The sequence below is a fragment of the Amblyomma mixtum genome, chromosome 1 (assembly GCF_055824585.1).
Source record: "Amblyomma mixtum isolate Tamu chromosome 1, ASM5582458v1, whole genome shotgun sequence".
NCBI classification, from domain to species: domain Eukaryota; kingdom Metazoa; phylum Arthropoda; class Arachnida; order Ixodida; family Ixodidae; genus Amblyomma; species Amblyomma mixtum.
In genome coordinates this window covers 309,826,874-309,887,821 of record NC_143012.1, presented here as the reverse complement: position 1 = coordinate 309,887,821, position 60,948 = coordinate 309,826,874, and the positions used below count along the sequence as shown (strand labels likewise).

Genomic DNA, 60,948 nt, shown 5'->3' with positions numbered 1-60,948 from the left:
TCAGAATGACGCAGCGCAAATCAGAAGATAAACAAAAGGCCGACCAGTTGTTCTACCTAGCATGATCGAGTCAAGGGTGGGTGGATGGGGGGGGGGGGGGGGGGGGGTTGTATTTCTTTTGAAGGTGATCGAGGCACTGCAGAAAGGATTGCGTATCGGTGAAAGTCAGAAAAGCGTGGGAACACATGAAAGGTTGTAAAGGAAAACAAAAAGTGCTGGCAGTACACTTTAGTGTAGAGTTCCACCTTTCAATGAGTACAGCTGACCCAACGTTGTAGCGTCTGGTGGGGCGGTCCGAATTGTTACTAGTGAAAAAAAGTGGAAGGAAAAAATGACAAATAAAACTGGGGAAGTGTTACCTCACTCGGAATTCGATAACGCGAAGCACCGCTAGAAGGGGGAAGCGTTGCAGAAAAAAGCACCACGCAGGAGGAAGCGTGCGAACAAATACAGAGCTTCTTTTTCTTCCCTCGACGGAACAAACGCCACGCTTAGTGAAAAGGGGGAGAACGAAAGAGTGGCGCTCATAACTTTGCCACCGCACGTGGGGAAGAGAAGAGAGGAAAAAGGAGAGGAGGACGGGCGGAACGGGAGAGCGCGGCGGGATATTAGGGAGAGCGGCCGGGAGGGCGAAGGGAGCGGAGGAGCATCAGCGCCGACCATAGCGACGTCCGTGTTCGCGGCTGATATGAGCACGGCTAGCGGCAACGGTTGCGGCGAGTTGTCCGCAAGACGCCGATACGGTAGCGTCGGCTGTCTGCTGCTCCCTGGGCACGAATCGCTCTTCACCGCCGGACCCGTGGTGTTGCTGCTGCGGCCGCTGCCGGCGCTCTTTGAAAAAAACGGTCGCTGCTCCTCCCGCTCCTCGTTCACGCATGGCTTTGCTCCGCTCATGCTGCTGCTTGATGTCCGTGCGCAAAGGGAGCTTTGTCTGCGGAGTCTACACTCTGGTGAGTTGAATCGAACTTAAGCAACATCTGCATGCAGAATGAACATGTGGGGGAGGGGGTGGTGGTGGCTATTATATCTCGTTTTCTGGATGTGCCTAACGGTATTGTGCGTCAGCCCGTATCGAAATGCAACGCTTGAAAATGCGCAGACTTCTTTGAACTAGCACTGTTTGTTAGAAAAGAGAGGTGCGCACTGACAGTGGCTGTGGGCACCCTTAGGGATGCTACATAGGGAAGTCACTTAAACTGTGCTACATGCGTCCATTATTTCTACAACGTTGTTAGTTGATAATTGCTTCCAGTCCTTTGGTGAAATTATTAATTGAATTTCTTAGGTGCAATTAATATATTTGCTGAAGAGTTATTCGAATATGCTGCGGCATTGAAAGACGAATTTTCAGACCCAGTACGCGGGAAAACAGACAAATGATATGTTATTTCAGGAGATATTGGGTGCAAGTTGCAGCTCACCGTCAGTTGTTGATGGCCCATCGTCTACCAGGAAGAAATTTGTTCTCATAAGTGACTTGCTTATTTTTTTTCCGAAGTTCTGCAAATGTATATATCAGCATACAATAATCGCGCCTTTTTCCTGCTGGAGAAATTTGCAGGAAGAAATTTAAGTGCACAATCAAAGAATTGTTCCGGCATAGATTCCACTTACTTTACCTATCTCGTCAACGCTGCTTTCCCAACGTGCCTAGACTCATACGCTGCGATATCAGGTAACCAAAGAAATCGGGAAAGGCCTTTCTCGAGCCATGCATTAAATTTTACGTCCTAAAACGATTTATGCTTTGATATTTGTGAAATGAGTAGAATTTTAGAGAGAAAAAGGAAATAGAAATTTTCCATTTGTCTTCTGAGAAAAGTTAGCAACAAAGGAAAAAGTTATAAAATTTTTCGTCTCGAGCACTCTCCTTACGCGTGAAGTGTGTAAATTCTTTTGACTAAATACAAGTGTTAAAAAACTAAAACCTACAAAACAAATTAGGAAACGTAAATTGCTTTAGTGCAAAATTACTTTAGAACTCCCCAGTATATATGAGAAAGTAAAGATATGGCCTGGTAGAAAGCACATGTTTTGCTGCCCATTTCTCCTTGTGAGACCATACTTCGGTTAGTAAGAACAGACAAAGCGTTCTTACCTTTTGCAAAGCAGTGGAATCTGTATATGGAGCCGAAGAAAACACGACATTTTAAAAAGCGCTTTAGTTAAAAGCAAGACCTTTAAATACATGCGTGTTGTTCCTGCATGTAAATTTCTCGCGCATAGCTTAGCAGCGGTCCCAACTGAGGAAGTTTCAGTTTTCGGAATAACTTCAAAGAAGCTTGCCTGAGTGAGTTAAGGGCCGCTTCCTCACTGACAGTGGTTCGTCTGCGAAACTGTCAACTTTTCGCAAGAATGGCGGATTTGGCAGCGAAAATTCTCCAATGCTTCTTCTGGAATGCTTTAATGCAATGCTTTGTGGTTGGGCTAGATGTGGTGAGTGTGAGAGAAAGTTTGCTCTTTCAGTGCGTGTTTCAATTTTAAGATGAACCAAAAGAATATACTATTTTAAGAGAAGGCAGAGATGATCAATTTTTTTGCTAAGTTTTACAGCTTGTAATCAGCGAAGGACGCCGTGCGCTTCTGTTTTGTCATGACAAAGACTCCGCCAAGAGAAGGTAACATTCTACGTGATTCCGAACAAACGCATTACCTCTGATCTAAGGTTCGGCAAAATGTCATCAATATCTACGTAGCGGAGCAAGGTGTTTAATGCTGAAGTCGTTCGCACTGCGACTGAAGAAGAGAAGTAGACAGGGAACGTCACCCTAAATGCTTTTTCCTATGATGCAAACATTTTTTTTTCGCAATTGCAGCGCGTATTGAGGAGAAGAAATTAAACTGCGAAAATTAACGGCGATGCGATGAAATGCAGTGCCTAAAAAGTGAGGCCTGCGCTTGAACATAATCACCTGCGCTTTGTGGTGTGACGCAGTTCGCGCTTCAAGAAGTCTTCCTAAATTAGCTCTAATAAACTTGATGCCAGCTGAACCTTGCATCAGCGTGAACATCGTCGTGACGCACGACTACTTCGTTGCGAACCCCACGAAGACAACGATAACGGCGCCAGCCAGCGTCAGAGGCAGCTTCCGAGACGCTAATCACGTATTAGTTGCTCAGCATTGCGGATATATTTTAGAACTGTGATTTGTATTTGTGAAAGACTTGGCGGGCGCGAGTCGAAGAGAAGCGCTAGATTTCTGCACACCATGCTGTCGTTTATTTCAAGCTACGCTAGTTTGTAGTGCGGCAATTAACGCAAACAAAGTCTTTAGAGCTTATATTTATGTTTTGAGGAGATCACGCAAATAACTTCGGAGAAGCATCTTTCCGGGTTCCATTTCATTCAGGTTATTAAAATGCAGTCACTGAGAGCGGGAGAACGGAAGCGCACGTGCGATATGAAAACACCTTTGCGGATGCATTAGTGATGACGTGGTAAGTAGTGGAAACGCTTTCGAACTGCTGACGTTAAATATAGCGCTCATTTCGTGGGCCTAAAAATTAGTGCTGCGTGTGACGTCACTTCAACAGCTTTGTCTGAGGTCATCATCATCGCCAAATCGTTGTCGCTCGGACAAAAATACAGGCCAATAAACTCTATGCACCTTCATAGCACACTTCGTCTTACAAACATAACGTGCTCTGATGGCACTGAAGAGCTCAATATATTATAAGAACTTGTACTATAAGATTGACATCGCTGTAATTCAAAAGCAAACTGGCTAAAAAAGAAAGCTTTTTCCTTGAGTTATAGTCAATTTGCTCTGTTCGACCAAGTGGCTTCGAGATTTACGTTTCAAAATCTAAACAAAATTCTTCAGTTCATTTATATGTAACTCTGCGGCGTGATAACGTGAAAAAAGCAAACGAGTATTCATAGACTGAATTGAAGTAGGCCAGACGCAGGCGGGTTTTGAAACGAGGCCACTGAGGGCCGATGTAAATCGTTTGGGCAAAATTCGATATTTTTTTCTTATGCTACAGGGCATCGACGTATAACATGGAAAGTTCTTTTTAGCCCGAACTGGCTTTTATAAACGAGAGCCAAACGCGGCTTTATTCTTTTTTATTAGGATGAGCGAAAAGACATCATCACATCGCACTCGTGAGCGAAACCGCGGAAAATGGAGCAATATCCGATGCGCATTGAATTAGGAAGGTCGTATTGCGATGAAGCTCGAAGATGGAGGTAGTGAAATGCTGCTTTTCCGCGCTCTAAAAGAAGTAGTTTACTTTCGTGGGGCGTACAGGGTGCACTGCGTACCATTTGCCAAGAGTAAAAAAAAAAGAAATTAATACCCTTTGAGAGGCATACCAGTCAAGTAGCATTGCTAGCAGCTGCCTAAAGGAAGCAAGCACGTATCGAGAGGCATAAAAGCCTAATTATGTACATTAATAACAAATGCGTGATTAGCCAATGTAAATAGACGGAAAGTCTCGGTGAGAAAATTTCCCGGTAATAGAAAGACCCAGAAATGTCTCAACGAGTGCAGAGTAGCTTTATTGTGGGAATGTTATCTACCCTCTGAACAAAAAGAGCGAAAATGGAAAACGTTCTCGGTAGAAGTGACTAATTCTGGACTCCCTGTACGTTGCGGCTGATTCCTTACTGGTCGCTAACAAGGCATACCAAAATTTTAATTTCAGTAACATGTACCACAATTTCTTTTTACTTTCGAGTCCTCGCTGTCGTCAACTAGGACACCCTGCATAGGCGAGCTATGTTTAAATGAGATAAGCATGGTGACAAAGTTGGACGACGCGTTGGTTATGAAAGCCTCCACCCGAGCGCTAACCTCTGCGAACATCGATCAACGCCCTGCGTGTCTTTGTTCCGGGAAGTGTACAAAAGCTCGGCATCCATTGTTAAAGATGCGGACGCCGAGAAAGCAAAGCAATAGCTATAAATGTGGAGAAAGCGAGGGGCTATGAGAAGTAATGATTTGTCGCGCAACAAATACGGTCCACTGGCAGAAGGGCCATTACTCAATAAGCCGGATACGCGTCGGCAGCCTTGAATGGGCCGACCACTTTGGGAACCGTAAATTAACTTTCCTCCTTCCGCAGTCGGCGCACCCTGACGGATAGTTGCAAACTGCGGCTGTTCTGAATCGTGCTCTGACTTAGTGGGGAAAAATAAAAAGCAAAAGGCGTCAGTTTCTTGAGCGATCTTTCTTTGTCTTCATTTGCGATGACCGTGATTAGGGTCGCTGGATTTAATGGCCTGCTTGGAAACTTTGTTGCCGGGTTGGCTAAGGGCAAACAAAAAAGTACATATATCGACACCGGCTGGAGCCTTTGCTCATGAATTGAGCTCTTTGTTTTCCCCAAAGAGAGTGCCCGACAGGAAAGCCTGACTGTGGGATAATGACCTCTGCACATGGCGACAATATCTGGGTGCGTTTTGCACTGTGTACAGTTTGTGCGTTTTTCCTCTTTCTGGGTTTTGAGCAATCCGTTTGTGCTGCGCTTTTAACGTGCGCAATGAAAAACTTCTGCGAGGAAGGACGCCGTAGAAAGAAGAAAACAAGCAAATACTGGGGAGCTAGGTCTGAAATCGATAACGCAAACTGCTTTCCTTAATTTGCAAAGCGAGCCCGTGAGCATTGTGCGCCCGAGAAAAATGAGATGAAGGGCGGCGTCATTTCACTAGACCTTCATTGTGGCACATTTTAATTAGGCACCTTTTTATATTTTATAAACGCTGAATTAATTAATCTCGTTGTAAGAAAGAAATTTGGATGGATCAGAACAAAATAAAAATGGCTGAGGCTTAACTTGGTTAAGCCTGGAGAATGCGAAGCATCATCGTGTCGCGTAATTTGGAGGCGCACAACCACAGCGACGGCGCGAGGTGGGCCCCCGTTTCTCCACTGTCGTGACGTCATCGTGTCACGTGGTGTGACGTCATGTATCACGTGATTTGGAGGCGCACAACCACAGCGACGGCGCGAGGTGGGCCCCCGTTTCTCCACTGTCGTGACGTCATCGTGTCACGTGGTGTGACGTCATGTATCACGTGATTTGGAGGCGCACAACCACAGCGACGGCGCGAGGTGGGCCCCCGTTTCTCTACTGTCGTGACGTCATCGTGTCACGTGGTGTGACGTCATGTATCACGTGATTTGGAGGCGCATAACCATGGCGAAGGGCTGAAGTGGTAGCTAAAGTAGTATGCTTCGCATAAAAAAGTTGAGGATGTTCGCTCGCTTGTAAAGGGTGCACCACTGCAGCAGAGAATGAAGCGCGGGAAAGCCGACTTGTGCGAAAGATTATTTCGGGGCTTCGGAGAAATACAGCCACGGTGTCAGAAATTTACTTCTGTGTACTGAATGAAAGTAAACGGCTGCTGAAGGTGTCGTAAAGTAGACTAGAGTGCTGCTGTTAGTGCCTTCAAAGACTGAAGAGAAGGAAGCAGCTAAGCTTGGGTCTCTGTGCCAATGCGCTAGTGTAGACGAGTCACGTGTGATTGATGTAAACATGTTCCTGATTTAGGCACGCAGAAAATGAAGACGATCAAAGAAGTTGGTTTGACTTTAGTCAAGGAAACATTCGTTCTTCCGGGGTTCAGATCTTGTTTTGGGACATTTGAGTGGTGCCTCAGGGAAAGAGGAGATAAAAAGAAAGAGAAGAGAGTGCGATTTTATGCAGATGCCATTTTGGATACTCAGCGGCCCGAGAACAAACTCAAGAACACATAAATACATTATGTGTTGACGGTGCTATAGCGCAAGAAGCTGTTGCTGCGTTTACACGGAGTGACATCACTTCTGATCAAGTAACGTTATTGTTACAAAACACTTCCTGGGCCAATCATCGATTATCATGTCACACGACGCCGCCCCTTTTCTCGGATGGGCCTTCTTATTTTATCGCGTTAATTAATAAATATAAAATGACGTGTTAAATGACATGTTGTAGAAGTACCGGTTCAGAGTAGTGAGGTAGGGTCAAGGAGAAGTAGGGATATTTTTTTTTATCGCTGACGGATATTAACCAACAAGCACTGTGAGGCAGATATTAGTGGTATCAAATTTCTTTGAGGGGGAAGGTGGCTGGCTTCGAAGCGTCAGGTGCAATGCAGGCGAATTTTTTTCGGCGGCTGCGATCATTTCTTAACATAACCACTTTGATATCTCTGTTGAAATGCTTGCTGTTAAGGAATGACGGCTGACCACTTCCTTTACTAGGCGTAATAGCAATAATCGCATTACCAAGTAATCTGTGTCTCGGGGAAGTAAGGTGTTTTTTATCGCTAGCAGATACTTGCTAACAACACTGTGAGACAGATATTAATGTTGCAAAATAGCTTTGAGAGAGAAGCTTCTTGTCTGCGAAGCGTCAGGTGTAATGAAAATGAACTTTTTTCGGTGGCTGCGATAATTTACTAACGTAACCACTTTTATACCTCTGTCGAAACGTTTCCATTTAAAGCAAGAGCGTAATAGCAGTGATCGCATTACCAAGTAATCTGTGTCTCGAGGAAGTAAGGATGTTTTTTATCGCTGACAGATATTTGCCAAAAACACTGTGAGGCAGATATTAGTGTTGTGAAGTGCCTTTGAGGGAGGAGCTGCTTGTCTTCGAAGCGTTAGGTGTAATATGGGCAAACTTTTTCAGCGTCTGCGAAAATTTCCTAACGTAACCACGTTGATACCTCTGTCGAAACGGTTCCCTTTAAAGAAAGTTGGCTGACGACTTCCTTTTCTGGGCATAATAGCAATGATCGCATTACCAAGTAATCTTACTGCCGTGCATTTCGGTTTTTACCCTTGCTTATTTTTGAGAGCCAAAGACGTGCTCCCATCTCTCATTTAGATAACGGAAAAAGAAATCAACGGCATGAAGATAGAGGGCAGCATTATGAATCAGCCGTCGACGCAGCATGAGTGTTCGGTCACTGGTTCGGTCGCTGGTTTGGCTTTTCACAACGGCCTAACGCTAGATTGTAGGTGCCTCCGATTGCGGGGCCCAAATGCTAAAGGTCACAATTTTCTGCCTCTGTTATTGCGTGCTAGTTCTACCACCTTACTTCGCGTTTTATGGAGACGCCGGACAGCAAACTTACCTTCATGGTCCTTCATTTGTGCGGCGTCGAATCGACCGTCTCCTCCGGCAGGGCCTTTTAGATATGCTACAGCGACTGCTGCGCGCATGAATCGAAAATCAGTGGCTATCACTGCATCATGTATCGCATGCCATTTGTGTGTGAAAGTGTCCGTCCGATTTTTCGGAATGCATAGCGGGGCAGTTAACTCAGCACTGGGAAGGCCATGTGGATTTTTTTCTTCGATAAGTGACTTTTCGTTTTTTCCGCCAGGTGGAAAACGTAACCTGTGGAAACGTAAAGAAGCGTGCGGAAACTGAGGTTTAGCGGTGTTTTCTGAACTTTGTGTTTGAGTACACGGTGTACTTTGTTGTGTTTGTTACACTGCTCTTTCGTCTGGCTTTCAATTTTTGAAGTTTTTTTAGACAAAAAGACAAAAAAATCTTTTCGACATTGGTGCGCTACTGACCAGGACATCTATGTCTTTCTTAGGGTGTTTGAAGTTCACTCGATGAAAATAACCATGCCCAGAGGCGAGAAGCGTTAACGAATGCATGCGTAGGGGACGGCGAGCTATGTAAATCAAGCTTGCTAGTAATGACGCTCTTGATTGATATAAGCCTACTCGTGCATGGTAACTTCTCGCTAAATAGTACCATCTTTTCTTCCTCTGACAACGCGCCCCCAGCAGAATTCGTTAGTACTTGGGCGAACAACAAGCACTTCGCTTTGTGTTTTGATATCTCCAGTAGCACGAAGAAGATAGCGATTCGAAGTTATGCTTGCTCTGTCCAGGTTTTTTACACGATGCTGCTCGTCACCGGAGCCTTTCATGCCAGCTCGGTGGCACACTCACCTGGTAAGCACTGCATTCCTTGCATATCGTTTCTACGACAAAGCTTAAAGTTGCCCTCAAATATCGAATTTGGCTTGTATCGATATTGTATCGCGGTCTGATAACAGATAGAATACTGAGAACGAAAATAGAGTTTTTATAAACTAGGAAAGAACAAAAAAAAAATACAGGCTTCGCCATCACTGGCCTTTTTCGCAAGTAAACTGTGTGCGCCGACACAGATTTTCGACTCGGATCTCAGAGGCTACGCTACTCCGCCGCTAGCTTCAAAACGTGTGGCAACAAGTCCATTTCGGCGTAGACGTCACAAGTTTTGTTTTCTCAGCCATAAATGTGTCTTGCTGCTGGATAAACGCTAACGTAGAGAGAAAGGGCCATGATGTTAATTTTTACTGAGAACAATGATTAGATAGAGTTGTCCTCAGTCTTTCTTGAAGAAACAAATACTGAAAGATAATTATGAACATTTTTAAGCTCGTGTGTCGCAGCATGTTTAGGACGTAGGAGTGAAAATCATGAGCGCATAGTCTGAGGCAGTCCTTCTGAAAAAAAAAAAAACTGAAAAATTTGAAGTTTAGCAGTGGAAAAGGTTCGAACAAAAAAATTTTGATTTTGTATAGCTAGAATAACAAATAATTTGCTATTTATCGTACTTGTACAACACATAACCGCACGGATATGCCTATTCTGCCTCGAACATTTGGCTTACAGCCCCTCGTATCTTTTTACAGTGGGATTCACGCTGATACTCGTACTTCTCGTTTTTTCTGGATTGTGCATCATATTCTCAATGGTTCTTCTCATAGGTCTGCTCCAGGTAAGCAGAAGAATCGTCCTTTTTTGTACTTTATACGTTGCATTTAAGCCTACATCCTGCCTGCAGCGTACCTATTCAAAGCTACGGCATGAGTAAAAACACTGCATATGAAAAGATGGGTCTGTATTTTGAGAACTCTGCGTCGCGCTACTTTCGGAAGGACGCTTATGTAACTCTGATAAATTGCGAACACCTGCCACAATTGATACAAGCTCTAGCTTTACTAATGGTGTGCCTCTGCCATTAAGCGTTAAGAACAGTGGTCTTAATATCTACGCTGCAGGCTGTGCTACTTGGAAGCAGTTCATGATGGGAAAAGATGACAAAGGAAACACATACAGGCGTAGAACCCTTACATTTTTTATAATACCACCAGCTGATGTGGCACAACTGTCGCTACTTGTCTGCTCGCGCGCAGACGACGCTGCAACTGTCAAACTCTTTGTGGGCATGCTCGGAATCTCGTCTGTTTCGCCACTGCAGTCCCTAATGTCAAGGCCTACTGAAGCACAGACCTACACAGATGACACTCCGCTAAGATGGAACTACCATCGACTTGGTCTAATATATACCTGTTAGGACAAATGGCCTCCTCCATCATTTTATTTCAAAAAGAACATTTGAATTATTTATCCACATGATCATCATCCACTTCTCGCGGTCGTGCTGATAAAAAGGGGGAAAAATGAAAGACAGTTTTTTTTTTGTGTGCAAGAGCGGAGAAAGTTGTCATTATGGCTGTTTTCGTTGCTGATTTTGTGAGCCGTGAAAGCCAACGTGCATGTACTGAAATTGCACGCACAAAACAGCAGACGATGATGATGATCATTGCAGGCGAACAGGGCAACCCAGCGCCCTCAACGGCCGAAAAGTTAACGAACGTTGGCGCATGTAGCTGTATGGGACACCGCTATCTGTGCATGTAGGCCTCAGTAGGTTTTGGATTGATGGGACGCTGAACGACCATCTGGTCAACGCTAACGTGATATTACTAAGTTGGAGTTGTGGCAGTTCTGTGTTTTGTACTGCACGAACTGCATTAATATTTGACAAGAAATGAACCTTCGCCCTTCACGATTTTGTGAAGTCTTCTATACTTATATGCACTCGATGCGTTCGCTTCGTTGTAGGACAACCGACTTCTGCTCATTCCGTGGATAGCCATTGTAACAGCGACGACGTTATTGGATGTTGCGCTGTCATTGTACTTCGTCAAAGACATGGTAAGCCGCTGCTGTGATTTACTGATAGCGCAAGGATTCTGCAAAGTTTTTTTTTTCTTGAAAAGCAGAAAGAATGCCTTGGAGTGCTCGGTTATTGAATTTGTATGAGAGTACTAGCGATAATTTTGTCTGCAGGGCCGTTGTACAGTTACTAGCGGTGAAAAAAGTTTTGTATTTTTTATTCCTTGAAGCGTCTTCAAAGGAAGCGTACTATTTCGATTTTTCGCTTGTTAAGACGGGAGCCGGACGCAATATTTTCGCACGTATAACAAAGGACTTGAACAAACCTTGCGGACGGGCTTGTGAAGAAGGCAATATCTTCCCGCTAAAGAGCTATATTTTACGTTGCTGAAACTGAATGGCCGCATTTGCTTGTGTGTGCGCATGCATGTGCGCCTGTGTGCGTGTGTCTGCGCGCGTGCGTGTGTCGGTGCATGAAAATGCTTACACAAAGGCTCCTCGCTACATTTTGAAGCTTAAGCGTACAGTTTTTCAGGGCAGCTAGTTCCACTTTCAAAACTGCTGTGTGAGGTACAAATTTGCACCCATGCGCATTACAAAAGCTGGGAGACGCAAGCCAGCAGGAGAAGGAAGTATTCATAGAAGATAATCGGCGTAGAAGGTATGGAAGGCAGAAAACAAGGTATATTGAGGAAAATGATGAAATTACCTGGTTCATTAGTCTGGGAACAACTAATAGTGTGCATATATTTTGACTTTTAGCGTCAGCTCATTTTATCACCCCGCCGCGGTGGCTCAGTGGTTACGGCACTCGGCTGCTGACCCGAAAGACGCGGTTTCGATCCCGGCTGCGGCGGCTGAATTTCTTGAAGGCGAAATTCTAGAGGCCCGTGTGCTGTGCGATGTCAGTGCACGTTAAAGAACCCCAGGTGGTCGAAATTTCCGGAGCCCTTCTCTACGGCGTCTCTCATAGCCTCAGTCGCTTTGGGACGTTAAACCCCAATAAACCAAACCATTTTATCACCACACCTGCTGGTTAGCACACTCACCAGGTTAGCAGGTCACCACACTCTTACAGGACATCGTTGTGTTCGCTAAATTTCTGCGAGCATTTTCCTCTCTGAATCTCCTTAATAAGTTGCTAAGTTTATAACTAAAGCATTCCTCTGAAATTTGTCCCACACTGATTACGAGATCAGTTATTTCAGTTAATTCTAGGGATGCCTAATATTTAACTGTGACATTTTGCGCCGTTTTAGTTGTTTACTTTGGACATGTTATAAAATAGGATATTTAGTGTTTCTCTCAGGACGCGACACAAGGAAGCAGCCTTATCATGGCATGCAATACCATATCATATATATACAATCATATCATATCCTATATCGTACGAAATACCGTACCATACCGTACCAACACAGACCGTACCATGCTATACCGTACCATACATCATATGATTCATATCCAATCATAATACATCATATCATACCGTACCGTACCACCTGTGATGCGCAAGAAAGCAAAGATTGGCTTTCCAGCTTGGGTAGGAATATTTTTTTGTCTGCTTCGAACTTACATTGTTGCGTTAGCATATTTGGCGTTTATCACGTCTAATTCACTTGCACTTTATTTCTTTTTCAGCGAATAACATCATTCGTTGTTGTCATGTACGTAATTGACTACACACTCTGCTCCGTCAACGTAAGTCCTCGTTTCGTCCCGTACGGTAGCGTTGGTAGAGGTTATACATAAGGTCGCTTCAGCAAAATTGTCTTGAGACCACCACTTTACCCTTGGGCCGAGTTAGCATATATTAAAATGCCGTAATATCGTCTCTGTTTTCACCTAACAGGTGTGTTTGCCTAAGTAAAGCTGAATTAGAGAGATTTCAAAGCTTTTGCATTGGTCTAGAGTATGACACACAAAAAAAAGACTAAGGACACGTACGTAAAAAGAAAGAATAGACACAGGCCTTGAGTTCTACACGTCCTTTGATGCTGTTTTTAAATTGCCCCATAACTGCTTGTAAAGGATTTTCTTCTGTATTACGGAGTCATTAATTCATGCTGAAACGTTTCAGATACAACACATTTTTTTGTAAAGCTTATTAGTGCTTTTGCATTCTGGTGAAAATGTGATATTCACTGGTGGCAATAAAGCTAATTTCAGAACGCTGAATAGCTTGCCGGCTCTCAGTAAATGTCATCATAAATATCGTTATCACTATTTCAAACAAAATGGTCAAAGTTTCTATATGCTATGGTACATGAACTGAAGGAGGTGGTTAAAAATACCGCAGTTCCGCTTTGCATGCGAAATATAACGACCTTTGAAATTTAAATCCCGAAGCAGATGGAAACCTAACTACTGCAAGCCTTTTTTTTGTTCTTTTGGCTGTTGCTATGTCTTGCGCCTGTTTCTGCTTATACAATACGATCAATAAAAGGCGCTCTACTGATAATAAAAGAGGCCGACAGGGATTAGGTCAACGTACCCAAAATACTGAAGGCATAAAAACAGCGCCGCGACAAGGAACGACGAAAAAGGACAGCGCCGGTCCTCTCTTGTCCCTCATCTCCTGTCGCAGCGCTGTTTTTGCCTTTAGAATTATGCACTAACTGTCTGAATTCTCTGCTTCACTGACTCACAGTAAACAGCCTCATTATCTGGAGCAGTTGAGCAAAGGCCGCAAGAGCGCCAGTAGCGATCTTGAAAGATAATTGGGGAAACATTGTTGAATTTTTTTTGTTCGCCTCTGATAACTTTAGAGAAATGTAAAACCTGCACACTACGCTTGACGCCTTTAATTTCTTGTTTCCTCTGCATTCGATACACTAGTAATACGAAAAATAAATTCCTGTCAGCTTTTTTCGCTAGTATTTCATGGCAGCACAGCAACTAAGCATTTCCTTTTTTTCCTAGGCAGGTATACGCAATACTCTGCGTGCTATCTCAGTACCAAGAATACGCTTCTGGCAGAAGAGCGATTGGAAAGAAAACCCGCGCCGCAGTAAGTAGTTGCTCATGCACAGCACAATTATGTGGAGCTGGGTGAGTTGGAGAGGATGAATCTTGTAAAATTCTGCACAACAAATGGACGAGTGCAAAGACAGAACGCACAAACAAGTGCTGTCTCACAAATGAATCTTTATTAGGAAAGCTACCGAATATAAGAGAAGAAAAACAAAAAGATGGCAAAAAATTAATGTGATACAAGGTTAAAAAACAAGCCACGATAAACAAAGCCAAACACCTGCAAGCAAGGCTAATCACTTATTAACTGATTCCAGGAAGGCAGCTTCACTCTTGGATAACGATTAAGATGAGTCGCTTACACAGCGAGACAGCGCTCGTCTGTGTCTTGTTCCTTTGTGCCGCTTAACTTTCCAAGATGGTCAAGCCCGGCACTTGGGAAAGGGAGTGTACTGAAGCACTGCACTGCCATTGCCTAGCCGAAAACCAGGACCTCTCTCGGGCTTTCGGGTAGAGCAGATTTCATCCGGGTCTAAGCTGGGCCTGAGCTTTCGGGTAGACCCGGATTCGGGTATAGCAAAGCAAAGTTGCTTCATTTCGAAGCCGATAAAACGTAAGACGAAAGTGAAGTCCAATACTTTCCTCATAAGCTTACAAGGATACATTATATTTGACAGCTACTTTCTGGACATTTACAGTGCCTATTATAGGTCGGTCTGATATCGGTCTGAGATTTAGAGAAATTTAGCCAGAATCAAAAAAATTTTGAGCATCTGCATAGGCCCTATTGTTCCACCTCGACGACTTGTCACAAAAGTTTGGCAGGTAAACTGCCGTGCACTTTGTTTGGGTTTAACATGTTCAGAATATAAGGGGATATGCAGAATACTTTTCCAACTGACAGGAATAAGAACCACTTTTACAAGAATATGGCATCCGCTGTATGAGAGCTCGCTCAGGATTCGCCCCTGACCGGACAAGGCGGTGGGATTATATAAGTGCTGACGGGACCAAACGCACTTCGACGCCGAATCTTGTGGACTGGCTTAAGTGGGCTGGGTCGAGCCGAGTCGGATCCAGCCTCAGAGAGCAGGCTGGTTCAGTGCTCTAGCTTCAATATGACGCCTTCTCCACTCAACAGGCTCTACCCAAGAGCGCCTGGCTGCATTATAAACAGGGCAGTGGCCTCTGAAAGTTCACTTATGTAAGCTGCCCACCATGCCGACGCAACAAAGTGACAACCTAATCCCCCCGCACAAGATTAATCCAAGATGGGCGCTTTGCGTCACCAGTGCCGGTTATTTAACCACACGTAATGAAAAAGAAACTCAACTGCAGAGAGGGACAGAGTATACAGCAGATGTATGTTAAGTGCGCGTTGTAACGACAATATTTAGAACTCTAATGAAGTACCTGTCATGCACTCATAAGAGAACACGCAGAGAGTGTGTCATTACGACCCTGTGTTGTAACCAATCACAATTCGTCGTGACAGTTCCTCGTGTTCCTTTGAACCGCCCAAAGAGGCTTGTGTCTTTTGTAAATGGCACACGACGTAACCATGCTATGTACTTCTCGCTACAGCTGCCAGTGCTGTCGGGCTGCCAAGCCCACGCCGAAAGGCCGAAGTTGAACAGCGCGGCCACCCGGCCAAGTCGAGTGCAGCCGCAGCCGAAGTCAGCTCATGTGGGGCCTGCTTCTACTCACGGAGCAACTCAAGCAGCAGTTGTATCGAGTGGTGAGTCGCTCATTTCAGACAGTGATGCGTTTTCTGCGTTTACTAGGATATATTAAGAGAATCAGATACTGCAGTTTGAGCACTAGAAAAAAATTACCACCACCCGGTTTGTTTAACAATTAAGACCATAGAATTTCGTTGAACAGTTGCTTGCTTCAAAACTATGTTGTATGTTCAGTTTCCTTATCTCTGTAGTGTCTCATTATCCCTTTCTAATCTTATCTCCTGGTTGTGTTCTATAAGAAGGATATGCATGTTAGCCGCATGGCAGTGCTCATGGTAGTGTGGGGTCGTGTTGAGCTAAACACGAAGTTCGCACTCTAAAAGACTGAACGTGCCACACTTGCGGTCTTCTCTTTCAAAATTAAGCTTAGCAGAAAAGGAGAAAAACATTCTGTTGTGGTGGTTCCTTCAAGGATCGTGCTTTCGGTACTCGACAAAGATCCACCCTCTCTTTCAGATAAAGTTGTTCCCTTGGAGAGCAAGCTTGTTCCGCAAGTGCTCCCGGTGATCCCGGAGGTGACCAGTGCCTTCCCGTGTGGACCGGAGGAGATCTCCAGCAGTGTTCCCCTCTCAACGGCAGAGACGTCCTTGCAGCCGTTCGCCGATGAGGCCGATACCCGCGGAAACATTGCCGCACCGGTAGGAAGACCTAAATGCGCGTCTGATGTCGTAAAGAAAGCACAGTATTAGTTATTACTAACGAGACCTGCACCGGTTATCTGCATTGCGACGAAAATATACCCAGTCACCGTTTAGGATAACGGAGGGATTGCGAGGGAAGAAAAAGTAGCCAGGGAAGTTAGGGAGTCAGGCGAAGTAATAAGATTGGAAGCTCACTGGGATTATGGTGTCCGTGGCTGGTGCAAACTAGGTATAATTGGAGACCGCTAGAAGATTACTGAACCTAATCCGGCTGGTTATGATGATGAAGATGTAAGTGCTGTAATACAGATACGTATGAAGGAAATAAACTGCGCACAAGTACAAAGAACTGCGTTCAAAAGAGTGGCCCAGGAAGGTTTGTAGCCCTAGAATGCTTGCAAATTCAGTAAGCGAACGAAAGCCTTCTCCATATATGCTAAATCGGGCGATCTATGATTGCGAGACTTTATGCGCATTGTAACTGTCTTGACCGATATCTTAAAAACACTCAGAGAATTTATCTAGCCGGAGATTTCCTTCTCTTATAGAAGTGCTGTATATAGATGTTTGAAGCGGTTATGTCTGTTGTGATGACTGGGCTGCAATTTCTATAGCAAACGGGATGTCGAAGCTCTCGAACCGGACTCACGGTGGTCTTATCTAAGACATGTTTTGCAAGCCTCATTCTTGACACCTGACTGTTATCCTCGTAATGCCCTGCCAATGTAAATCTTGGACCAAAGCCGTGGGGTTTCAGCATTACGTCACTATGGCCCGTGCATTGTACAATTGCAAAAAGGTAGCTTTTTATACAAATTTTATAGCTGCTAAAATTGCCCAGTGAGGCTAAGTTTAGGCTAATCTGGAACTCTTAAAACAATAAGACTGCGCGTACCTACTCAGGCATATGAAAAAAAAAATGACAGAATAAACTAGAATGGTCAAATGTTTTAGGGGAATCCCCCAAGGTGGAGTAGATTTGTAATAAGGGAGTAATTACTCATTGTCATCCACCCGAGCGCAGCCGTACGGCTACAAAGGAAAGCTATACAGCTTTCTCAGAAACTTCGTAGTTAAAGAAAAATTCTTTCTGGTCCGGGGTTCGAACCCAGGACCACCGCTACACCGGAGCAGTCGCTCTACCAATTGAGCTAACGAGGACGGCAAGCTTATGGTAGGGCGAGAGCGAATTGATCAATAACTCGAAGTGGGAACTGTGTTGGTCAAATGTTTTAGGGGAATCCCCCAAGGTGGAGTAGATTTGTAATAAGGGAGTAATTACTCATTGTCATCCACTTCGAGTTATTGATCAATTCGCTCTCGCCCTACCATAAGCTTGCCGTCCTCGTTAGCTCAATTGGTAGAGCGACTGCTCCGGTGTAGCGGTGGTCCTGGGTTCGAACCCCGGGCCAGGAAGAATTTTTCTTTAACTGCGAAGTTTCTGAGAAAGCTGTATAGCTTTCCTTTGTAGCCGTATGGCTGCGCTCGGGTAGATGACAATGAGTAATTACTCCCTTATTACAAATCTACTCCACCTTGGGGGATTCCCCTAAAACATTTGACCAACACTGTTCCCACTTCGAGTTATTGATCAATTCGCTCTCGCCCTACCATAAGCTTGCCGTCCTCGTTAGCTCAATTGGTAGAGCGACTGCTCCGGTGTAGCGGTGGTCCTGGGTTCGAACCCCGGACCAGGAAGAATTTTTCTTTAACTACGAAGTTTCTGAGAAAGCTGTATAGCTTTCCTTTGTAGCCGTATGGCTGCGCTCGGGTGGATGACAATGAGTAATTACTCCCTTATAATAAACTAGAATCATTGCCATTTGTTCAATCAGTTTTGTTTGTGATACGCCGGGCATTACAAGGAAAACACTGATTACACTTGCAAAAATTCCAGCCATTCCTCATGTTGTCAGGAAACGCTGCAGAAGGAAGTTTTTTTCGTTTCTCTGTTATTATCTTCATGTTTCGTTACGTGATATGCTGCTATTGATTTACCGGAAATACAGAATGAACATGCACTCCACTAATGAGTCATCATGAAGAATTTTTATTCTGCTTTGATCCCGGATGAATTGCTGAGTTTTCTTCTTGTCATTTTACAAGGCGGACGTGAAGCTGCGTGGGGTAAGCTTGGAAAAATTTGTACCCAATGCAAGAACTGGAAGACGGTCGAGCCAGGGATCGACACAAGAGAGCACAGTTCATGACAAGCTTGTTTTTGACAAAGGCCTGGTCCTGGAAATGCCAGATTGCTCCAAGCCGGGTGAAAGGTGAGATAGCTAGGAGGAGTGAGTAGGTGTTGTAGTGGCTACTCAAGGCAATGATGTTGTCAGAGGTGTACGTCACCTTGGTTGCTTTATGAGTAGCTCGCCTGCGAAAAGCAACCTCGAGTAAATACTGTACAAACAGTGCTTCAGTTGAAACAAAATGCATTTACTTAGGGATCCTAACAACTTTGGGTAAAACCTTTGGTACTCTATTGCTCAATTGATCAGTCACATAGCTCAAGCTGCAGTCCCTCAAACTGAATATATCTGAATTAATCAGTGATGTAACAGAGTATTTCTGAACAACCTTTTGTACTTACTGTGCTTGTATCACCTTTGCAGATACCTTCCTATGTAGGACCACGAACCGTCCTCGCTGCGACGAAATGAAACTGGACAAGGGCAAAGCATCAACGTCCGTGCCTCGTGCTACATTTATATGAACATAGCTCCTGGAAAACAAGCATCTCACCTTGGGACACATATTGGAACTTACCATGTTTGAAACGGCATGACCACAAATCTCCCGAGTTTTTGTTATCGGATGCCCAATCAACCGTCAGACATGTGAGTTTACTGTTAAACTATTCTGACGCAGTGAAAGAAAAAAATTAGAGTTCGTTTTTGAATTGTGCTAAAGTTATTCTAAATCCTTAATATTAAGTGGACATTCGGGAGATGCCTTTGTAACGGACATCTACAGTGGGAATAAATGTAGAAAAGAGAAGCATCCAGAACGAGCCCAAAGACTCATCTGACTGTGTGGGTTGCAGCTCCTATGGAAGCTTACCTATTCTGTCGAGGCTTTGTTAATATTCGTATTTTCGCATCTTTCACACCCCCTTCGTCTCCTCTTTTCATGCCTACATCGAGAGCAGTGCATTTTGTAGAGTCTACAGCGGTCATATTTCATGGTTACGTGGTTATGCGATAAATGCAATGCATTTGAAAGGAAACAGGAGCGCTTACGTATTGAAAAATTTTTGTGCATTGCCACCATGTATGAGTTATTGGGGTTGTGGAGTGCATTTTCAATGTTGCTTCATGGAGGCGCCTTATAAAATTCACATTAGTTTTCATCATCGGTAGTTACTAACATTGAAACACGAGCACTGCATCCTGGAAGCTAGGTATTAATAGATGTCTGCTTGAGTAAAAATAAAAAAATTATTTGGAATTCAGTCCGTGCATAAAGAAGAGTAACTGGTCATTACCTTGCTCGAGGAGTTGAAGAATCTGCTTTTAGAAGCCCTGCTACAATGTCTTAAGCCTCCCGGTCAGAGGTAAAAAAATAGCTTGGATTGTTTCGCAGAAGCATGTTTTAAAGCAAATCATCTTTTAATATTGTACTCTGAATAGGTGCTTGAACATCAGCTTTTTTTTAGTTATATGTCCCATTTCAAGCGAACGTCTGAGTTTTCGGTGCCCAGTCAGACGATTTATACACTGTTAAGTACTGGTATAAAACAGCGGCAGCTAGATGTTTGCCCTCTGCACAAGCGCCTTGTTCTGAGGTCGGTGAAGGTACTCGCTGTAACAGTAAAAGTGAACAATGGACTATCCATTTTTTAAAGTGGCGTTTATAGCCTGAGGTCAAAAAAGGGGCATGGTTACATGAATAAAAATTGTTTTTCTCATGTAATTAAGCCTAGAAGAAACCAGTAATATAGTCCCTCCATCCAAGCACCGTAGGAGGTATCAAACATTTATTCTAATGTTTTCTGCGACAGTCTGAAGAGCTTCGACTCTTTGTTGATGCCAAAGGGTGCCGCAGAATTCAAAGAGAAAAGAAGCAAAGTCTTAAGTCCATTTTCCTAAGCATATTCTTAAGTGTCACTCTGATACTGAGATACCCACCTCTCCTGTAATCATTAACAGGTCTCTCTCCGGCGAACAAATGAAAGACGAAATACTTTTAATAAGTTCTATTTTTGCAAACGAAACAAACAACAAAAAATAATAATACAAAATAAGCACCCTCTTCGTAATGACCCACTTTTTTAAGAAAGTGGGTAAGGAGTCCCCAATTGTTTTTTTTTTTATATAATCAGACACTTTAGTATGGTACGACGAAACAGCGCTGACGGACGGGACAGAAGAAGAGACAGACACATGGGTTGAACAGCCAAATGGTTTATTGCGAAAAAGGGATGGAATATAAAGCAGCAGGACAAGCCAAAGCGTAGAAGGGAAGCAAACACGAGGCGAACATGTCATGACATACATACGGGAGCTATAAATCTTCACTGCTTAAGAAAGGCGAGCTCTTGTTGGAATAGAGCTACCTCTGGTTGGCTTACACATGAGTTACCTCATTCGTGAATGTGAAAAGCCTCTGATATCATGCGCGAGGTGTTATCTCTATACTTGGCGATGATAGTGGATCTGTTCAGAAATGCCTCACAGTCTTCGAAATCTGGGGAATGAATGACAATGTTATTTCGGCGTGACTGGTTTTCAATAACTTTGGCGTGTTCGCGTAGTCGTTCACTGACGCACCGTCCGGTTTCCCCGATGTAAAAACGGCCGCATGACAGTGAGGTCTTGTAGACTACACCACAGCAATAGTTGGCAAATTTGTTTCCGTGTTTCTTCTGACACGCTTTCTTTCCACTTTCCTGGTTCACTCTCCTGCACAGGACCCGTATTACGGAACTTTGTCAAAAACCTGTCAAAAGTTATTGACAGTGACGTCAAAATGACGAAACGATGTGACGTCGACGCCTGACGCAAAATTGACGCAACGAGGAATCAGCCAATTACAGCAGAGCGGCGCCCCGGAAGCGTTTGCCTGCACGACGAGGGACCATCTGCTAAATTTTTGCTAAAAGAGTAAAGAAATGCACAGCGATAAAAATAATTATTATTTTATTTTGCCAAAGAATGATGTTTAAAGCTAAAAAATATTAAGAAAAACAAGAAGCGCAAGAAGTTAGGCTATTAAATTTCCTGGTGGGTAACTTTTGCTGCCGCGGGAGTGCGCAGACGGCGGTAAAACGTCAACAAGCCGCTTTGCACGTGAACAGCTGTTCCACGCCTTGATACTGTTTTCTTACGTGGCGACGAAAATCAAGGTACTGTGCGGTTGTTCTAAGTGCGGAAAAATCGACGAAGCCAACTTGTTAAGGTCTGTGTTGTTCGGCTCTTACGATCGATGAAAAAAGTGTCAAAGCGTGAAGCGTTGTATGTGATGTGTGGTCGTCTGTTTCTTTTTCCTCGACCGGTAAACAGAAGACGGCCACGAAGTGCGATTTGCAGGTGAAAATAAAGTTCTTTGCCAGCATAAACATGTTTTATTTGTATGTAGCTGTGGCACAGAGGTGTCGTCGGCTGCCGAAGCTTGCATGAAAGCCGCCGGTCGCAAATAACCGCTGTGCACACAGCACCCGCCGCTGCACCGACAGCGCATTCGCACGCAAACCAAATTCATTGGCGAGTTCGTCGCATAGCCACACCGCAGTCTGCCTCTCCAGTCGAAAAAGGCGTCGGAACAGCTCGTCCGGCAAGTCAAACGCGTCTTCGTGCGCCCTCCTTCGCCGTTGCTCGCGTCGCCGCAGCCGCCTCAGCCACATACGACGCCGCTGCCGCCGCCGCCATTTTCTGTCAAAAACGGAACGGTCCAATTTTGACCGCCTCGAAGCCGTCAATAAAAATCGTCAAAATGCGCCTGCATAATTAGGTGTGCAACGTCACCACTTCTGTCATGTCCGTGACGTAAACGACAGCTACCCATGACGCAAGAAAGCAACATGGCCGCCGGCCACGGCCGACCAATAGGAGCGCGGCTACGGCGGGGCTTTTTGACGAGTTTTTGACGCGTTTTTGACAAGTTTTTGATTTGACAGTTCCGTAATACCGCTCCAGGCTTCCCAACTTGTTCCTGGCAGAGGAAGGGAGCTTAACGCCGGCTTTGTTCACAATCTTTTTCAGGTTGAGCGATACTTGCTGAACATATGGAATACACGTGATGTGCTTATTGTCCAATTTGCGCGTGACCTTCTGAATTCTGCATTCTTTTTAGTGTCGACTTTGCTACGCGACAAAATCTTTGTCGAGTAGCCTGCAGAGGTAAGCCTAGTAACCTGCTGTCAAAGCTGGCTGTCAAAGCTGGCTTGGGTTTTAAGCTTACCTCTGCAGGCCACCCGACGAAGATCTTGTTTAGCGTAGCAGAGTCGATACTAGCAGAATACAGAATTCAGAAGGGCACGCGCAAACTTGACAGTAAGCACATCACATGTATTCCGTATGTTCACCAAGTATCGCATAACCTGTAAAATATTGTGAACAAAGCCGGCGTGAAGCTCCCATTGTCTGCCAGGAACAAGTTGGGAAGCCTGTGCAGGAGAGTGAACCAGGAAAGTGGAAAGAAAGCGTGTCAGAAGAAACACCGAAACAAATTTGTGAACTGTTGCTGTGGTGTAGTCCACAAGGTCCCACTGTCATGTGGGCGCTTTTACATCGGGGAGACCGGACGGTGCGTAAATGAACGACTACGCGAACACGCGAAAGCTATTGAAAACCAGTCACACGAAATAACATTGTCATTAATTCCGCCGATTGGAAAGGCTGTGAGGCGTTTCTGAACCGAACCACTATCATCGCCAAGCATAGAGATCACACCTCGCGCCCGATATTAGAGGCTTTTCACATTCACGAATTAGGCAACTCATGTGTAAGCTAACCATCGGTGGCTCTATTCTCACAGGAGCTCGCCTTTCTTAATCAGTGGCCATTTTATAGCTCCGGTATGTATTCGTCCCGCATTTGCTTCCCTTCTGCGTTTTGGCTTGTCCAGCTGCTTTATATTGCCCACCCCCCTTTTCGCAATAAACCATTTGGTTTTAGTTCCGCGCATGTGTCTGTCTCTTCTTCATCCGTCCCGTCCGTCAGAGCTGTTTCGTCGTACCATCCAACATGAATCAACCAGACCGTCTTAGCCCTCTCCTTAGATACTTTAGAGTCAGACATTCAAAACGGTTTTATCAGTTGCAGTATTCATAGTGTCATATGTAAAACATTAGAAATTAAAAGTGCGCATATGCTTAGCATGTGATCTCTTGGTTCAAAACTGTACGCTGAGACATTGTAAGAGACCTCGTAATAGGTAAAATGAGGGTCTAGATCTTTCCCATGGCCGTTCGATGTGTGTTGCTGTTACTATGTTTTATTTACATCATGGCTGCGGTAACATTGTTTGCGGAGGAGAAGGTTTGAGAGAGATCGCATAACCTTCGAACCTTCACTGGGTACTAGTGATCGGCAGGTTTCGTGACTACGAAGGCTCATCCTCATGAAGCATCAGTATTGCACTGTTTATTATTATTTTTTGCTGAAACAGGGAGAAGTCCTAGTAAGCAAAACTATTCTTATTTAAAGATTTCTGCGACTTGTGAATTTCTTGCTTTTTTTCTAACACTTTCCATCCCTGCTCCCCTCACCTCTCGGTTGTAACTTTCACAGTACTGTGGCATGGCATTTCTTTATGTCATGACAATGAGCTTCATTAGAACAGTTCAAAATTATCTTCTCAATTTGTCCCTCATTTCTTGCTCTTTAACAGACTCGTACTTCCAGACTACACACTATAATATCTGACTGTGACGAAATCTCCAATGAGACACTTGGAAGACATCGACAGAATGTTCCTTCGGTTTAGATGCTTGCTTCAATCAAACCACCTCCATGACGTCAGTGTTTATGATTGTTACAGCAGCTAATATTTTTGATTAGCGTTCTCACCGGTTTTGATGTACACAAACGTAGAAGAGGCCAGCCTGAGGCAATTATTTTGGTAGGATTCATTGCGTGAAATAAAGGAATCACTCTCTAACACTGATGAATGCTTACGTCGCTGACCTACTTTATTTTCGTTATCACCTTTTTCTTTATTGTATTCATGAAAGTATCTTGGCAATTTTTTAGTAGGACTGCGTATATAGTAACATGCTCCGAAAGAGCACGTGTTTGATAGCGTTTGATGAAAACCTCTTCACTAATCGCTTTCATTGCGTCAATAAAAATGCATGCTTCTGCTATTATAAATTCTTGCTTGCGTTTGAAGAAGGTTCACGTTGTTGAATACAAAAAAAAACGAAACAAAAAACTTCAAAAACTTTTCAGCCGTCGCACTTCTACTTCTCTAAGAGAAGTGAAGCCCTGGCATTTTTATTTTATCGCACGTCTGATCCAAATAGACGTAAAGCGTCCTGAAACCTGTTTTTCCCGTTCCGGAGGGGGAAGAAAGACAGCAGCATGTTTCTTTTGAGCTCTCCGTCAGTCTAATGAGAGAACGTAAGGACCTCCAAGGACGTTCAAGGGCCGTTAAGGACCGCGTTCACTAGGCTAATCTGGATCATCTGACTGCCCAGCGCCCATTGTAAAAAGCGCTCCTTATCCGGCCAACTGGGTAACATTTTGAGTGGGCAGCAGCTGAGCGGGGGAATTTTTGGTTACAAAGTACCCCGACGTAAACAATTAGCGCAGAAAAACGGAAAGGAATGCAGAGAATACGAACGCATCCCGGACTAGGGACGCGGACCAAGGAGATGCCGGCATTCAACATATGCGTCTGCTCATGATATCTATTCGCTTAATAAAGGTTTAATATCTCTCTTAGAACTAAATGTTTATTGCGAGCGACATAATAATTAGGGAGCATGGAAAACTGAAACCAAAGCGGGGAAGATAAATGGCGTGAAAGAAGGATGAAATGGAAATGGGCAAGGGGACATGGTCGTGAAACAGAAACCTGACTCAGGAACACGGTGATTGCTTCGCTGCCAAGACGTCGATTGCAAGAAACGGTCAGTCGTTAGCGTGCCTCTCTCTTGTCCTCTGCATCTCTTCGTTTCATATATCCGCTCTAATTTTAAACGTTATGAGCCACTAGCCTAGCCTCACGCTCTACTGAAATATTATGGCAGCCAGGGGAAAGCCATTTACTACACAAACAGTTCTTTAAAAAAAGTAAGGTACAAAGGGGTGGCGACTCGAGCGCTCCGCAATGCATTTAGACACATGCCCACAATGCCAAGCCGACGCCGCGTGCCTCTCTTCTCACCCTCTGCTCACCTTCCGTAGCCGGCGCGCATTTCTGCGTGCTCTTATTAATGCGTTGGCATTAGAAGTGTATGTGCAAACGGAAACGGTGAGGAGGTTGCTCACCGTGTTGTGGGCAACCTGCTTTCCACGGGGCTTCGAGGGGGTCATATACTGGAGTGGCAGTATGCCACCTCGGATGTAACGACCTTTCGTGTGTTAACTTCGGATATAATGAACTTTCATGTGTTACTTAGGATATAAAGAATCTAGTAGGCCACTTCGGATAGAACGAACTGTGGTGTCTGGCACTCGGACTTAACAAAATTATTGTCTTGAGTTGGAATATAACGAAGCTAAATGCACCACTTCGGATATAACGAACTTTAGAGTGTCAACCTTGGATATAAAGACCATTTGGCTGCTAACGCATCAAAGTGATCAGCGTCGGATTGCCCCAGAGTTTGTTTTTGTTTACCACGTTAGTCCCTATGGTTACTTAACAAAATGCAGCAGCGAACGGCGACAGGGGAGGCGGAAGCATCCTACCAAGGCCTCTGATTAGGCTTCTTCGATGCAGAGGTTTCTTTGGTAGAATGGCCGCACTGCCGCCATTTTGAAGAACAGGCTCATATTGCTACGTCAAAATATTTTGATCAAATCAGCATCTTCGCACATTTGACGCATCAGAGCTTTCAGTGCTGTTTGCAGACATCGAGGTATTCATCATCAGCCTGACTACACCCACTGCAGGGCAAAGGCCTCTCCCATGTCTCTCCAATTAACCCTGTCCTTTGTCAGTTGCCGCCACTGTATCTCTGCAAACTTCTTAATCTCATCCGCCCACCTAACTTTCTGCCGTCCCCTGCTACGTTTGCTTTCTCTTGGAATCCACTCCGTTACCCTTAAGGACCAGCGGTTATCTTGCCTTCGCATTACATGCCCTGCCCAAGCCCATTTCTTCCTCTTGATTTCAACTAAGATGTCATTAACCCGCGTTTGTTCCCTCACCCACTCCGCCCTCTTCCGATCTCTTAACGTTACACCTATCATTTTCCTTTCCATAGCTCGCTGCGTTGTTCTTAACTTAAGCTGAACCCTCTTTGTTAGCCTCCGCGTTTCTGCCCCATAGGTGAGTACCGGTAGGATACAGCTGTTGTATACTTTTCTCTTCAGGGATATTGGTAAGCTATCATTCATGATCTGAGAGAACCTACCATATGCGCTCCACCCCATTCGTATTCTTCTAGTTATTTCCCTCTCATGATCCGGATCTGCGGTCACTACCTGCCCTAAGTAGACATATTCTCTTACTACTTCCAGCACCTCGCTACCAATTGCGAACTGCTGTTCCCTTGCTAGGCTGTTGAACATTACTTTGGTTTTCTGCATGTTAATTCTTAGCCCCACCGTTCTGCTCTGCCTGTCTAACTGATTGATCATGCTTTGCAGTTCTTGTCCTGAGTGGCTTAGCAAGGCAATGTCATCAGCGAATCGCAAGTTACTCAGGTATTCTCCATTAACTCTTATCCCCAACCGTTCCCATTCCAGTCCCCGGAATACCTCCTGTAAGCAGGCAGTGAAGAGCATTGGCGAGATCGTGTCTCCCTGCCTGACCCCTTTCCGTATTGAAATTTTATTGCTGACTTTATGGAGAACTATAGTAGCTGTGCAGTCGTTATAAATATCTTCCAATATTTTCACATAACACTCTTCTACACCCTGATTCCGCAATGCCTGCATGACAGCTGAGGTTTCCACCGAGTCAAATGCTTTCTCGTAATCAATGAAGGCTATATATAAGGGTTGGTTATATTCTGCGCATTTCTCTATCACCTGATTGATAGTGTGAATGTGGTCTATTGTCGAGTATCCTTTACGAAAGCCTGCCTGATCATTTGGTTGACTAAAGTCCAAGGTTGTCCTGACTCTATTAGCGATTACCTTAGTAAATACCTTGTAGGCAACGGACAATAAGCTGATTGGTCTGTAATTCTTCAAGTCCTTCACATCTCCTTTCTTATGAATTAAGATAATGTTAGCGTTCTTCCAAGCTTCTGGTACTCTCGAGGTCACAAGGCATTGCGTATAGAGGGTGGCTAGTTTTTGTAGCACAATCTCTCCTCCGTCCTTCAACAAATCTGCTGTTACCTGATCCTCACCAGCTGCTTTCCCTCTTTGCATTGCTCCTAAGGCTTTCTTTACTTCCTCCTTCGTTACTGGCAGGATGTCCCATTGCTGTGCTTGACTGCCTCCCTCAGTAACTTGATGATTACATTCGCTACTGTATAGATTTGTGTAGAACTCTTCGGCTAATTCAACTATCTTATCCATATTGCTGATGACATTGCCCTGTTTGTCTTTTAGCGCATACATCTGGTTTTTACCTATGCCCAGTTTTCTCCTCACTGATTTTAGGCTACCGCCGTTCCTTAGAGCATGCTCAATTTTCTCCATGTTAAACTTTCTTATGTCGGCTACCTTGCGCTTATTTATTAACTTCGATAGCTCTGCTAGTTCTATCCTGTCTGTGGAGTTAGACGTCCTCATGCTTTGGCGTTTCTTAATCAGATCTTTGGTCTCCTGAGATAGCTTGCTGGTATCCTGTCGAACCATCCTACCACCTACTTCTGCGGCGCACTCTGTAACGATAGCTGTAAGATTATCATTCATTGTTTCAACACTGCGGTCGTCTTCATCAGTTAAAGCGGAAAATCTGTTTTGCAGCGACATTCTGAATTCCTCTACCTTCCCTCTTAATGCTAACTCGTTAATAGCCTTTCGCTTCACCAGTTTCGTCCGTTCCCTCTTCAAATCTAAGCTAACACGAGACCTTACCATTCTGTGGTCGCTACAACAGACCTTACCGAGGACCTCCACATCCTCTACGATGCCAGGGTGTGCGCACAATATGAAATCTATTTCATTTTTAGTCTCACCATTGGGGCTCTTCCAAGTCCACTTCCTGTTTGCTCGTTTGCGGAAGAAGGTATTCATAATCCGTAAATTATTTCTATCTGCGAACTCTACTAATAACTCTCCCCTACTGTTCCTAGAACCTAGGCCATAGTCACCTACCGCCTTGTCTCCAGCCTGCTTTTTACCTACCTTTGCATTAAAGTCGCCCATCAGTACAGTGTACTGTGATTTTACTTTGGTCATTGCCGATTCCACATCCTCATAGAAGCTTTCAACTATCTGGTCATCATGGCTTGATGTAGGCGCGTAGGCCTGCACCACCTTCAGCTTGTACCTCTTATTAAGCCTAATTACGATAGCTGCCACTCTCTCGTTAATACTGTAAAACTCCTCGATGTTGCCAGCTATATCCTGATTAATGAGGAATCCCACACCTAGTTCTCGCCTATCTACTAATTCACGATAGCACAGTACATGCCCGCCCTTTAATACTGTATACGCCTCATCTGTCCTCCTAACCTCACTAAGCCCTATGACATCCCATTTAATACCGGCTAATTCCTCCAATAGCACTGCTAAGCTAGCCTCACTTGATAAGGTTCTTGCGTTAAACGTTGCCAGGTTCAGTTTCCAATGGCGGCCTGTCCGGAGCCAGAGATTCTTAGCACCCTCCGCTGCGTCACAGATCTGACCGCCGCCTTGGTCAGTTGCTCCGCAGCCGCTGGGGACTGAGGGCCGAGGGTTAGTTGGTTTGTTCATAGAAGGTTGTGGCCAAGTACTACACCAGGGTGGCCAAATCCTGTTCTGGTGAGGAAGTGCGTTGTCGGTTCTGGTCACCGAAATCAGGCCGCACTCCAAGCCTGGTTATGCAATTCCATCGACACGCGGAGCTTCTTTTTTTTTTTTAATCCGGTGGAGAATTGCGTGGCACCGGGATTCGAACCCCGGTCCTCTTGCACGCGAGGCGGATGCTCTACCTCTACGCCATCGCCGCATTCATCGGCGCACGGTACTTATCGAGGTATTATTTCAGAATTAATATTAGGGTCACTGTAAGGGTCAACGCAATACTTGTAGTTCAAAATTGCCTCTCCTAATTGAATAACGTGTGCCACGGGTCAACCATATGACGCTGCATCGAGGTAAGCTACCTTTTATTAGGGTCCCTCGACGCGCCGTCGAGGCACCGTACTTCTGATTAGGTCGTGACACCATCTATCGGATTCTCTACAAAGCTCCACCCCCGCTGAAGCACTAGTCGCACGACATTACCAGGCGAGTGGGCCCCCGTGAAAATGTGGAGTCAGTAGGGGTCGATGTCGATACTCTCATGAGAAATCTGCTTCGAAGTCCTTCAGTTGTTGGCGGTACCGGAAGCACCGCCTCTTTGCCGGTGGGCTGAGTTCGGAATGGACACCCGGGCTTATTTTGGAAATATGGACATTTCCTGGACGTTAAGGTAAGCTAAAAAAAAAAGAGAAGAACGCAGCCCTCTGTCAAGGTAATCATGACTCTTCTGCCCGCCACGGTGGCTCAGTGGTAAAGGGGTTTAGTTACTGAGCACGCGGTTTATATTACGATTCATTACCGCATGGACTATGTTTTGATGGAGGCTAAATAAAAAAAAACTCTCCCGTATTCAGGTTTCGGTGAAAACTGAGGAGCGCCAAGTGGTCCAAATTAATCGCCAACCGTGTACTACTCTGTGCCTGAAATACCACGGCTTTGCTAAAGCGTAAAAATTCCTAAATCAAATCAAATCTAATGACGAGTTTCTTTCCTCTGAACCGAGTATTGACCTATATTCATTAGGCGTTTATATGAGCATGAAAAGGAATCTTCTTCCTAGCATGTAAAATTCCTTCAGTCGCGTGTGGCTTCGGTGGCCTCCTTCCGAGAAGCGAAGACAGAGAGCTGTAGAGCTCCGACAAAAGGAAAACAACCCATTAATGGCACTGACATAGAAACTTAGAGAGAACTTCGATACCAAGCACGTGGGGAGAGGTTGCCTGAAGAACGTGCTTCTTGCGTGTCATTCCGCACAGATGAAACGGAAGATGAAACGAGAGAAAAAAATTGCAGACAATTGCGGTAGTCGGTAATGCGAAATTGGAGCGCAGCAGAAGAAGGCTATTAGTGAGTAATGACCAAAGTGCACGTTTCGTTTCAAGCCCTTTCCTCCGCTGCGACCCTTATGGTCTTAAGCGCAAGCGAACACTCGACATGAATATTTATCTATAGGTTAATGTTGCAGCCACCTCATAAAAGAAATGCTTGGAGGTGAGTCAGATCGCAAACACAATTTTCGTAAGACGATGATAAAAAGTTGCTTCCAATTCTAACTGTGCTCTTGACCCAGGGTCGTTTACACGAGGGCATTTATAGGTGGCACTATTTTGGCACAGCTTCTTACACAAAACGCAAAGTTTTTCGGAACCCGTTCTTTTTTTTTTTTGTCTTGAAAGAAGCCTGCCCGCCTAATAGTACTAAAATTAATTCAAAACGCCAGTGCGCAGCGTGAATACTCAATTAGAATCAATATTGTGCCGGAAGCTTTGGTCTGTGGTACATGCAACCTCATCGCTGGGTTCTTACAAGCGACATAACAGCACCATTGCATAAAAACGTCTTTAGTGAAAACCTTTCTTTGTTGTTCCTTGTGTATGCATGGGGTGAAAACATTGAGCACCACGAATGCATTCGCGCAGAGGGGTAATCCAGGCGTAGCACGGATTAACCCATTACTTTTTTTTTCTTTTTCCATCCCACAAAAATCTGAGGATGAACTGACTTAAGCTTCTGCTTTCTGTTCCAGTTTGAAGAGACGAAAATGTTATTTCTTTTGCAATTTCTATGAATAAATTTACTCGATGTCTTTAGAGCAACAAGCAAATAATAGATAGAAACTATCAGAGGCCCCTGCAGAACCATTGCAAAGACACGGTCAAGCTTCGGTCCAGAGGTGTGCATTACAGAAAGTTCAAGTGGAAGCAAGAACATGACAAGGCACATAAGTTGGATGCTCAAGACACGCCTAGGAATACGTATCATATGACCATTAAGAATATTGCGAAAACAGTAATTGTAGACATGCAATCAATAGTCAAGAGTATCCCTGCAGTCCCAAGTGAAGGAATGCGCGCAATACGCTCAAATAATAACGTACAAAGGCACCCCGGTATCCATGCTACTAGTCCGTACAGGCAGCTTCCCATAGTGGCCAGACTCTGAACAAAGGCTGGTTCTCTGGCGAGCGGATGGACTTCTCGTAGCGACGGTGACGCTGTGGCCAAGGCTTTTTCATAACGCAGAAGCACAGCAAATGCGCATATACGAGGGGGTACCCAAAAGAAACCGGACTTATTTTTGTTTGAACTTATTTGTTCACATTTTAAGCACAGACCTTCAATCTCCTTCAAAGTATTCCCAACGTGCAATGATACGCTTGTCGAATCTTTCATTCCATTTTTCAAAACATTGTTTAAATTCATCTTTTGTGATGCTTGACAGTGCCTCCGTCGTTTTTTTCTTCACCTCTCCAACATCAGCGAAACGCTTTCCATTTACCTATTTTTTTCATTCTAGGAAACAAAGAAAGTAGCACGGGGCAAGGTTGGGAGAGTATGAGGGTTGAGGATTAGGGGTCATGCCATTTTTGGTCCAAAATTGTCGTAGAGACAGGGCTGTGTGAGCAGGGGCATTGCCATGATGGAAAAACCAGTCACCCGACCGCCACAAATCTGGCCGCTTCCACCGCACACTGTTGCCCAATCTTTTCAAAACATCCAAGTAGAAAGCCTGGCTAACTGTCTGACCCTGCGGAACAAATTCTCAATGCACGACTCCTCTCGCGTCGAAAAAAAAAATCAGCATTGTTTTGAGGTTTGGTTTCACCTGACGAGCTTTCTTGAGGCGAGGTGAATTTGAAGTTTTCCATTGGCATGATTGTTGCTTTGATTCAGGATTCGATTCAGGAACACTTGAGTTGTCCCCATAGCATCGTCCTTGTACGTCTTTCTTAATATTTCAAAAGTTTCCATTCAACTTTTTCCGAGCAAAAATCAGAATTTCACCGGCGCACGCTGTTCACGAAAATCAGCCATTGCAAAAACGACGTTCACACAAAACAGTCGTCACTCTAAAACTCTGCCTAAACTAGTCTGACCTCCTTCAACGAAGGCACTCGGCTTACTGACTTAGGAAAGTTCGTTCTATGTGTTCCTAGTGGAAAAACGCGGTACCACAGAAGCATTGCCGACCAAAAAATTTAGTCCGGTTTCTTTTGGGTACCCCCTCGTAGTCATTATTTTCCAAAGAATGTTGAGCGTAGTTTTAGATTTAGTACACTAGGGAGGATATTCAGGAGTCTGAATACCCACTGTCTTAATTTCTTCGCCTTATTTGCTTTATTAACTTTGTTGGGAGAGCTCATCGCAGCTTCTTTCTTAAGATTCAATCAAGTACATTGTAGCCTCCGGTGTAAAAATAGACGAAGCACTGAATTTCAGCGGTGGCCAAGTCGTCTGGGCATTCCTCTAGTACTCGAGAGGTATGGGGTTCGATTCTTTGTGCCACCGATACCCACTGGGGATGTGGTGGGTACGAGTTTTCGCCTGCCCTGCTGCTCTGCTTCTCCTGGGTGAAATGCTTAGAAATTGGTTGATGACCTGCCGTTGTCATCGTCATCACCACCATCATCTCATCATGCCCTCATTATCGAATATCATTTAAGAGGACTCGTGTGCAAAATGGATATGCTGAAGAAAGTGTTCAGAGTTCTTTTAACAACTTTGGTATAAGCTGACATCTACGTAGCAATGGAAATGCTTCACTTAAAATTTTAGGCATTCATCGGTTATCATGGGAAGACCATTACAGAGAACTGCCCATTTTTCTATCAACAACCTTAGTGTATGAGTCAAGAGATCGCTGCTCGCCGCAGTCATATACAAGAAGAGCTACGGAAGCGTATGTATAACGAAGCATGGAGAGGGAAATGTAAAAATATTAATAAAAACTGGTGCGGAGCAGAAACCACTGTCAAGTGGAGCGTTGCGCAGTTGTTTCCACGCATTTCCGAACTTTCTCAAAGCACACTTACATTCCTTTACCAATAGCTATGCCACATTCCAAGATTATTACGGACTATCGCCTTTGTTTCGACGCAATGGAGCGGTACCAGCAGCGAGAAGATCTCCGTAATGTTGAGCCTTTTTCAAAACAACTTCTCGCTGGCTGATTTGAGCCATCAGCTGTGATTTCGTTTCGATGTTCTCAGCGGGAGCTTTATTCCTTCGCAAAACTCGAGGAATTGAGGCGTTTATCGTGTTTTAACGAGTGTCAGTCGCATTATTTCTAGATTTTCTTAAATGTCTCATGCTTGAGCAGTCGCAAAGTCATCGCGCCGTGAAAGGCTCTAAACCCGGCTACTTTTCGCGCCAGACTAGACAGAAACTCTCAAGTGCCGCATAGACAAAGAACAGATGGTGGTGCAGAGAGCCGATTAGATTTGATGCAGTCGTCACGGAACAACGCGATGCTCACACCTCGTTTCCTGCCTAAAGCTGTCACCAGCAAATAGTTTTTTCTTTTTTCGGAAAACGGCGAAAATACGCCCACAACGCAGGCTCGAAAAGAAAGTAACGTTACTTTGGCGTCAAATAATGCATAAAACAGATCATTAGAAGATAGGCAAACGCTTGATGCAGATGATATGGTGTAGTAGCTGATGCTCTTTTAGAAATTTTTTTAGTTGTATGCCCCTCCTGCTTGGGCCAACTCTGGCTTGCAGTATACTGAAATAATAAAATCATATGCTTGCATTTACTTGCCTGAGGCGAGGCTCCCAATTCTCTCATTTTAGAAGAAACTCAGTTTTGACGCGTCAGCGGGCTTTCTCCGACTTCTCTGCAGCTGTGGTCGTGCTTACCAAAGAGCTCGTATTCTTCGCACGACCGTTCCAGCTGAAGCTTCTCAATCTTGTTTCTCTTCCCAGAAAGCACCCCGGCTGCCATACACTGCCGCGATTCGCTGGTATTAAGGCTGAACCGGAACGCGTTAATAACGCGTTATATTTATTTTTCGAGCGACAGCTCGACTCCTCTGGGTAAAACTTCCGATTTCTATGCGGATGAGACAATGACCTTCAAAGCCTCACAGGTCATGGCGCATTTTGGCCCAAAGGAAATGGCGCAGCATCTGTCTCACATGTCGGCAGACATCTGAACCGCGACTTATGGGAAGGAATAAAGAAATGAGTAAGAGAAGATATGCCACGTGGCTGCCACACCACCACCGCTCCTCCACTTGAAGGTCAAATTACGGGGCCGACGACCTTGACTTGACTAGGCCAATATAGACCAGAATTTTGAGCCTTTCCCGGGCGCGGCCATTTTGCACCGACTGGCGCGCCGCGGCGCGGGCGTTTCTTTGGGGACTGCGGGGCTGCGGCCATGGCTGCGGCAGTTCCGCGGCAGCGCGTGCATACAGCCGCGCTTCGGGCGCTAAAAAAAACTTTGTCGAGCATACTTCCGCTACGTGGCTGTGTTGCAGGAAGTATTCACGTTATCACAGCGATAACATTGACGCGTTTCAATGACATTTAGTTTGACATTCAGGCTAATTGTGCCGGCGCTTAGAACGCGCTCGTGCTTATATCGAATTCCGTCTTGGTGCTGCACCGCAAAGAAACTTTTTGTTCAATATGAAGCATTAGGGCCGCCGCGGTGGCTCAGTGGCTATGGTGCTCGGCTGCTGACCCGAAAGACGCGGGTTCGATCCCGGCCGCGGCGGCTGGAATTTCTTTGGAGGAGAAATTCTAGAGGCCCGTGTACTGTGCGATGTCAGTGCACGTTAAAGAACCCCAGGTGGTCGAAATTTCCGGAGCCCTTCACTACGGCGTCTCTCATAGCCTCAGTCGCTTTGGGACGTTAAACCCCATAAACCAAACCAAACCAAGCATTAGGTGTGCGGCTAGCATGCAGTTCCAATTCCCATGCACTCTTATTCTTTCCGGGCCGCCGCGGTGGCTAAGCGGTTATGGTGCTCGGCTGCTGACCCGAAAGACGCGGGTTCGATCCCGACCGCGGCGGCTGGAATTTCTTTGGAGGAGAAATTCTAGAGGCCCGTGTACTGTGCGATGTCAGTGCACGTTAAAGAACCCCAGGTGGTCGAAATTTCCGGAGCCCTCCACTACGGCGTCTCTCATAGCCTCAGTCGCTTTGGGACGTTAAACCCCATAAACTAAACTAAACTTATTCTTTCCTGCCGGCCGGCCATAAAGGCCCCCCCTCCCCTCCCCCTTCCACAAACAGGGCTTTCTTGTTGCCGCGCCAGTTTATCAAAAATTACCGCTGTGAGCTCAACTGAGTCGCAGCGCCAACAGAAAACAAATTTTGTCATGGTTTATGCAACCTGGTGCATAAAAACGTACTTTCGCTTAATTTATCGAAGCTTGAATAGATATGATCTGCTAATCCAGCTTTAATTTATTCTGAGGTCCGAGGTCGCGTTATTTTATTCAGGAGCTCTCGCCGCGTGTGAGACCGTTGCGTAACCGTTTGGCTAAGTGTGGAAATGTAATGAAATCGCGCATATTTTTCTATGAATAAGGTAGATACCGCGCCGCTGCGGTGGCTGAGTGGTTACGGCTCTCGGCTCCGGCCGAAAAGACGCGGGTTCGATCCCGGCCGCGGCGGCCGAATTTCGATGGAGGCGAAATTCTAGAGGCCCGTGTACTGTGCGATGTCAGTGCACGTTAAAGAACCCCAGGTGGTCGAAATTTCCGGAGTCCTTCACTACGGCGTCCCTCATAGCCTGAGTCGCTTTGGGACGTAAAACCTTAATAAACCAAACCAAACTAAGGTAGATACCAACAGCAGAAAGATACTATAGATAAACCTTTACCCCCCAGATACCTCTGACATGCGTGCGGAAAAAGCAGCTGAAATCGGTAGCGGTCGTGCTTACAATCCTGTGCATGAAATGTGTTTAATGGGAACAAGAGCAAGCTCAGCGCAAGGATGCCGAACACGTACTGGTGATCGAAAACACGCGCTCCGACGGGACAACCTTCAGTCTGCAGCTCGCCTATCCAGTTACTACTCCACTGAGTCAAATCAATAGATCTACATTCTGATGCATAAAATTATCATAGATGATATCGCACGTAAAAGGCGACAACAAACGACACGACAGCGCAGAAATCTTCTTAGAAGTGCCGGTTTCCAGTCCGTACACTACCTGGACGACTACCCTCGGATGTCACGTTAACGAGTAACTGCGCACAAGATAACCGCAGTACTGTCTGGAAGAGGGAAAATGTGAGTAGTGACGCACAGCACACACCCTCATAGGTTAGCTGATGGGGCGCAGCAACGGCAGAAGCGAACACGTAAACATGCGTCCTACGCGCGGCGCCGGCGCGACCCGCAGTCCCTCGGGCCGCGCGCGCCGACAGATGGCGACTGGTGTCGAGAGTAGGAGCGCGCCCGCAGCCTGCGTGCGAGGGTAAAAAAATCTGGTCTATAGCTTTTGGTTAAAAAATATGACGGCATGACTTGTGGGTACTCGCAGCGCTAGCAATGGCCCAGTTTTGTCTAAACAAAAAAATTTATGGCATCTAAAGTTTGAAGCAAGTAATATAATCCTTCATTACTGCGATTTCTGGCTGAAAGGGCAGCAGACATAATACTTTAGGGGGGTAGGTGACAGGTATTTCGTTTAAAGAACCCCAGCTGGTCGAAATTTCCGGAACCCTTCACTACTATAAAACTTCGGTTGGTCCTAGTTGGTATATATTACTGTTAAGGTGAAGGTTGTGCAAACACGAGACGATCCCCAAGGAGAGACACAGAGACACACACAGGCGCTTCACTACAGCGTTCCTAATAGCCTAAGTCGCTTTGGGTCGTTAAACCCATATAAACCATAAACCATAAACCTTTAAAACCCCTTCCACTTCTTGCTCTTTCTCGCAGACGAAATTAAGTGCTACGCCCCCGACAGCGCCCAGATATTATCGTCACTGCCAGAGGCAGTAAGATAAAAATCGAATCCCCGAAAAAAGAAAGAGAAGTTTTACCAGCGTACGGTTGTGGACTTAAGTGATTATTTTGTCAATTCGTCAGCTGTCCTTTTTTCGTAAGCTTTCTTCGCCTTGAATCCCGAAGCCGGCAAACGAGGGCATTGAATGTGTAACCTCGCAAGGGTAAAGTAACTAAAACCTTTCTAGGCAAGAGAAATACAGCAAAATGCTCACCCCTCTGTTAGGTCCAAGTCGGTCATTTGCTGTACAAAAAATTGTGCCGAAAATTCACGCAGACACACACGTTGCAAAAAAAAAATAAAAATATTTATGGCAAGAGGATGTCCCATAGTGCAAACCCATCCAGGTTTTGTTCAAGATGAGTGCACATCGATGAAAAGAAAAGCTTATCTCCTGGGCAAACTTCATGGTAGTTTGCCCTTTGTGTAAACTGTGTTGAATATTGCCCACTATACTTCCAGGGTCAGTGTTTACCACCGGCTCAAGCTCATTAGCTACTCGGGGCAAAGGGAGACCTAGGAGGGTGTTTATTTTTTGGAGATAAAAGAAAGCAAGAAGTTTAAGCTATAGATATTAGCCACCCGCCTGTTATCCGCTTCGCGTGCTACAATTTTAGCTAAAGTAATCCCTCCATTCTGATTATTTGCCTCTTTCACACAGAAATTATATTCAGTGGTGCGTGTATTCACATTCTCGCGAACCTCACTGGGTTCAGTTTTCTACCATTCCTCTTTTTGTGTTTGTGCGTTAAACCAAATAATGGCAGCGCAGATGCTGCTGTAACTCTTTTTGAGGTAACGCGGGCTAATAAGCGATACTAGGAATAATAATAACCAGTAGATGTTTATGACAACCACTGCAGGACAAATCTCTGAGCTCCAATTAACCCTATCCTGCGCCGGTAGAAAGCTTATCCCTGCAAACTTTCTGGCCTCATTCGCCAACCTGATTCTCTGTCGCCTCCTGCTAGGTTTGTCTTCTCTTGGAATTCAGTCCGTAACTGTAGGGACCACTGGGTACCTGCTCTTCTCGTTTCATGTTATTCACATGTCCTTAGTATTTAGGTTTCTTCTAATACCTTCGGTATAACAACAAGCAAAAAAGCAAGCACGCAATTCAAAAAGAATTCTTCTTGCTTCGTTGCGTCGTTCTTGCTTGTGCGTTTATGGACGAACCCTGGCCGTAGGCCGAGGTTCAAGCTGCATCCCATACCGACTAAAAGCTTTGAACCATGAAAACGCGTCAGTCCTTCGGGCGAGTCCGTATTTCTGGTTTGCTCCAACTCACGCAACCCGCTCTGTTTTTTTTTTTGGGCATTCGTGAAGAGCGGCGCCGTGCATAACAAAGGCAGGCTCATGCGGAGCCTTCCATCTGCCCACGGCGAACAAAATGCGCGCGAACATCTCTCTGCAGCTTCTAGGTTTTGAGCTGCTCTATAATAGCGTGGTTTGTATGCATGTACTTGCCTGTCCAAGAGCACAGGCGTTGTCACCGGAACTCAGAAACTGCTGTCGAGTTTTTGTTCATTTACGCCGAAGTTCACCCCTCCAGAGAAGGCGTGAGCAGACACATGAATTCGTCGCTTTCGGTACGAACGCCAGACTCTACTCTCAACCCCGGAAGGTTTTTCCATTTGTGATTCAAGCTGTACCGCAGGAACGAAAACAACCATGTGGAGCCAGCAGCTGTAGATTACATGAAATTAACGCCGCCGCGGTGGCGCGGTGGTTATGGCGCTCGGCTGCTGACCCGAAAGACGCGGGTTCGATCGCGGCCGCGGTGGTTGAATTTCTATGGAGGCGAAATTCTAGAGGCCCGTGCACTGTACGATGTCAGTGCACGTTAAGGAACCCCAGGTGGTCGAAATTTACGGAGCCCTTCACTACGGCGTCCCTCATAGCCTGAGTCGCTTTGGGACGTTAAACCCGATAAACCAAACCAAACCATTACATGGGATTATTGGGCAGTCAAGGCTTTGCGCTACGCTGCTCCTAACTTCATGATGCAGCTGTATGTAGTTCTAAATCTGACCGTTCTATCGAAAGTGCTAACTTGTGAGCCGTGAATAATCGTTCGGAAAAAAAAAGTAAACATTGTAGGCATGAACATTACTCCTGCCACCAACTCATAAACATAACGTGTATTAAGGTTCGCTCCTTACGCTTCTTTCAGATTTAAAGATGCCCGTAGCTGCGCGTTGAAATAATTAAAAATAAGAGGATCTTTGCTACTCAGTCATACCTCCTCAAAATGTTTGTCCTCACTTACTTATTCCAGTCGCTTTCGATTTTGAGGTTGCCCCACTGTGTTGCATTCATTCGATAATTGAAACTAATAGTTGCAAAAAGAACTAACAAGAAGGTGAAATATGAATGTGTGTCCTATAGCGCACACCTCGAATACATTGGCTATATTACACGGCAGAAAACAGCGCTGAGAGATGGGGCAAGAAAGAGACGATACACACAATTTGTTCACTAGCGAGTAGCCTAACTTCTAGCGGTTATCGCATCGAAAGAGCAAGCATAACGCCCGTTGCCATCGATGGGCTTTGTGCCAACAATTTTATTTTTTACATGCGACTTTCAGCAGATCTTAAGTGCCGCAATAACGACGTCGTGGCAACGTTGCTGGACAGGCAGTACGTACAGAACTGCCTGTCGGAATTCTAACATAATTTTTCCTAGTTACGTAAACCCCTCCGAGCAAACAATGTTCCGATTCTCGGATCCTGTGAGGCAACATAAATACATAAACAAATAGAAGCCGAAAGAATAGACAATAAAGCGAGCGCAAAAACTTGCAAGAAAGCATGACGTCTCACAAATTCTTGCAAAAAGCGGGTGGTTTTCGCTTTCTTTTCCACAGTCGCTGTCATTAGGAACGACGCGCGGACTGAAGACACCCGCAAGAGCTTCGAAATGCCTCTCGAATGCTCTGTGCACATCGGTGTGAGAGTTATGTAACAATACCGGGAAGAGCACGTAGTCTAAGACGTTGCCAAACGTTTCGAAACGCATCTAGGTAGTTTTCTTAGAGTCTGTGCTTGGCTAGGAAGTAGTTCACAAGAGCGCGCCGACAGTACGTCTTGTAACGGTGTGCCGCGTGGACCACACCTGTGATGGAAGCGATGAAATGGGCAGGTATATTTAAAAAAACGAGCAGGGAACTACACTTACGTTATTATTTACGTTTGGGGACAATCTTACTCAAGATGCACCCGCACTTAATTTCTGAAGCAGTAGGCTTGAGTGGAGCGAAAACCTGGTGGTAGGGGTGCTGAAACTTGATTACCAGCGTATACAGAGGCAGAACTACAAAAGCTTGTGCATGCAGTGCACGCACACCAGAAGACCTTTTCCTTGAACTTAGAGGCAGATATATCGACAAAGCTCCTAGCCAAGCCTTCCCAGATTACGCCTATCCGGAAAACACGCAGCTCGACTCCCCCGTTACTGTGGAGTAGGTTAGGGCATAAATTGCCAGACTAAACTGCAAATCCACGTCTGGTCCAGATGAGGTAGCCAACAAGATCCTCCGTAACCTGGATAAAGAGTCTTTGCACTCCCGAACTCAGTACATTCAGGAATGCTGGTGATAGGGTTCAATCCCACACACATGGAAAATGTCAGAGATCATTCTTGTTACAAAACCTGGCAAGACACTCAGCCTTGAGAGCCTGAGGCCAATTTCGCTCACGTCTTGTGTGGGTAAGCTCACGGAGCACGTAGTTCAGACCCGCCTCAACCAGTTTATGGAGGGGAACCATGATTGGATTCCGACCAAAACTTTCTACGCAGGATGTAATGCTCCAGCTCAAACACCAGATTATTGAATCGAAAACGCAGGACAGCAGAATAATTCTCGGACTCGACCTGGAGAAGGTCTTTGATCGTGCCAGACATGGTGCGAAAACCAGGCGAAATTTTTTCGCAGACTTTTCCATCTTTGGACGCCGCATATCTCGATGTTCCTATTTTAGACGCATTCGTTTTTTTATTCATTCATTTGATCTTTTCTCGTTGGGCCGTGCAGCCTGTGACGTTGTGTATGACAACGAGCAAGCAATGTGGTTTGCCGGCTGGAGTGTCAAAGAGGGGATTGAATAGATGGAAAAGTTTGAAACCGCAAAATGACCGGCATTGAGTGCTAAAGGAATCCTCACGAAATATGGCCCAATATATGTCACATAACTGAGTCGAAGCTTCGACTGAGTTTCAGCGGATTTTACTAAAGAACCGGTACAGAGCGAACAGGAATGTTGAATGTTATCTCACCTATTGGATGCCAGGTCGTACATGGACGCTCTCAGGTCGCAGACTCGAGCACTGCACCTCACAGCTAACAGCTACTTCAGAATACTACTTCTTTGCCCGTGAGCTTTAATTACGGCTATACAGAAATGCTATAAAGCCCATTGAGAAAACAAAGTAAGAGTGTGAAAAAAAATAGAGCAATCAAGCCCTCCCAATTAACGCTTACAAACTGGATTGCTTTTCTCCAGGTGCGCTTTGATGTCTTTTTTTTTTCGGTTTGTAAGTGAGCTCTTAAAGTGGATCCTGAACTGCTTGTTCTTTCTTTCTTGCGTTTATATTTCTCAGACAAAAGTTTAAAAAGTTTTCGCTCGTAATCTGAGAGGCAATTATTCACGAGCAGCATGTTACGTTGTCGAAATTCTCATGCATACTAGGGAATTTTAAGCAATGCTGAAAGAAATATCCCAAGTCTCATGGTACGTAATAGGTGCAGCGCTAATTATATGGAAGGCAGAGTTCCAGGAACAGGTCTCGAGAAAATGGTGTATGTGCCAAGGCTCAAAACTTCGCGCCTAATAATTATTTTAATGCGTGGTAAGGGCACCAGGCATACCACGCATCACGTGAAAGTAAGCCATAGGTTTCTCATTCTTTATATCTTCAGAACATCACCAGTCTAAAAGAGCACCGGGCTTAATACCACTTAATTAGCCGACTTCTTTTGACATGCCAGTGAATTTTTGTTGAATTTTCGTGACTTTCCGCTTAGAAAGTGAGAACAATAAAACGGCAAAGGAACTCCCTGTCTTTCATTAGCACCCTTTTTTCATTCTTAGTCGGCCAGTGAGATTATGCCTGCCTGTTCTAGCCGGAACTTTTATGTCGTGGAGAGTGTGTAGACATAGCTGGCGAGCCAGAAGAAGCGGAAAAAGAGGCAGGCGCAGGGTGTATGTAAGGAGGTGAAAGAGTGAAGACATATTGGCTATCGCCTGTCCACATTGCTTCCATGTTGAGGTAACGGTGTTTCGTTCTGTTTTTAATTTCTTTAAACTTCTTAATGTACTTGGTGGCATAACCTCGTGCTCGTCTATTCTTTCTTGAACATAAAATATTACGCAATTTTTTTTGTCAGTGCAGAGCGCCAGTCTTTGCACATAAGGGAAAATCTAGCTTATTCATTTTGCAAGGCGCTCTGTTAGGAGGCTTTTAGTTGCAGAAGGAATCTTGTCTGCTGAGAGCAGAATGAAGAGAACAGGATAAAATATGCAACAACGTTGAAACCCGAGTTTGTGAAAAACCAGCGAGCCGCATACACCGACACGCCTCCACCGCCCACCTTCCATGAATGTGACTCGCCTGTCTGTGTTCATACAATCCGCTTTTCGCTGTCTTGTGCCTGCGCGCTTATTCTATGTGTTTTCATGTGCGAGAATAAAGCTTGTTCTAAAGGAATGCAGTAGTGCTTCGAGTTTGAGAGGCTCCTTCACGGCGCAGCCGCTTGAAGGGAACCCCACTCATGCGTGAACAAATCAGCTTTACTTTCCATAGCAGTTCGTCAACAGTGCAGACAACGCCTTCAGCTCATTACAACTGCTGGAAATATGTTTGATAAGAAGATTCAAAATTTTGTTACTTCTAATCCACATTATGTAAGTAAAAAGAACGAGTCAGTGACAGCTATCGTCTGTGTTCATTGTAGTGCAAGGTAACCAAACTCGAAGTCACAGAATGCTTAGGAGGTCTCAGCAATTAATCTCAAGGCAGCAGCGGTACATCAGAAATAACGAAGCACATCTATGAGCATATATGAGTCATCGCCTGCGTCTTGAGCAGTGCTCCTCAGTGGGTACGTGCCATTTATACCTTGAGGACAACAACAGCGTCTCCAATTTTTTCCAATAATTTGTAGGCATATCAAGGAGACGCCCTTCTCGATTGCGCGACGATGTAAGCAGATCCCACGGGTATCTCAGCAGCATGACGGCACCTGCGACTGTCTCCCGGAGGAAGCGGAGAAGCCTCCTGAGTGATCGCGTCAGCGATGACTCCATGCTGTACTTCAGCGTGATGAGTACACGGACGCTGACTTTGAGATTGTCCGCAATCGGAAGGCAAAGAAAAAATTACTAAGATCTCTATCGTCCTCACCCGTGTCCACGGTGAAGACCCGTCCCTGACCTTCACGGAACTGAATTTTTCTCCTGCTTATGTTCCCAACAATAAACACATCATGGAATACCTCGAATCACATCATTTATTAACAAATGTTCAGCATGGCTTCAGACGCGGTTTCAGCACTTTGACACAACTTAACGAATTTACTCACGACATTTGCAGTAACCTTGATGCAGACAATCAGATAGACGCAATATTCATTGATTTTTCGAAGGCATTCGATACAGTGATTCACTCAAAACTTATGTATAAACTTGACATGATCCTCAATAACCCCCGCCTTCTCAATTGGATTTCAAGCTTTCTTTCCAACCGTTCTCAATTTGTGTCCTTCAACCGAACTAATTCTAGGGTAGCAGACGTGCCCTCAGGAGTTCCACAGGGTTTTGTATTGGGCCCATTGCTTTTTTTTTTATTTTTATAAATGACTTACCTTGTAACATCACCTGTAACCTACGTTTGTATGCTGATGACTGCGTGTTGTATCACAAAATTTCCTGCCTTGATGATCACTTATACCTTCAGAAATCATTTTCAGAATTTAGCTCTTGGTGTGCTACATGGCAAATGACTATTAACATCCGCAAAACCGTTGTTATGACTTTCACTAATAGAACGACACCTTCCGTGTTTACTTACACAATTAGCAATACCCCCATCCAGAGTGTGAGTCAATACAAATACCTTGGTCTTATTTTCACACCCAGTATGTCATGGTCCAAACATATAGATTTCATAACCTCAAAGGCACTTAAAAAGTTAGGATACCTCCGTCGCACAATAAAAGCTGCTCCTAGAGATACGAAACTACTGATGTTTAAATCGCTAATCCGTCCACTACTTGAATACGCCTCCCCTGTATGGAACCCGCACAAACAACGCGAAATTAACCAAATCGAGGCAGTGCAGAAGAAAGCCGTTCGCTTCATAAGTCACAGGTTTGGTAGAGATTTTTCGCCTTCCACAGCACTTTCATCACTGGGCCTGCAACCACTCTCATCTCGACGAAGGACTGAGTCTTTAAAATTTTTGTATTGCATTATTAACTCTTTCTGCCGGACCTCTGCAAATGATTACCTAATCCCTGCTATACCATCTAAAACTAGAAGTCACCACAGCCTAAACATCACGCCTTATTTTGCCCGCACGGACACTTTTAAATACAGTTTTTTTCCGCGTGCAATCGAATACTGGAATTGTTTACCCGGTTCTACTCGCTCTCTTCCTTTAGAGCTGTTTTTAACGGCTATTGAATAGTTCTTTCGTTTTTCTTGTTTTCACTCGTACTGTTTCGGATGTTTGCCATTGTTGTGCTCCATGTTTTCCTACACTGTTGTTCACACCACCCCTGCAATAGCCCAATAGGGCTGCAGTATGTATAAATAATAAATAAATAAATGAATGAATAAATAAATAAATAAATAAATAAATAAATAAATAAATAAATAAATAAATAAATAAATAAATAAATAAATAAATAAATAAATGAAGCTGTCTAACAGACAAGTCTTCTCTACGCAGCTCGAGGTATGTCTAATGAAGTGAGTGGAGTCGTAACGGACGTCCGTGACGCTGCCGCTTTAGAGTCCCTGGAAAACATCAGCCAGTTAGGAATCCCGACAGTCCACACATTCATTCCGCTTGGCAAGGAGGCCTCTGTCGGCTCCACCTATGACGTCGACGTGATTAGCAAAAAAGGAAAACTTACCCATAACGGGAAAGCCACCGAAAGAAGCTGCCGAAATTTTCCTGGTTCCTCGTTTTGGCTATTCACACTGCGTACAACATGATTTTAAAGGAAACAGTCTCCCCTCGCACATGAAAGTATTACCCACTTTCGGCAGTGAGGCCGTTCACTGAGAAACCACTGCAATGGCACAAATGCATCAAACTGGGTTACGTCTGTGCTGTCTGCTACAACGCGACAGTGTGCTCTCGGTGTTGCGAGTCGCGTAGGACCGCAGCCAAGAATGCAAGAAGGCTTAAATATTCCAACAGCTACGGAACTCGGGACGCCTCGTCTAAACATTGCAGACGGAGAAAAACAAATAAAGTTGTCCTTAGCCAAATGTGCTAAGACAATTGGACGCACAACGAAACCGCTGCGAGAGTTTGCAGACGACGCTCTCAATGCAGACGTTTGTCAAGAGATGCTAATGCTGACAACCGCTACGCGGATACTCCCATGGCTCCGACTTCCCATCCTCCTCCCCTGCCGCCACGTCCTAGCATGCCCTGTCTGTGCTCAGCGAAAAAAAGAAAAGAAAACGATCGTGACTCGTAGTTCTAGAAGAATTGCCGACGCTTCTTGCACTACATAGTGGTGATGAACCGCATTGTGATCTTCTGTAATAAAGCTTAAGCTCCGCTGCGGATTGGCTTCCTTAGGAAGACCGGCTAGCCCTCATGATACTGAATGCAGTGGTGAATGTCATTTGCTCACTGATAGAGAAAAAAGTGGTAGGGGTTTAACGCAGTTAAACCGAATAGACGTGCGAAAGCAGATTTATTCTTCAATTGTAGGGGGCCCTTAAGCACCGCCTTTATGGTATGCCGAGATAGTTATAGTGGGTTAATGCCCATATATGCAGATTTGTCATTCTCAACTTAACATTTGCAGATCGCGGTGAGTCTTCATAGCCAGTAACAGTGCAGAGGCGCAGCAGTTAAGCGATGCGGCACTGCACTCTCAGGTGGTTATTTCTATCACAGCCACCGGTAGGGATTGCGCCACCCATATTGCTCTTCGAGTGCAACCTCTCGCGACTAATCATTAATTTAACGGTCACCTGCCACCTGCCTCCCATTAGCTGCAGCTGGCGTGACGCTCCTCCGAAGTTTCCCGAGCTTCATCCCATTGGCTGCAGCTTGTGCGATGCTTCTCCGTACTTACCCGAGCATCCTCCCACTATTGGCTGCAGCTTGCGCGACGCTCCTCCGATGCGTAATTCAAGTGACAGATGTGCTCGATATAATGTTTAGAGACTTTGACTAAAACAATAAAACGTTTTGCAGTAGGCTCACCGGCGTCTTTCTGTATAGGGGCGAAAATCTGGATTCTACCCTCTGTCCTGGAGTAGCGGCGTTGATTTGCACGAAAAGTGGTGAATAAATATGCTTTCATTGATTTCCAGAAGGGCATTCCGCAGTTGAGGTTTCCTAAGTATCTTCTGGTGGGCTAGTTGGTCTGAATCGTTCATATTTAAAATTGCGCGAACAAAAACAAGGACCGAGCAAGAACACAGTAACACCCACAAGTGCCTATCTACGTCCTCTTTTAAAGAAAAACATTGGTCATTGTCCATAGCTTCTGTCTAACAAATGCACACTGGACACGGCAGCCATTTCTAGGAAAGTGACATTTCTCTGTACTGTGAGACGGGATAAAAAGCGTGCCCAATTTGTTCGCACGGGTACCTGTAAAATGTCGACATGTTGTTTTGCGGCTGTTCGATGCGATAAAAAGCTTCTAGATAACGCCACATATCCAAGGTGTAAACTGTATACCCCGTATAAAGACCCCGTCGCCCCTGATTTAGAAAACATTTAATTTCGAAGCACAAGCTTTAAATACGTTAAGAGGTGGACCCTGGAAGAGGTGGACCCTGGAACGATGCCTTTCTGAAAATCTTAAGCGCCCTTTTCCTCTTTACACTATGATGCTTGTCGCAGCCACGCCTATTTGTAGCACACAGCACCATTGGCCTTTTAGAGAGTGGCTAATTTTACTAGGGACGTCTTGCCTTTTATTCCTGCTGAAGTTTGAAGCGTCTCGGCGAAGTCTGTTTTCATAATATCGTGGACTGTCTTTTGAACAATGCTATCCCAAAATATGGCGCACTTCTTTTTCAAGTACCAAAACCCACAGACTACGAAATGTTCATCGACCCTGGCATTCTCTGTCGATCGTAAAAGAGCGTTGTTAGCAAGGCGTAGCCTCGATCCGCCACCCCACCTCACAACACCTCTGAACTTCACCCTCCGGAAGCGCCATTTACCCCCATTTTCCAACACTACCATTCATAGTGCCACCCGCCACCAAACCACCTACCACCCTCCACGAGGCGTCCACCCATTAGAAGCTCACGCAGCAGCATAAATAAGAAGCTTCGGGAAATCGAGTTCGAAGGCGCAATTGGAAAGCCAGCTGCCCTTCAAAAGCACAACCCACCAGTCTCCTCTTCACCCCAACCCCCTATCTAAAGGAATGTCCACCCATTCATCGCCACCCTCGACCCTCCTTCGTCCACCTTTGCTCACCCTACCTCCCCCAAAACAAAATCATTCTGTCTTAGAATAAGAGCTTAGAGCAAAAGAACTCAGTTGAGTAATAACACAAACGTAATCATCGAGGGTAAATCACACTGCTTTCTCATGGCTTTCATAACAGATGTCTGATCGTCCCACAAATTTTGTTTTTCAATGCAAACTCCGTGAAAACACATCTGTGAGTAACGCTCCACGAGAGATTAAAGCACTTTAATAAAGGAATGCCGGCATGTGGAGCTTGCTTGCAATTTTTCGTTTGATAACAGAGAGCATGCAATCACTGAATACGAAACGCAATGTCAAATCCGAGAATAAGCTGAAATGAGTGCTTTCATGTTTCAGTTTTCTTTCGTAAACTAACTTCATCGCTTGTGGTACTTGAACCTGCGCAGTCAATTTTAGAGTGAAGTTAGACGTGCAATGTGAAAGCATAATTGCAGGTTATGCGGACAAAGTCTCGCCGACGATGACGTAACAGCTCCGTGTAGTCACTTCACAAATTTCTGTGCCCGCAAAGCCCTGCCTCATGCCAGACTGATTTCAACATACTTAAAGCTGCTGCACTGTGTCGCAACATTGCCAAAATGCGAATGGCGCGGCTTTGAGAGCCTATGCAATAGGCAGTGAGGCCTCAGCGTTTTCAGCGACGGCGCATGGTTAACACAAATTAATCCCGTAATGCCTAGCGTAGAAATATGGTACAGAGCGCAAAAATACGAATAATTGTAATTTCTGCTCCCATCTATATGTGAAATGGAAGCATATTTGAAGTAACGGTGTTCTCGAACATATTTATACATGCAAGGCCAATGTGTAAGCTGCCAGAGATACGGGAGGTCTACTGAAAGATAAATTCGAGCAGAAGCTAGACCTAAGAACAGAAAAGTTCGAAATTCGTGGCCGTAATCTCCACTTTTTCTTCTGATTTAATGTACGCACCTGGATATTGACACGGAGTTTTATCAATCTTCGGCATCCAGAAATTATCAACAGTACAAAAACTTAGTTATGCTGTAATCACCTTGCCCTTGATAAATCAAGTTATTTACACTTGTGCAATCAGGAGGGCTTATAGCGATGAGATCCTAGAAATTCATAAATTTTATTCGAAGTTTTCAGTGCCTAGATGTTGCACGGTTATTAACACCAGCCGTGCACTCGTGTTTTTAAATCTGTTATAAAGAACAATTGAGCTCTCAACCCGCAGCAGTTGGTACACGAAAGGAACTGTGTAAGTTCGGAGCGTTGGCATATGCAGGGTGTTTCACCTAAGACTTTACACAATTTCTAAAAATAGGCTTTTTGATTTAGAAAAGCACCATTTGCGGCACAGCGTTGTAAGTGATGTAGTACATCGGAATACAGTCAAGGCGTTCTAACTAGCAGGCTGGTTAAATAACATTGAATAATTAACTTTTTATTTGTTACTGTAAGCCTCCTCAATTATTGAGAGGTGTGAAGCCCGCGGTAAGTAATATCATATAAGTTTTGAGAATTTCCAAAACGCAGTTACGCTCTGTGCTGTGGCCCAACAAATTCTGGCTACATTGCGCGAAAATACATGCACTTTCGTGAAGCTTGCAGGCAAAGCAATCTCTCCAGTGCACTTAACTCGTCGAAAAAGCAAAAATTTGTTGGGCCACAGCGCCGAGGATAACCGCGTTTTCTAAATTATAAAAACTGATGTGGATATTAATTACGGTTGGTTTACATGCCATTCAATAATTAAGCAGTAACAGTAATAGTTAAAAAGTTAACTATTCAAAATTTGTTAACTATTCTGCTAGTTGGAACGACTTATCTGTATTATGATGCATTATACCGCTGAAAATGCTACGCCGAATAAAAGGGCTCATCTTACTCAAAAAACCTATTTTTAAAAATTGAGTAATGTCGTAGGTAAAACGCCCTGTATATTACAACACTGGTGATAACTATCAGTATCTATATAAACCAACCAAACTGAAGAAAGTGAAATGCCCATATCTCTCCTTCAGTGCTCTCGCAGCTCTTGTATACCCAACAATTCTGGACAAAAGCATTTTTGAACGAGAAAATGTTTATGAGCGGAGTTCTTTCGTAGATTGTAAAATTTAACTGTAAGAGCCAATATATTCGAGGCTCTCCCGTCGTCGGGTTTGTATTTTTGCTTTTTAACGCTTTTGCTATCGTCAAAAGCTTTCCACATTGGTTTTCTATGGCAGTCGTGAGTGCTCGATGGGAGCAGTGGAAAGGCTATAAAAGAAAGATTTTGCTGCATATCGTATGAATGGATCATTGCCTTCAGCATTTCTATACCAGTAACTTACAGGTTTTCAATATTTCAATTTTTTGTACAAGAATGTTGGACATGTAAAGGGACGTGTGCTCACGAGTGAATTTTTGCTTCAGACCAGTTCAGCGCAATTCATGTCTTATCTCGGACCTTTTTTATATTAGATAGTGAACGCAACAAATAATATTTTCCGATACAGTGGGCTTCACAGCGTGTGCTGGGACATAGCTTTATTGACCGATCATATTATATAATCTTATTCTCGGCTTCTCGAGTTTATTCGCTTCTAGGACAGTTGTCTACCTATATACCAAAAGGAAGGAAACTGAAAGTGAAATAATTTATGAATATTTCGTATATGTAAGGTGATGCCGGAACTTAAAGGCAATAAGGAAGCCAGACAGAGGTCTCCGCTCCATAAGGGTTTGGTGTTATCATGTGAGCTCGAAATACTGGCGTGCACTGGCAATAGCTTCTTATTAGAAACTCTATTAGAATAAAATATTATAAAAAATAGAGACTTTCATGAACGGATACAGCCACTTCTACTAACTAGGCAAGTAAAACAAACGCCTGTAGCAGCTCGAGCAATCTCAGGCAAAAAATACATTCAAAATCTTCCTAGCTAGTTAGCTTTAGGCTTTTTGTTTGCAGATTTACAATGATACCTACATCAAAAAGTGGTAGGGGTTTAACTTAGTTAAACCGGGTATACAAGCGATATCATGTGTTCATTCTTCAACTGGAGGAGACACTTTAGCTCCGCCTTAAGGACATGACGCGACAGCTGCAGTGGGTTAAGGCCCATATATGCAGAAATGGTCATTCTCTACTTAACATTGATAGATCGCGGCGAGCCCTCGTAACACTACCAGATTAGCGGTGAAGCGGCTAAGCGACGTGCCCCTGCCATTGCAGGTGGCTGTTTCTATCACAGTTACCCGGTAGGAATTGTGCGGCCCAAGTTGTTCTTCGTGACCGACCTCACACAACAAAAAAATAATTTAACTGCCACCTGCCAGGGCAGGTTGTTGACTTAACTGATACGACGCCCTCCTCCCATTGGCTAGAGCTGGCGCAACGCTCCTCCGAACTAACCAGAACAACTCGGTTAAGCTCTGGTTAGTTCAGAGCACAAGACAAGAATAAAACAAGATGACAAGATTCTTGCTCGGGGTTTATACGTCTGGAGTAGTGATATCGCACCAAAACTAGCCTTTCTCGACGTCTCCACAGGCGCGTCAGGGGACAGACGGTAATGGAAAATAATACCACGCTCTTCGATCAATTCGTGAGCTCCCGCACATACGGTGAGATGAAGGGCAAACTATTAACGTCTCATTCAGGCGCTCAGCCTGCCATAAAGGTGGCGATGGGAGATCATGAGAGGATTTTTTTGCTTGTAGAATGGGAAGGGTGTCCCAGCGCTGCTGGTCAACAGCCTGACAGAACCGTTGCATAACATACAACAACCAGAGCCGCTCATAGTTACCTCCAGAGAAGACAAATTGCATGTCATCTCCATCATCTCTAGGCAACTCGTTTGTGTCGAGATTGTGTCGGAGGTGTAAGAGACGGGCATTCCACTCCCGCAAGACTCATTAGCTTCGCTCTTATGCCCGCTGGATGCAGATTTGCGCATGGAGCTCATTATTACGGTGCCACATTCTGTGTTGGTCTCTTGCATTCTCAGCATGCTTTGGTGAGGTCATTTTCCGCGTAATCATAGGTTGGCAACCCTGAAATAAGAGGAACAAACAAACGGCGCTTTTTTTTTCCCCTACTAGCTGCGGTAAGGAATGGTTATAGCCAGACACTGGACTGAAAAATAGCCACCTTTGGAATCAAAAGGTAGTTAAACACTTGCTGTGGCAGTTGTACTAGAGGTCGGTAATGGCCCGCAAAGAGACGCTGTTACCGCCTCAGTGAGAGAGTGGCGCCGTACTGTTTGTATAATTATGCGGCGTTCCCCGCGTTCATGACCTTACAGTACCTACATATCGAGTAAACGGAACGGTTATGAATGGTTTGCATTTGTCAAAGTGACATAAGCCCCAGCTTAGTGGCACTCGGCCTGTTTTACCCATTTTCTGTACCTATTACTTTGTACTTATGAACAAAGGAGTTGATTGTCAAGGATATGTGTTACTGTATCTCTTGTACTGTTATCGTTTTTCCGGTTCTTTACTGAAGGCCGAAATTATGACCGGTTCATTCTTGTCGTGCTCCTAGATGTTTGGGGGGCAAAAAAGCCCTTTATGAACTCTTTATTGGATTGCTAATCTGTCGTGAACAATTAAACTTGTGATATGTTATGTTATGTCATGTTATTGCCTGCTGCGTCGGGAATGAAGAAATGTGCTCCTGTGGCGGACTGGATGATCAGTTTTTTACAAAGCAACACGAATAAGTTTCATTGACTGATTGATTTGCTCATTCTTTTTTTCTAATTGTCTGATTGATTGTTTCTAATTGTCTGATTTGACTAATTGTTTGATTGAGGGACTTCCGCTTAAATTCTACTGTAAGGTTAGTCTAACAAAACTTCTGTTTGGGCTAGATGGTGCATAGCTTATATTGACATGAAATTTAAGCATGTCCTGTGTGTATCCTCCTCTTGTGTGCGTTTTTTTTTTCGTGTGCGCTTAAATTTCATTTCAATATCAGGTTAGTCCACGCACAAAAGCGTTCATTTACCCTTTGGTGCTCCCCCTTCGTGAGAACAGGAAAAACTGGCTCTTTTAGATGGCATCGCAACCTCCGTTCCCGACGGAAACTTCCACTTCGGCGAACATGTATGTCCCGGCAGCGCCATCGCCATTGCTGCTGCATTTTTCATTCGCGGAATGTAAAACGCTGGTGTTAGTCCTGAGCCCCGCTAAGCCTGAGTTCTCGCAGGCCTAATTCCAGTGGTTGTCAGGAGCGTTTCGTTCCTTTTTTTTTTGCCTCCGTTTGTTGCGAAAAAGCATATTGTCCTTTTTCTTTAACTGCCCGTTTTTTTTTTCTGCATCTGCGCACATCATGTTCCCGAATGACGCAGAATTAATCCTTTCGCGGAAAAATCTTTCCTTTCTGCGCATCTGTTTTCCCTTCTGGATTTTTTCTCGGCCGTCAGGATAGTCACTTCCATTGGCCTCTTTCGTGCATAGTCGCCACGATTTGATAATTTGGTAAACTCCGGCGCGTCTGCTTAGTTTTGATGTAAACTTGTCTCCAGTAATGTGTCAAGTTTATCTTACAATATTTTAAGACCTGTTAACACGTACTCCGCAACGGGTCCGGAAAGAGTAAACGTTGTTATCAACAACATTTTCAAACATTTCGAACACATTTACGAGGGCATGAGATGTTTCAGACATTGATAGGAATTTTGTTGCATTCTCGTCACAAATTTCCAGGAACTGAGTATTATAATTCCTTTTCTTGTGAGGACCGGAAACTTATAGCGTGAGTATGCGGTGAAGTAACGAGAGGTAGCCTTTCAGAGAGAGAGTTAAGTGTACGCAGTGTGGTTTAAACTTGAACGCACAGCACTGCTCATCGTAGGGGAATTGAATTGAGGTGGAACGGAACGGGCTTAATGCGGTGGAAAAACATTTAACATTTCTGATGTAGGCAGTTTTCGTTCTTGCGGCAGCCCAAAAGGGTACATCTTCCATAACCTGTCAAAGCTGTCTGCCATGATTTACTTATATAAGATGAATAAATGCATGAAAGTTAGGAACATCCCCTTTGAAACGGGGTTGTGACAGTTGCGACCACGCTCTTTTTTTCCTGTGTATTTCTTTTAGTAATCTGTAAAGCTTTGTTGTATTTTCTAATAATTCTCCATTTTGTTATAGTTCTATTTCTTAACTTGGTTTATATTCTGTGTAACCATCCTGCTTTTGAGCCATCAACCTTGAAATCGCTTTTTGTTTGCTTTTATCAGATTCATTCATTCTACCTTAAGTATTTCTAAATCCCAGGGCCTTATGGAGAGTGAATGAGCCTGTATTGACATCCGAATCGATACCGCCACATTCTAGTATAAGATGTTAAATTGTTTCTACAGATTTACCACACACTGCACATGTGACAGGTTCTTGTGAAATTTCTTGCACATGTGACATATTCTTGGTTAAATTTCTTTTTGTAGCTTCGCGTTTTCAGACACCCTGATCTAGCTTCAAAGAGTACGGCGTTGCGTTTTGAGTTATCACAGAACGATTCACTACTAATTAGCCTTTTCCCATTTTTACATAGTTCTACATTCTGCCTCTTCACCATTAAGTTAATCCTGGGCGTTCTGGGCGCTTTTCCTGTCGTTTAAAGTTCTTTACTTCTCCGTCCTTGTTTCCTGCATACTCACTGGTTATTATCTTGGCCTTTTTTATGCGAAGCATATTACAATAGGTAACCCAAGCCCTTCGTGACGGTTACACGCCGTGCACACCACGTGACACAATGACGTCACGACAGATGAGAGACGGGGCTCCAACTCGTGCCGTCGCTGCGATTGCACGCCCTGCAGACCACGTGGTATGGTGACGTCACACCACGTGACACAATGACGTCACGACAGATGAGAGACGGGGCTCCAACTTGTGCCGTCGCTGCGGTTGCACGCCGGGCAGACCACGTGGTATGGTGACGTCACACCACGTGACACAATGACGTCACGGCAGATGAGAGACGGGGCTCCAACTTGCGCCGTCGCTGCGGTTGCACGCCGTGCAGACCACGTGGTATGGTGACGTCACACCACGTGACACAATGACGTCACGGCAGATGAGAGACGGGGCTCCAACTTGCGCCGTCGCTGCGGTTGCACGCCATGGAGGAAAAAAAACTAGGAGAGAGTGCGCTCAGCCTCTGCAAGCCATCCTCCTCTGACGCCGCTGCCGAGGGCCCTTTTGCGCACTGACTCTTGGGAAATAGGCCCTCCGCAGTTACCAGACTGCCAACCAGCGGTGCTTTTTAGTGAACGCCCGTGCTCCGATGTAGCGCAGAAGCGCAGCGCCTGTGTTGCAGCTTTGACGGAATGCGTACCGAGCTCGAGGTTGTCTGAAGGCTCCGCGTCTCAACACTTCCGTTGATTACACTCTCGAGTTTTTGGGTGCACAGTAGAAAACTGCAGGTAAACTTTTCATCAAACGGTGCGGCCGCGACCTCGTCACTGTTCAGCTGTGGTTCATAAAGAGAATAGAGAGCAATTCCTTTGGTCGTTATAAACACATACGGAGCGTTTATTTCAGCGCATGCTATAAGCGGAGAACTCGATAGTAGGCGAAGAAAACGAGCCTCTATTTCTCGGGCAGGCGGACTTCGGCCCGCCCTTGGGCCCGCCGTTCTCCGCTATTCTCGAGGCACAAGTCGCGCCGAGTACGCTCGCGCACATACGCGATTCCGACGTGAAATGCAGCAGTGAAGTATTTCTGTCTCTCGCTGTCGAGAGAGAGTGCCGGCGGCTTTACGTCTGCCCCTGCGCGGGGTCTCCCGGCCGCTGCGCACAATCACTTACAAAAAGAAGTAAACTGTATGTACTACGTAGCCGCGCGCACGCAGCGTCCTGTCTCGGACTAATCGCGCGCGCGGCACACTGCACTAGCGGCCGAGGTGGGGCGCCCGGACGCGTATACCGTCAGAGGTCTGACGAAGAGCAAGCCGGAAGTCAAGTCCGCCTGCTCAAGAACGCACAGAGGCTCACCATTGTTATGTCACGGGTGCGCGCATTGCCGCGCGCCAACAGGAGCGCTTCGAGACTGTCCGGGATGATTTCCAGCGCCCTGTAGGCCGCGAGAATCTCGCGACGCGGCACTGCAGAAGCGGAACAGCGAAGGAGCATGTGCTCCAGTGTCTCCACTGCGCCGCAGTCAGCGCACGCGTCGCTCGGGGATGGTGGCCGCTGCAGCGAGCGAGCAGTTTGCGCTCACCACGGAGCCGTCAATGAACACAAGCAGATGGTCGCGCAGTTGCTCGTAGAGCGAGAGAGCGAAACCGAAATCCGGCTAAGGGCGCGTTCACACTACACCAAAGTTCCGGCGAGCGAAGCGGATTCGGCCAGATTCGGCCGCTTTTGACGCCGACGAAGGCGGAAAGCGGCGCGGAGAGGGTGATCGGTGCGGGACCGATTTTTCCGCCTTCGCCGCGGAAGCGACGGCGGGCCGTTGACGTCATGTCCGGACAAATTCTAGCATGGCGGCAAGCATGGCAGCGGGCCGGGCTAGCGCTTTCCCGGTGGAGATGCTACTAGACGCTATAAAGGAACACCCAATCCTTTACGATATATGCGGCAGCTGAACTTTAAAGACGTGGCACATAAGGAGGAGCTCTGGGAAAAGATCGGCAAAGAACTGGGAGTGAGCGGTACGTACAATTGCTTTTATATCTTGCTTCACGTCGATACACGCGAGAATCGTTTTTTTTTTTTTTTTCGGATGCCAGTGTAGTACGTTTCGCGTTGTTCTCGTTATGCTGTGAACTTTTATCCCTTGCATGCGGACCTCGCGCGATCGTGTACGACGCATGCTCATGCCGCTGTTGAGAACTCTGTTTTTGAGTGCCAGTAGAGTATACGTTTTGGCGTATAGAGTATACGTTTCGCGTGGTCTTACCGTTTTGAGCCTACGGGAAGGATGGTTGTTTTCGCGCCGCTGCTAGCTTTTATACCACGCATTCAGACTCGCGCGATCGTACGACGCATGCATTACGCACTGAAAAACCGGCGCACTTATTTTGCTTATGCCGCTGTTTGCATCTATCGCATGCACGCACAGCTCGTGCGAGCACGCGCGACGTACTTTCGTACTTTGCTTGTGCCACTGCAAGCTCCTGTCCCATGCAGGTTCAGCTCGTACGAATATCTTGGAGTGTATATCATCACGGTAGCAGCGCTGGGCGTTGCGTGACAAGCTCTGGGGCGGACCGTGAGCGCGATGAATTTTTAGCGATTTATTTCGTGTGGCGAAAGGCGAATCCCAAATATTGTTGAAAAGTGAAGCCAAGGATCTTGATGTGGCTCCGCCGGGGGATCCTCTCAATAATCAGTTTGATTCCTGTACCAGCTTGGTTGTGTGCGCTTACGAGCGTGTACCTTCATAACACCGAGGAAAATGTGAGCGCCCAGTTACCACATCTGAACTGTACAAATACAAATACAAAATGCCTTTATTTAAACATCATGTGATGCTAGGAGGTGCACCCAAAAAAGAACAACGCGAAACGTACTACACTAGCATCCGAAAAAAAAAAACGATTCTCGCGTGTATCGGCGTGAAGCAAGATATAAAAGCAATTGTACGTACCGCTCACTCCCAGTTCTTTGCCGATCTTTTCCCAGAGCTCCTCCTTATGTGCCACGTCTTTAACCAATGGAGTAATTAACTTTTTATTCCCTGCAGTTAGCATGCATGTTTGTATTGAGATAGTGACATGTGATGAATATTCAATTTTGCACAATTTTAGTAACGCGCGCGTGTCCTGTGATACGGACATCTAAATTTGAGTTGAACTTCATGTTAGATGGACCAGCTTAATTTATGTGAAACAGGCAGCTTCCTTTCATCTCGTTTAGTGGAACTGGTTGGTTTTAAGCGGAGCAGATGTGATTTATAATTCCACGCCGGTTATGTGGAAACCAATTACAGTCAGTTCTTCGAAGTTTTAGAGATGAAACTTGGTCCCTGCTCGTGGGAGGTAAAGCTCATAAAAATTTTCCCAATTACCTTGTAGGAAAGGACCAAGCAAAGGAGTTTCAATTTTCCTTTGGGCCTACTGATGTCGTTTCGTAGATACATGGGGTCATATTCTCGAAAGGCGCACTAATGAAATAAATGCCAACACTTCATTTCTATAAACATTCTTTTATAAAATCTCCAGTTTTCGCGCTCGTATTCAGAAAAAAGACACGAGATTACGTAAGGCGATACCCGTAGATCAGCGGCTGGCGCAGGTTATCAGGTGAGGTGGAAATTTTATATTGCTCTTACGAGCGCACCCACCACCGCCTCCGCCGCGAAGCTGGTCTTTCTTCTGCCTTCCGCAACTCTTCCAGCATAGCCATTACAGAGTTGCAGAGAAGAATCGAAACAATCTCCTCCTCCTCTGAAATGCTCGCCATTCTGCGATAAAACGGCGCAGGACAGTGTGCAGCCGAACAACCAGCGACAAAAGCGCGCGAACTGTCTGCGGGGCTCACGCGCGCTCTCGCTTCGTTCGCGAATTCCCGACACCGCAAAAGAAACTGCCATGAGGTCTCGCTGCTTTCGTGAAAAAGCGAGAAGCAGCCGCAGTTCCGCGTCGGATCCGCCGTCGCGGGTGGGGTAATGAGAACAGCCCCCTTTTTTTCCAGCGAAGCGAATCCGCTTCGCTCGCCGGAACTTTGGTGTAGTGTGAACGCGCCCTAAGAGCTACCGCTGCTTTGTCACGTGAGGGCCTATTTCCCATGATTCTTTCCATTATATTTTTTATGACTAGGCTTCAAGATTGTGACGTCATGCTCCCTCCTAGTTTTTTCTTCCTCCATGTTGCACGCCGTGTGAATCACGTGGTATGGTGACGTCACACTCCCGCGCATTTCGAACGCGCGTTCACACTCGGTGTAGGTGAAACGCTCGCTCCACCGGGCAGGCGGACGCGGCTTCCGTGGCAATCCAGGCGCTCACCCAACGCGCGTCTCGGGGTTAGTCGGCGTTCCGCTGTAGCCATGCCGTTGTCTTCCCCCACGACGAAGGCTTCTAGTGGTTGTACTAAAATGACCAAGTATTCAACCAAGGAAAGCCATGTATTACCAAGCCTAGCCATCAATATGCTTCGCATCTGACTAGGCTTAACCTTAGCTAAGCCTCAGCCATTTTTTTTTTGACACTGTGAGTCAACACTAATTCTAAGGTTTTAGTACCTTAGGTGACCACTTGTGATAGTGCAATTTCCTCTTCATATAATATTTGACTCTGAGCTACCCGTGCTTCGAACGATGTCCTGCCTATGCCCCTATACTGCTTCATTTGTGGTCTCGCCGTCGCCACAAGTGCTAATCTTCCAACAGCTCTTTAAGTTATTTCTGGTCTCAAATGAACTTGCGCCCATAGGCACATAATCGCATCACTAAAAGTAAGCCATGGCAGCGTTATTCAATTCCAGATACCTCTCATATCTTAATACCTATTGTACCCTCATAATGTCCCATGCTTTGTCATCTGAGCCTCCCTTCGTATATTCGCCCTTACCGTCTGTTCGTGTTTTTTCATGTATTTCTGTCGTTCGTCGTTCGTTCACCCATGTAGTGAGATATTTGTATTCTGCCAGTTTGGGTATCTCATGGCCTTTTCATGTAAGCACCTACCCAGAGCAATCTTTTAAAATCATCACACCCAACTTCACTGCGCTGAAGATGAAGACTGGAGTGTCTCCTTTCTCTCGACCACTATTAACCAGAGTCTGTAAATTTCACTGGTTATTAGTTAATAGCACCACAATGTCATCCGTATACATTACACCCGGGAAACCTTGCACTACGACCCTTCCGCCTAATGTGTACGATAGATATATAACCTACATTACTTTCATGTAGCCTTATTTCCATATTTATCAAATATAGCCTACAGGGAGCAACGGCCCCTTCAGGAGAAGTTTGAAATCAGGCGCATGGTGTCTGCTTACAAGGCCACCTTCATTAACCAAAAGCTACCACCCCAAAAAGCGAATAAAAGAGCCGCTGATTATATAACGTCAGGGAGGCCAACAAGAGAGAAAAAAGCTAGGGCCGAATTTAATTCAGTTTTATTAGTTCATTAACACCTGGAACCTTATGCTGTATCCGAGAGAACGCATCAACAGGCCTAAATTGTCTCTACCTTTCTGGGCGCTCCAATTACGACTCCTTCGCTGTCTGCAACGCAACAGCGGGGGCTTATGTCGAGTGGGTACTTTGTTGCGCGTCGACGTACGAGCTGAATACCGTGCTTAGCTCACAGCGGAGAAGTTTGCTGCCATTGTGACACGAGGGGCTCAACTGAGCATGGATGCAACCATTTCCGAGCTCACCGAGAAACACGCACACGCTAATGCAATTTGCATATCTGGATGCTGGTCGACGTGAAGCGAGTCATATTCTCTCCGGAAGAAGAGGAATGGCTGCATCAGCGAGGCGGAGCAGCGAAAGCGAAGTAGCGCTATCAGCGCGCAGCAGAGTTGCGTGTCCACGCAGGCGAGATGGCGTGAGCGCTTGGTCGCCATCGCACTGCCACTCGCGCAGTAGGAGAGTGAGCTGGGAGAACCTACGAGGTGGAATAAACGCACGGCCCAGCCGCCGGTGCTTCATTAGCAGCCGCAAGCCACTAATGAAGAGATGGAAACGGACTTACCACTCCGGCTGCTCCTCGGCGCGTTTGCCCGTCGCCTTATCTGGTTGACGAGACATGCGTTTTCTCACTTTTTTTTTATTTTCGATATTTC

General features: G+C 45.3%; 1 protein-coding gene across 1 annotated transcript; it reads left to right on the top strand.

Moving 5' to 3' along the window:
- Positions 1-721: 721 nt before the first annotated feature.
- Positions 722-21,820, top strand: LOC149372392 (uncharacterized). The gene is made up of 11 exons (XM_089586267.1): positions 722-950; positions 8,846-8,909; positions 9,638-9,723; positions 10,854-10,946; positions 12,549-12,608; positions 13,834-13,917; positions 15,465-15,618; positions 16,079-16,260; positions 18,370-18,536; positions 18,876-19,100; positions 21,173-21,820. The coding sequence occupies exons 1-10, from the start codon at positions 876-878 to the stop codon at positions 18,889-18,891; spliced, it is 981 nt and encodes a 326-aa protein (XP_089442393.1). The 5' UTR covers positions 722-875; the 3' UTR covers positions 18,892-19,100; positions 21,173-21,820.
- Positions 21,821-60,948: the final 39,128 nt, after the last annotated feature.

Coding starts and splice junctions, on each gene's coding strand:
- LOC149372392 (XM_089586267.1), top strand. CDS start 876: ATGGCTTTGCTCCGCTCATGCTGCTGCTTGATGTCCGTGCGCAAAGGG. Junction 12,609..13,833: donor ACACACTCTGCTCCGTCAAC/GTAAGTCCTCGT, acceptor TTTCCTAGGCAG/GTATACGCAATACTCTGCGT. Junction 16,261..18,369: donor GCGGAAACATTGCCGCACCG/GTAGGAAGACCT, acceptor TCATTTTACAAG/GCGGACGTGAAGCTGCGTGG.